This window comes from Maniola jurtina, chromosome 5 (genome assembly GCF_905333055.1).
Source record: "Maniola jurtina chromosome 5, ilManJurt1.1, whole genome shotgun sequence".
Classification (NCBI taxonomy): domain Eukaryota; kingdom Metazoa; phylum Arthropoda; class Insecta; order Lepidoptera; family Nymphalidae; genus Maniola; species Maniola jurtina.
This window is the reverse complement of record NC_060033.1, coordinates 5408694-5480782: the sequence shown is the minus strand read 5'-3', so window position 1 is coordinate 5480782 and position 72089 is coordinate 5408694. Positions and strand designations below refer to the sequence as shown.

General features: G+C 35.9%; 3 protein-coding genes across 8 annotated transcripts in view; 1 reads left to right on the top strand and 2 right to left on the bottom strand.

Annotated features, from left to right (window-relative positions):
• Window positions 1–15218: 15218 nt before the first annotated feature.
• Window positions 15219–25406, bottom strand: LOC123865010 (glycine-rich protein DOT1-like). Of its 2 annotated transcripts, XM_045905818.1 has the most exons (3): window positions 25367–25406; window positions 15856–16324; window positions 15219–15789 (listed from the first exon to the last, which is right to left on the bottom strand). In XM_045905818.1, exons 1-3 carry the CDS (start codon window positions 25376–25378, stop codon window positions 15275–15277), a joined length of 996 nt encoding a protein of 331 aa, XP_045761774.1. In that variant the 5' UTR covers window positions 25379–25406; the 3' UTR covers window positions 15219–15274. The 2 variants fall into 2 exon arrangements, with proteins under 2 accessions (XP_045761774.1, XP_045761773.1); XM_045905817.1 differs by having other exon boundaries at window positions 15219–16324.
• A 22165-nt stretch (window positions 25407–47571) lies between these two features.
• LOC123865012 (gloverin-like) lies at window positions 47572–52156 on the top strand. 2 transcript variants are annotated; one of them, XM_045905825.1, is made up of 6 exons: window positions 47572–47689; window positions 48372–48463; window positions 49036–49159; window positions 49677–49868; window positions 51685–51862; window positions 51893–52156. In XM_045905825.1, the coding sequence occupies exons 2-5, from the start codon at window positions 48381–48383 to the stop codon at window positions 51829–51831; spliced, it is 546 nt and encodes a 181-aa protein (XP_045761781.1). In that variant the 5' UTR covers window positions 47572–47689; window positions 48372–48380; the 3' UTR covers window positions 51832–51862; window positions 51893–52156. The 2 variants fall into 2 exon arrangements, with proteins under 2 accessions (XP_045761781.1, XP_045761780.1); XM_045905824.1 differs by having other exon boundaries at window positions 51685–52156.
• Window positions 52157–68090: 15934 nt separating this feature from the next.
• The window catches only part of LOC123865011 (attacin-like), a 4127-nt gene continuing 128 nt past the window's right edge, over window positions 68091–72089 (bottom strand). The window contains exons 2-4 of one of the 4 annotated variants that reach the window (XM_045905819.1): window positions 69586–69951; window positions 68886–69083; window positions 68091–68432 (exon numbers count right to left, since the gene is read on the bottom strand). In XM_045905819.1, the coding sequence (XP_045761775.1) occupies window positions 68228–68432; window positions 68886–69083; window positions 69586–69944 (762 nt within the window). In that variant the 5' untranslated portion in view covers window positions 69945–69951 and the 3' untranslated portion in view covers window positions 68091–68227. Of the gene's footprint in view, window positions 68433–68885; window positions 69084–69585; window positions 69952–70429; window positions 70901–71338; window positions 71537–71790 lie in introns of those variants that run through there. The other 3 variants (XM_045905823.1, XM_045905822.1, XM_045905821.1) reach the window with 3 other exon arrangements.

The window sequence follows — 72089 nt, the reverse complement described above, 5'->3', positions numbered from 1 at the left end:
TGAATACGTGTTAATGGAAACTTTATACCAACATTGGATCCAATAAATTAGCCTCGACGCAATATTTGTAACACATGCAATGAGCTACATTATACAATCCTACTTAATATTATAAACGCTAAAGTTTGTTATGTATGGAAGGATATTGTATGGATGGATGTATGGATGGTTGTTACTTTTCACGCAAAAACTACTGGACGGGAATGGAGATAGATTATACCCTGGATTAACAGTTAACACATAGGCTACTTTTTATCCCGCAAAATCAGTGAGTTCCCACGGGATTTTTAAAAACCTATATCGACTGGAACGAAGTCGCGGGCATCAACTAGTTATCTATAATTACCTATTTATCTTAGCCAAAGGTCAATAATATAATAATTTTTAACCCCCGACCCAAAAAGAGGGGTGTTATAAGTTTGACGTGTTTATCTATGTATCTGTCTGTGGCATTATTTAGTTTTTTTGTTTGAAAGGTGGCTTGATCGAGAGTGTTCTTAGCTATAATTCAAGAAAATCGATCGGTTCATCCGTTTGAAAGTTATCAGCTCTTTTCTAGTTACTGTAACCTTCACTTATCGGGGGTCTTATAAATTTCTAATTTACACTTGTATTGTTATTTATTCGCATGTGCAATGCCTCAGCCTGTCATAGTTTATATTATGATGGCAATTAATAATGGCAAAATTAATGTATTTCGATGTATCACCGGTATAACCATTACTTGGTTGATTGCCCGACTTGCAATCCATCTAAGTGATGCTAATGATTTGAGGTACAATAGAAGCTTTGTCATGTAAAGGCTGGAGTAGTATAACGGCGAGAGTAGATAGTAGGAATAGTACTACAGTCGCTTAGAGATCATTTAGAGATATCCATGGTTGTCAAGTAATCCTATCTACTTCTGTAATCTGTTGATAGGGGACTTAGCAAGGTTTTTGTCAAAAGTGTACAAAATGTCAACTATGTACCTACCTATTTTATTTTTTATTTGCATGGCGGTCATTTTGAAAGTTTTACTATTTTGTTGTTATAGCGGCAACAGAAATACATATTATGACAAAATGACAGATTTGCTAGTTGCTAACTTATCGACAGATTACACATAAAAGATTGAGAGTGATACCCCGAAAGAAGCGAAGCTCTATGTATGTATGTTTATATATATGTATGTATGTATGCATGTACTACAATGTACATATGTATACGTATGTATATTGTATATACTTTATTGCACCACAAAACACAAACGATAGGTTACAAAAACGAAATTTTAAAATTTAGGTAGGTAGGTACAAAAAGATTCTATCTTGCTTAGTCATAGAGACGTTTCAGTTACTCGTTCATTTGTTTTTCTTTTTTTCCATTTAGGTTCCAGTTCCAATCGTCCGAAGAGAAGCTTTTCTTCCATAAACCTGAAGGCTTACCAAAACGTATTAGGTTATCTACTTACTCATAACAAACGTTCTCAATAAATCGAAAAGCTTTCAGACGCAAATGGAAACTGAATTTTCTTCCCACCTTCAATATAAAATAAATCTACCTCAAATATTCCTTAACCTAGATTTTTTCTAGATTCATAATATTATTTGAAGAGGGATGGGAGATTTCGCACATTGTAGCTACATAATATTCACAATTTTAGGTATCTGAATTCTGAGTTCAAATATTAGCTTAGCCTCCAGAAGGATTTGTTTGAGGACCCGTTTAGCCATTTTTAGGGATCCGTACCCAAAGGGTAAAAACGGAACCTTATTAATGTCTTCTGAAAATTTTATACACCCAAAATACTGACAGATAAGGATGTTATTCATAATTTATATCTGGAACCGGGAAGGAGAGCCCGAATCACATTTTCTTTAATCTTAGCATCGCGTTTTATGGATGGACTAAATTTTTTATTTAACCTTTTTAAAATATAATAAGTAGCAAAAGTAGCAGATGCTGATGTTGATGCAACTTCAACCGCGTGGTTGCCCAGACCGCGACCGAGGTTTTTAAAAACTCCATGAGAACTCTTTGATTTTCCGGTGATTTTCCACCCAAAAAATCACGTCGACCCGTTGATCATACCAACAAACCAGTCTTCTTTATTGTTATATTATGGATAGTGATCAAAAACTTCATGTAGGTAAATTAACATACAATTTTACAAGTTTATGTTTCTTAATTATACTAAGGTCATGCGGGGCTACTCCGCCTAAAAAAAGTGACGTGTATAATTCAAATCTTTGCTATTTCACTAAAGAAAGCAATAACAACAAATGAGTAAGTGCATCATAAAAATCATTTATCTGTTAATGATTACACTGTATTACTTTTGTAGAAAATCAATGCCTATATGTAACAACCAGGAATTTTTATTTGAATTCTGGAAAACGGCGGAATAGCCCCGCTGCGGGGCTTTTCCGACTTTTGATTGTGTCTCTGCCATCTATGATTCTATTTAGGTAATACTTAGTGGTACATAAGAATCACAGCGGAATACATACTATTCTAAGTTTTAAAATAAGGTAGGAGGTTTCAAATTCCTTTAAAATCTTTTTTTGTAAATTATGGGGCTATTACGCCGCGCCTCCATACATGCTAGTGATGTGCCGAATAACTCGATAAATTTTAATCAGTTTCAAATTATTGAATTAAAGTTTTATCTTACTTTAACGGCTGATAGTAGGAGTTTTAACACCAAGTACTCTTGTAGCAACAGTCAGTGTATTAAAAAAGCGGTGTTAATTGTTTGTAGGATAGTAAAAAAAAACCAAAATTAGATAGGTTACGTAAAAATTAATATATTTATTATTAAATATCTAATGAGGCAAATCAAGTAGTCTTCAGAACTTATATCGCTGTACCGCTTAAAACAGGGTAACATAAATAGTAACTAAATTACTAAACAGTCTTAATTTTATAGTTTCTATCTTAAATTACGTAGTCTTTAAAACAATATTCTGAATTTAAATTTAATATTCTTAATAACGAAATAACACTATACCTTTTATGAGACATGAAGTAATGAACAAACATCTTAAAGTATTTGAGGTAACTAACAGCCATGTCATAGTGATTTTCGTATATTTAATTTGTTGAGCATAAGTACTTACTTAAATTCTACCAACTTAAGACATAAAAAACCTAATTAAATTTTAAGTTTAAGGCGAACTAAAAGGGTCAGGTCGGGCAGAAGTGTTTAGTTCACCTTAATAAGAGAACATAGGTTAGTAAGTAGGTATCTAAGATTGCAGTAAGTAAACAAGATAAAGTTCAAAAACTAAAACCCGACTAAATACTTACTATTCTTATTTTTGTAATTTTTTGCATAATAACGGATTCGTTAAACTAGAAAAATAATTTGAATATTTTTTTTAGTTTTTTTAAATACGTAAGTTTATTGCTCTCATACTTTTGAATGTCATATCCACCATATTGAACACGTCGTAACGTCATATAGATAAAAAAACACTCAAGATGCGCTAAGACAATGCTAACGACTCTCACTTTTTTTTTCTTGTCATACTTTTGAATGTCATATCCGTCATATTGAATTCGTCATGACATCATATAGATATGGACTATCGGGCCGCTAAGACAAAGCTAATGACACCACATTTATCAAAATCGAATCAGTAGTTGCAGAAAAAATCGTGGTCTAATAAACCGAAAATATCTAACTCTAATACGGGTAATACCCTTCTTTTAGTCGGGTAAAAAAATATGTAAAGGAGTAGGTAGTCTAATAAAATTAATCTGACTCACTTTATTTCGCTAATACATTACAGTGCTCCCCAAATAAGTAAAAAAAAATACATTATATTTTATAAATTTTAGAAAATGCAATATTTAATAACTGTAAATCAGATTGTATGAGCCCCATATAAACATTCATCATTATTTTATCGACACTAGCACATCACTGACTTTTTTTAATACCGTACTAAAATGGTGGGGCTATTATGTCATATCATTTTTGTTGGAATAGCCCCCATCTTAGAATTTGAGGGGTTATTATGTCGCATCAAATATCTCCGTAAAAACAAAGCGCAAAATAAAACTGAATAGCACAAAATAATTTCCTGTTTCTTAAATTGTCCCTTAGCCATAGAAACCATAGAAAATGATAAATTTTACTCACTTTTGATACCAAATCCGTGGAGCTTAATTTTCACTACACTTGTCAAAAAAGGCGTCCTAAACAAACATGACTGTCGGTCAAACAGTTAACGCTTTAGCAGCGATATCTAAATGTCAATTTTAGAAAAAGAGTTTTCGCTATCCGTTCATAGATGCCACTAGTGATAAATCATTAAAGTATAAAAGTTACAGGCAAAAGTTGGAATAACCCCGCCGACGGAATAGCCCCGCATCACCTTATATTTAATAAATTATAAAAAAAACCAGTCAAGTGCGAGTCAGACTCGTGTATCGAAGGTTCCGTACTTGGGTATTTTTTCCGACATTTTGCACGATAAATCAAAAACTGTTATGCTTAAAAATAAATAAAAATCTGTTTTGGAATGTACAGGTACAAATAAATGGCCTTTATTAATAATAATATAATACTCCACTTGGTATAATTATCCTGCTTCGAAAGTTGAAACACATTTTTTTTTTTGATGTAACCACAAATTCAAGGTTTTCAAATTTATTCCTTTACTTGTGCTATAAGTCGTACCTACCTGCCAAATGTCGTGGTTCTAGGGCAACAGGAAGTACCCTATAGGTTTTCTTGACAGACACGACGGACGAACGAACGGACGGATAGACAGACAACAAAGTGATCCTATAAGGGTTCCGTATTTCCTTTTGAGGTACGATACCCTAAAAACCAGCAATTCTTAAATAGTTAATGTTATTATAATTAACAAGGCATGTTTGCATAATTAATTATATCTAAGTATAGCTATCATGCAATATGCATTATGCAAACAAGACTAATTTACCGCTCTTATATTAATAATAAATATAATAATAATAAAGCGAAATACTAATTAATTTTATAATATTGATTTTACGAAACGCAATACAATGGCACACAGTGAAGGCAAAAAGTGACAGATGACAGATAGAAAGTACATGGCATAACACGACTAGTGATGTATGGGTTTTGTAGTGTTGTATTTATCGGCAATATACATATATTACTTATTAATTATATTATTATGTATTTAATTATTGTTAAATTAGGTCAGAATGATATTATTGTCACCTAATCTTCCGGCATCTTCACTTAAAGTTAATTTAAGCGGTTTCGGTCTACAAAAAAGTTTCACAGATGATTAAACTGACTTTATGACAGTACAGTTTGCTGATGTTAGTCCGCGTAGATTTAGGTTTTTGAAAATCCCGGGCGAACTCCTTAATTTTCCGCGATAAAAAGTACCCATGTGAATCTCCAGCTATCTGTACCTACTCCAGGTCTATATCTATGTCCATGCAAAAAATTACGTTGATCCGTTTCTCCGTTGCGATTTGTGGCGTGATTGAAGGACAAGCAAACCCTTTTGTATGTTATAATGAGTAGTGATTGCATAAGGAATCTTTCAGCTGAAATAAACATACGTTTAACGTTTGTTCATTTTTTAATGAGAAGACATAATATAGTAAGACCATTAATTCTTGTAATTATATAGGTATCCAAGTAGGAAAGTGCCCAGTTTGAGAAATTAGTCAGAGTATCGACTAATTTGTGAGTAGATCCCGTCAAACTCATTATTTTGACTAACTAGTACTATAATATTATCTCCAAGTTCAGCTATACCGGAATTATATCACGCGAACGTAGTTGCGGGCAAAAGTTAGTGATTTTAGAAACCTGTAAGAATTTTGATTCGCAGTAGTATTAAAAATAACTTAATTTTTTGTCGGACATATCAGTCAATTAGAATTTCAGTTTGCTCAAATAAATCTTGTGGAATTTAGATGAATATTCATTAGAAACGCCATGTTAAAAGGCATTCTTCACGGAAATAAAAAACCGGCTTGGGTTTTTGACACCATAACAAAGAATCAAATATTCCGAAAAACCTCGAGCTTATAGCACTTATAGCGAATAGCAGCTGGTGTCGTTTAGTGATGACCATTCATATTTACGAGTTCTTATCGATATAATAATAATTTTTGATTCTTCGTGCTCGTAAGCACTTGGCGGTTCTTTTTTTTTTTGTAATTAGGACCTACTTCTACAGACTATTTCCTGTATCATGATCAATCCATCGCTGAATCACTACTGAGCATGGGTGTCCTCTCAATTGGCCATAGTCCACCACGCTGGCCAAAATCAGATTGACAGACTCACACACCTTTTGAGAACATTATTTTTTTTTATTTTTTTTTTAATAAAGGCATGCAGGTTTCCTTAACCATTAAAGCAAGTGATATCTAGTTTTTTTAACATATTAGAATGTAAGGCCAATATTATTTTTCTAAATCACTCACTTTTAGGTTCACTTATAGGATCACTTTTTTGTCTGTCTGTCTGTCCGTCTGTCTATCGTGTCTGTCGAGAAAACCTATAGGGTAGGTACCTACTTCCCATTGACCTAGATTCACGAATTTTGGCAGGTAGGTACAAGTAAAGAAAAAATCCTAAATTTGTGAATTTGTGGTTCCATCATTAAAAAAAATCAAAAGGTATCCATGGATAAAAAAATACTAAATCTGATGCTCTACATAAAAGAATTAGATATAATATCTTGTACGGAACCCTTCGTGTACGATTCCGACTCGCGCATGATCGGTTTTTTTCTTATCGATAACAGTTATGTCTGATGCATTTTATCAACAACACTATTTTGCGTTCGTCCCAAATGTGGTTTTTATTCAAATTTTGGAATATTACGGACCGGACGCGTAGTTATAGGGGTCCGGAGTTTCACAAGTTTCAAGAATATTTTGTATTGAGGGTCCATTGTGCGTATATCCATCTCTTTTGTACGCGTTCAAAGGGAAAAGATCTTATAGTCATCATTTCTTATTGATGAGGGCCCCTCATAAAGAATTTCGCAAATAGCTCGTACGTTTTTTCTTGTATTTTCTTATCCAACTTCTATAATATACAAACCTGTTGTTCCTTGTTTAGTTTCGAGTCATGTAGGTAGAGGGGCATTACGCAATATATCAGTCGTACTCTGATCAATTCGTGCAATTAATTAGGTAGGTATGTACAAAGAAATCTTAGGGTAGGTGTAGGTACATAAGATCTCGGCTCCTTGCAACGAATCTACAGCGCGAAAGCCTCGGATTTGACACCCAATAATTATAATATAAGCCATTATGGTAGGCCTTAGCTGTAAGGCTTACAATACAACACCAGGAAAGCATTCTTTCCGTTGCTTATAACGAGTTATGAGTCATTGAGGCTTAGGTTAATTGGAGAAAAATGCTCTCCATGGTTACGAGACTGTTATCGATATAAATCTCGAAAAAAGTAGGCATGTCTAATTTTCAGAGCAATTTCTAAGCATATTGAAATTGCTCATAAATTTTGATGAGTTAACAAAGCAGTCTCGGAATTCGTATTTTGAATATTCTAAGTATTGTGTTATTTGTATTCCCTTTTTATTAGGGTTCCGTAACCGAATTGTGCCAACGGTATCCTATTACTATGACACTATCCGTCCGTCTGTTTGTCAGCGTGGTGTTATCTCGTGAACCATAATAGATAGAGACTTGAAATTTTCACAGAAGATATATTTCTATTGTCGCTATAACAACGAATACTTAAAATTTAAAACTTTTATTTCTTCATGGTGCGGAACCCTTAATGTGCGAGGCCAACTCGCACTTGAACGGTTTTTTTTAACCTATTCATCGAATGATATAGCTTAATTCTTAGTACTAGTAATATACCTACTATTCAGTTTCTTTCAGTTAAAAAAGCGAATGAAATATACGTCTGTAACTTTTATTGTGTATTGCGTCCTTTCATTAAATTTAATTTAATACATTTTTATAAAAAAAATCCATGAAATTCTCTTTAATATTCTTTCGCTAGATAAGTAGGTTTCATGATGGAAACTTTCCCAAGGTGAATAAAAATCTACATTTCTATTTAACTAGGAAGTAACTGGTAGAGAGTACAATAACGTTCCTTGACGTGAAATATCTTCCTTTTTAGCATTTAGATAATATTCAGGATTTTCAAACGAGTACTTGACATTTTTAACGCTGTTAGAAAAGAAGATTCTGTTTGTGTATAATAAAACACTTTACTAAGAGTTAGCACTAGGTATCTAATTGTTAATTTTGCGACTTTTAGAAGCTGATTGTTTGAAAAAAATACCTATGTGTTTTTTGAGTCTTTAATCTAAACACAATTGGAAAAAACTTTCTCGACAGAAAAAAAAAATCCGAAAACTTCTTCAATAACTTATCTAGATTTTTTAGTTTTAATCAGAAACGGTAATTCACTTTTCTGTAATTTTATTTATTTATGTGGATTATTAGTTGTTTTCTCTTTATTAACATAGCTGTTTATCTTTTATTAGCGTTATATGCTATAATTAGTTTTTCCAATGTAGTTGTAGATCCCATGTTCATCGGTGACTAACACTGCTTCATTGGCATCTTTTTATTGATATTTTATGTTTTTTAATTCAGACACAAGTTAGCCCTTGACAGCTATCTCACCTGGTGGTAAGTGATGATGCAGTTTAAGATGGGAGCGGGCATCCTGGAAGGGGTATGACGGTTTTTTTAAACCCATACCCTTTTGGTGTCTCGCTAAATCGCTTGGCGGCACGGCTTTGCGGGTAGGGTGGTAACTAGCCACGACCGAAGGCTCCCACCAGACCAGACCATTATAAAATTCCAAATCCCTGCCGGGAATTGAACCCAGTACCTCCCACTAATAAGACCACGTCAGTACAGAAATATACAGTGAACCCTTCTCACAATTTATGTTTGGTTCTAGCCTCTGACCCATACAGGCGGATTATGACTGGCCGTCAAATATCTGCCTCGATTTATCATGTACGCCAAAATTGCCGCACGGGGCGCGCACTCATATACATTGCCCTATGATGAATCGATGCGACTATTTGACCGTTCATCGCGCGTTTCTACTCCAAAAGCTTAGCCACGCTCTATGGCTGAATTACAAAGATCTCCAGACAAGTTGTAAGTTCGATTGTCTGGTGGACTAATTTTGTACCTTCTACCTATTCATAATTTCTGCTCAACTCTGGTCTGGGAAAAAGGTTTCTCAGTGGCTAACTAGGTACCACCCCACCAACAAAGCCAAGCGATTGTCAAGAGATTTAGCGTTCTGATATGAATAAATAAAATTCACCCAAAAAACAAACTAATATAAGAAAAATACAACCAGAGTACCATAGTCCCCGGAGAACCAAAGAGTCAACCAAAGTTTATGCTCCCTGGTTCCCGGAAACCGAGGTACCCACTTATTATTATTAATATTGTATATCAAATCTTTGAAAAGAGCAACCGCCGAGTTTTTTGCTGGTTCTTCTCGGTAGGAAAGGCATTCCGAACCAGTGGTAGATGCTTTTGATGATTCAAAAGAACTTGTAAAAGTCTAATTGAATAAAAATATTTTGAATTTGAATTTGAATTAAAACTAGCTTACTAGGTCTTATTAGAACGTACCTATTTTGGCTGAAAGGGGCGCTGCTTCAACGTGATGGGGCAGTCAGTCATCATCATCACCTACATCCTAACCAAGTAAGTTTGCAGTAAGGTGCTAACTTGTAATTGAATAAAAAGTTATCATTCGATCCGGTGAAAATAAAAGAAGCAGCTATAAAAAACCACTTAACTCAAACTCTCACAGTTCCCGGACTAAGAAAATATTCATAAATAAACCGCAAAGAATTCCCTCCTTTACTCCTCGAGGCGTCATATGTTACCCGCGGCATTACGTTCAAATTTCGCGAATAAAGTTTGCACAAGGCGATATGCTTTATGCTTTCCGCAGCCGTTCCTTCCGAGTTAAGGGCTTCTACATACAAAATAATATTTATGAGTGTGCTTACTTTACTTTTGTAATATTTACTTACCTGTAAGTTTGGCCTAAAGAAACATTATAACGGCGCGGTTATATTTGGGCATACTTCTATTTAGAGCCTGCCCATATTAAAGGTAGGCTTTCGTGGTCCCACTACGAGCACGGGTGTCGTCTTCTCTCAGAATTATAAGGTTTTGGTCATAGTCCACCACGCTGGCTAAGTGCGAATTGGCAGTATCACCTTTAGAGAACATTATGGAGAACTCAGCAAGCAAGCATGCTGGTTTCCTCATTAAAACGCATATAATTGCAAAAAGTTGACCCAGGTTAGCCGGCTTCCACTTAAGGCTGCATCATCGCTTACCACCAGGTAAGATTGCAGTCAAGGGCTAACTTGTATCTGAATAAAAAAATAAAAAACAGTTTAAGGTGCGTATAGTGTACTTAAGATTGTACCCCGAATCCCCCGAATAGAAAGCCGGATTTATTCCTTTACTTGTGCTATAAGACCTACCTACCTGTCAAATTTCATGATTCTAGGTCAACGGGAAGTAACCTATAGGTTTTCTTGACATACAGGCAGACAGACAGACAACAAAGTGATCCTATAAGGGATCCGTTTTTCCTTTTGAGGTACGGAACCCTAAAAATTTACAAGTTGAATTCTTTAAGTCAGTAGATACCCTTAGTAGTAACAAGTTCTTTAGATTTTAAGTTTTTCCGTCGTGTATCGAATTTCCTTCATATCGAAGTCCCGGTGCGAACTCTATTCGGTTTTATTGGAAAAAACTGAGATTTGATCTCAACTGCGGAAATATAATTTTTAGTTAGTTTTATTATTAAGAGAAAAATCTAAAACGAAAGTTCTCAGTAAAAGAAGTTATGTTAAAAGTAATATTTATTTTTAAGAGAATATCTATCTACTAATATAAATAAATAAGTGGACTGGTCTAGAGTTCCGACAGTATTAGTCGATTGCGCCGATTAAGTTACGTTGACCTAAGTTGATAACCGGATGGGTGACCTTTGTGAATTCATCCAATCGAGTGGGAGTGGCAGTTCATTCTCAATCCAGTGGGAATTTCGGGAAATTCGGCCTCGTTATGCCTCTGTGCAAAAATTCAGCTTTCTAGGCCTGACTGGGCATTGATGAGTCACTCAGTGAGTTGACTTTTCTGTTTACAGTTCAGGCCTTTAGCCATGCAAAAAATCACTCCATCCGTTGCTCCGTTGTAGCGTGATTGAAGGACAAACCAACAACAACTCCCACATTTAGGTACAATATGGGTAGTGACTAGCTGATGTCCGTGACTTTGATCGCGTGGATTTAGATTCTTACAATCTCAAGGGAACTCTTAATTATCCGAAATAAAAAGCATATGTCACTCTCCGTGCATTTAACTACATCCATGCAAAAAATCACTCCATCCGTTGCTCCGTTGCGACGTGATTGAAGAACAAACCAGCAAACAAACACACTTTCGCATTTATAATACGGGTAGGTACCTGGTGAGGTAATGACATGGTCGCCGCATCAGGTTGGAGACATGCACCACTGCACTGATTTAATACCAAATTCAGAGAAAGTTACTTAAACTACTTTACGAAATGTAAATATTATTCGTCTAGATTTAGAAAACAAAATGATAAAAGACTATTTAGGTAAACTTGTTGTGTAACAATTCTGTTTCGAATAAGAAATTTATGAGTGCATTGGTACTGATTCTGTTGGCAACTAAATTTAAGTGTTTGCATCCTCATCTTAATAATGTGATATGAAAAGAACAGACACAGTTTGACAGTTTTAAATTTTATTTAGAGCTAGCTGTTAAGCCTCCTTACTGTAGCTGCCAGTAGGTACTATAATAGATCGTAAAACTGGCTGCTAGCTGTACCTACTAAGCACGGGTCTCATCTCACAAGTCTGAACATCTCATAGACCGCTACGCTGTTCAAGGGTGAAGGAGCAGATTTCACATACTTTTCTATGCTTTTGAGATTCACATTGTTCTTGTAGAAATTTCTTAAAGAAATGAGTCTGTTGTCCTTGGGACATATAAGTATGCCCTTTCAATGTTTTAAGTTTTGGTCCAAAATAAATAGAATGAAATAGAATAGAATATATTTTTATTGCAGTATAATTTACAAGTGCTTTTGAATAGTCAAAATAATTTACCACTGGTTCGGAATGCCGTTCCTACCGAGTAGAATCAGCAAGAATCAGAAAAAAAAATATTGAGTACAAGTCCCTACTTACTTATTCTTAACACTGGTGCATTAAAATCAAATAACCGCTCTCCCAAACTAGTAAGTGTAACAACGAAGAACAAACTCAAGATTAAAGTTACATTTTCCCACACTACGAACAAACTTCAAGTTCATAAGACAACTTGACAGGACCGTTGCGCAACTGTTGCAATGCGTCGTGACTGCGTCTGTGGTTTCCGCAACGCTTGCCTTCGCTATCCGGAACTAAATTGTTTTGTCGCATCGCACTACTACTAATAAAAAAAGCCGTGTTAGCCTCGTGGTCAAGATATCTCCTAATCGGGAGGTTTGGGGTTCGATTCCTGGCCCCTTTACAATTTTTTCCAATTCCGTACCTCAAAAGGAAAAAAGGAACCCTTATAGGATCACTTTGTTGTGTCTGTCCGTCAGTTCATCGTATCTATCAAGAAAAGCTATAGGGCAGTTCACGTTGAACTAGGGTAGGTAGGTGGCTCACCTGATGTTAAGTGATTACAGCCGCCCATAAACATTTGCAGCACCAGAGGAAGCGCCAGTGTTACCGGCCTTTAAGGATTTCGTTGGTCCGCCCCTTGAAAATACCTTGTTGTAATCTAGTGGGAAAACCGTCACAACAGGTGGAAAAACTTTTCGGAGTTTTATGTGTTTTAAGCAATTAAATATCACTTGCTTTAACGGTGAAGGAAAATATTTGAGGAAACCTGCTTGCATGAGAGTTCTCCAGAAGGTTCTCTAAGGTGTGTGAAGTCTGTCAATCCGCACTTGGCCAACATGCTAGACTATGGCCAAAACCCTTCTCATTCTGAGAAGAGACCTGTGATCTGTAGTGAGCCGGTAATGGTTGATTATGATGATGATATTAAGAGGGGTCTCTCCGTCACTCGCTCCATACAAACGTAGTTCGTCTCTCATTGGAATACTAACCAATCATACTCAATGGAATTTTTTAGAAACGTTCCAGGATATAGCTATGCCTGTGGTTTCCCAGATTTCCGTTAAAATATTCGGTTTCAAAGTTACGCGGTCTTAAAAATTCACATACAAATCTTTGAGCCCCTGCAATTTTAAAACTTCATATTTTTAGAAAAATCTAAAACACTACAGGCCCAGATATTAGCTTCTAGAACATGTCTGCAAAAGTTCATGGACTTTGGTTGTTTAATGTTCAAATGAAATCGGGACTACGATTGTATGGAGTAAATGATGGAGAGAGCCCTGTTAAGGGATGCGGGTTTAATCCTAGCCGTTTCCGCGTAAAGTGTAATTACGTTGACAGGCGACATTAAACGATTCGCAGGATATCACTCGACACAAGGGGCATTTCCTGTGTGGAAATGTAAAGACCTATGTCCATTGGCCATCCATAAGTGGGATGGCCGTGGGAATGGTTTGATTTTCCGGGATAAAAAAATTGCCTATTTCGATTACAGGGACGCAAACTAGTTCGGTACCAAAATTCATAAAAATCGGTTAAGTGGATGGGTCTTTAGGAATCCCGCGGGAACTCATCGATTTTCCGGGATAAAAAGTAGCCTGTGTCCGTCTCTGGCATATAAGCTAACCCTGTACCAAATTTCGTCAGAATCGGTTACACCGTTGGGCCGTGAAAAGGTAGCAGACAGACAGACAGACGGATAGACAAACAGACCGACAGACACACTTTCGCATTTATAATATTAGTATGGATGTGAAAATTCACATTATATTCGCTCTGTATATCTCTTTAACACAATTTGTTACATAAAACAGTAGTTACTTATGAGAATGTCGCCATAACTCACGTGCAATAAGACATCTGGCAGGGGAGTTAATCTTTGTTTTTTTTTTTGTTTAGCCACGAACATTATATACAGTTCAAGAAAGGATAATAATATGTAAGATAACTTATGTTTTATTATGATCATTGTTTAGTCTGCTAAACTAATTTTATAGACACACTGGCATCTAGACCTTTAATTTCTAAATCCTGGAATAAAAAAATAAGTAAAAGTACTCTTAAGCTACTTCTTGTAATTTCCTCTGTGTTTGAAAGACCCTGTATAGTGTATGCCTATGTGTTTCTTTGTAGCATTTTTATTCTGATTTGCTTTACAAAACCGTTATTTCAGGCTGACATGAGTTATTGTAAATGAAATAAAATAAAAAATAGTATATGTTACTTCTGTATAAAGTAGCTTTCTAATGGTGAAAGAATTATTTGAATCGGTTTACTAGTTTCAGAATCTATCGATCACAAAGAAAAAACAAATCAGTCTTGTTTATAATATTAGTATAAGTCTTTATAGTATTAGTATAGTCTATCTAGTGTTTAGATAGTCTAGACAGTTTCTAGAAACTGTTGCAAACGATTTGAGCAAAAGAAAACAGGCAACAGCCCAATATTATTAATTAATGTACAACCCAAGCAATAAAGACTGAAGGCCCCTAAGGATCATCAAGATTTATACTCAGTTCGCAGTCCCTAAAGTTAATCTCGTTTGAACCTTTTGTTTGCGAGATAACAATCAATTAAGTATTTTCCTACCTACACTTCGGAACCTTGAGATAATGAAGACTTTACTTCTAATTATCTCATATTATATAGAAATTAATGGTTTTTTTTTAATTCATTATAGGCAAGCGCTTGACCACAATCACACCTGATGGAAAGTGATGATGTTTACGTGTTCGTTCTTTACCTAGGCGTTCGCGCATTTAGTTGAAATTGTATACAGTTGTTTTTGGCACTTGCGTGAAGTTTCCTGACACTATGAATGACCTGATTAATATAGACCTGGCACGCAAGTCATACCTGATAGATATCAATTAGGTTTTGTTCGTTATTTTCATATGAGGTTTGTTGATACAAGATTATAGTACGTAACAGAAATAAAAGGTGTTTTTTATAACAGGTAACATCGTATATTTAAACATACCTTAACACAAACATCAACAATCTTAACAATAAATAAATCAACTACAACATGAAGACCGTTGAAAATGACTTAAAATTAATCAACAATATTTACAAGGCACGGAACACACACACATACACACATCAGGCAAACGAGCACTATAGGTACCTATTTAATGGTGGTAATGACTCTTATGATGGATGGTTTTGTACACTGGGATTTTGACTGGGTAAGGATGAGGTACGTGGACTGTGACGGTCCTTTCAACCTTGATCGGTATGTGTTTCTCTACTGGGTAGGGAACGTGTTTAACGACGGGGTATGGGACAACCTTTTCAATGGGAATACTGATTTCAGTCTCAACAGGTACAGCTACAGGCTTGTGGACGGGGACCTTGACTGGGTAGGGTTGAGGAATACCGACAAGGATAGGCTTAGGTACATTGACATGAATTGTCTTGTGAATTGGGTAAGTAACGTGTTTGTATAGAGGTACTTCGACGGGGTGTTCTTCATCGACATGTGTGCCTACAGGGTAAGCTTGACCGTGTCCAAAGTTTTGATGATCACCGAACTCATCGCCTCCATCTTGGAGGATGAAACCCTGTTGGCCGTGACCCTGATCACCATGACCGCCATATCCACCTTGACCTTCAAATCCACCTTGGCCTCCATGTCCACCTTCATCTCCAAATCCTCCTTGGCCTCCGTGTCCACCGTCCCCTCCGAATCCACCTTGACCTCCATATCCACCTTCAAAACCATGTCCACTCAATTCCTCATGGCCACCTCCTTGGTTACCTCCATGACCACCATCACCACCCCCATAGCTTTGTCCTAAATCATGAGCTGCCTGAAGGTAAGAATCGCCATCGAAGTTTTGACCACCGCCATGACCTCCACCGAGATCAAAGTTCTGTTGACCATGCCCAAAATCTTGGTTTTGAATAAGAGCAATGGTTTGCTCGTTTCCATGACCTCCACCGAAGTCTTGGCCGTGTCCTTGGTTACCCGAGAAGTCACCTTGCCCACCGTAATGTCCCCCCTGACCTCCAGAAAATTCCTGGAGCTGTGCGCCTCCGAAGTCATGGCCACCACCTCCGCCTGATGGAGCAGAGAAATGATAGCCACCTCCGCTGTCACCTATGCCATTTCCCCCTTGCTCATACCCGCCTTCAAATCCGGCCTTGCACGTGGCAACTGCCAACGCTAACAAACACACCTGCAACAAAGGAAAAAAAAAATGTTAAGTAACTCGTAAAGTATTTTAGCATCTCCTATACAACTACATCATTATTTTGGTGTTGTGAACAATCAGATCTAAATACTTTGTGGAACCGACTATTCCACACGTTTTGTAAGTCGCATCTTGCGAATAAGTACGCCTGTAATTAAATTTGCTATGGTAGAAAAATATATAAAAGATATATAATTATAAATTTAAGCTTTTATCGTAAAGCGTTGTTGGGAGAAATAGGGTTGGTGCTGAAAACGCTGATGCACTCCCGTTAAATTTCCTTAATTGGCAATTATTAAACGCACTGCCGACCAAGCGTGCCGCATTGTCATCGCATGAATCTCAAAGTTCTTTTTATATTCAGTTGCAAGTTTGATTGTAAACTGTGCTAGTAGTGAGTAGTGATGCAGTCTAAAATACTATTCATCATCATCATCATCAACTGATAGACGTCCACAGCTGGGCATAGGTCTCTTGAAGGGACTCCCACATGCCACGATCATCTGCCTGAATCCAGCGGCTCCCTGCGATTGGTTTGAAGTCGTTTGTCCACATAGTGGGGTGTTCAACGTTTTCTGGCGACGGGTCATCATTCTAGCCTATAGCACCTTGGGACCCCAACGTCTATTGCTTTTCTTAAAAAAATACCCTATAGCCCTAATTAGTTTCTACGTATCATCGTACCGGAAGCTAAGTTGCATGGTTTTAGGGGTAAGAATAACTAGCCACAAAACTTCCCGCCAGGCCGGACCTGACCTTCATACTTATAACACCACAAAGCTCGCCGTCAGAGAAGTCGTGATAGAATCACAAATTTCTACGGAAAGGTAAAATAAATCGAAAAGTTTCTTCCAAACAGATAAACGGCAAAAACCAATTTACAATCCAGCTACAATCGGACCCAAATCCAGAATATTCGAACCTTACTCAAAAAGTTATAATCGAAGCCTCGGGCTACTAGTACGGCCTAGTTTTACGTACCTAATTGATATTCAAATAATCTGATAAACATCTTTTGATAAGTTCGTAATATAACTTCGTATAGTAACCAAAGAACTTCGGTTAGTTTTTTTTAAAGATTTTAAGTATTTTAATGAGGCTAATTTATCTTTCTCTTCCAATCAAGGATATGGGAAGATTTTGTAGTCCTATAATAGAATAATCCTTTAAAAAAAATCATTGAGTCATTAGCTAAATTTTGACTTAATTGCTGTAACATAATATCAAAATCATCCTCTTAATAACTGGGAAAATAACAGTTACACAACTTTCCGCAACTCACGGTAAATTTAACTTTGAAACGTTTACGGAGGTACCGCGTTTAATTTACAAGCAAAATATGTGCTTTAAAAGTATGAAATTGGAGGAGTTTCTGAAGGGCACTATATGCCTCAGACGAGTTATTATGAGTGAGTAATATGAGTTTCATAAACGGGGATATTTATGTTACCGTTATACAGAAAAGTTATCTGTTACTTTACAAAGGTTTGCTTTAGTAACTAAGTTAGTTTGTACTTTTGGAATCGTAACGTTTTGAATATCTAACACACAGGTGTTTACTAATATATGATCCCAAACTTTAACACTAAAATATTCGTTTTATGTTTTGATATTAGTTTTGCAAAGTTGGTTGAAATTATAACGGAGACTCGAAAAACAATTTGGGAATATATCATAACCTCAATCTACAACCATTTCAAAACATTCTTATAATGTATCCATAATTATACATATGTAACAGCAATGTTACATCTTCGAAATCAGTCTCAAATAAATTAACAGGGAAGTATTTTACTATGCAGGCTATGTTATAATGTGCATTAGGTATTCAATAAGCTGTTTTTGCTACGAGTATAATAGCAAAAGCGTCCATTTTAATAAGACCTTTCACTTTGAGATCGCGCACATTAGCTTTAATGATTCTTGTTAGATCATAAGATTAAAAATATGTAATAATAAAGAGTTCAAACAAAAGTCAAAGTGATGCCATAACTTCAAATCAATGTCAATTTAAAAAAAAAAAAGACTAAATGCCTTACTTTTGAATAAATAGACCATGCTTTTCTGACTTACTATTTAAAGTTGAAATTCAATTTAATAAGCTATTATGTCATTATTCATTTTCTTACCTTATTAACAACAGTAAATTAACGAATCATGAAAAACAAAACAAAACAGAAGCTTTTCGCAATTTGATGAAAGAATTCCAAACAAGAATGAGTACAGATCACTCACGCTTCACCGCCCACATTATGCCATTGAACTTATTCAACAGAATAACAATGCCATCATTTCTTACATAACGTAACGTAACGGCGACATTTCAGCTCACTTTATTAACCTATGTATAATGGATGAGGTTAGATAATTTGGAGCACTTTTTTATGCATCCGTTTCGGGATCCATATTCGCTTTTTTTTTCTTATTTTATACTAGACTAATTGATCCGCCCGGTTTCGGCTGAAATTTGATATTATAACATACAGCCAATATTACTGTTGGATTAAATATCTTTCTATTGATGAAATAATCGGTTCAGTAGTTTTCGAGTTTGTAATATTTATAATATTTGTACTCGTAGATGATATTAACGTGACTTCGTCCGCGAGGATTAAGTTTTTTTAAGTCTTAAATATCTCTTAAAAGTAAGATGTATCCATCCCTGGGATGAAAGCTGTATTTTGCACCAAACGATAAAATCAGTAACAGTAAAGACAAATAACGTACGAATATTAAAACTAAATCTTTGATGGGGGTCTTTAGTCTATTACGTCTGTCTATTTAATAATAATATGATGGTATTGAGAAATGTATGTAATGCACCGCTTTTACCTGTTACCTACTTATCTGTTATTATTATTATGTCATTAATTTCATAAAACGAAAGTGAAACGCACAAAAACTATAACGCGGCTGACATAACATAGGTAATATAGTTCTAAAGTGAACGTCCCTTTTACTGGCCTTTCTACAGTATAAACTAGTTTCTGTCTAAAACATAACTGAATGTACAAATTATACGGACAACGTTCCTAACTTACTGAATGAACTGTCTACATATAGCTGCTAACTAACATATGGCCTTTATTGATACTTACTTGTATAAATTATAACGTCTTACATTTTATGTACCTATACTTTCATAATCTAGCGATTTCCTTAATTTTTTCTAGATTTTTTTTTCATTATCATGATAAAACCTATCACTAGCCCAACATTGAGCACTAGTGTCCTCTCAAAATGAGAATGGTTTAGGCAATAGTCCATTATGCTAGCCAAGTGCAGATTGGCAGATTTCATACCTTTGTGAACTTATGAAGAATTCTCGGGTAAGCAGGTTCCATAACGATATTTTCCTTCACCGTCAAAACAATTTAAATGTAATTGCTTGTACAACATAACTCTGAAAAACTTTGAGTTGCTTCAGAGAAGGACTTAGAGACATATTTGGTATCGAACCCTGGACTCCCCGAATAGGAAGCCACTAAACTCTCCCCCCTAGTTCTGTCTAATGAATGTCCAAGTAAGAGATCGATTTTCTTAAAGGAAAATTCCTTTTAATATCTTCCTCAATAATGGATAGTAGAGCAATAATAGTTTTAGCTCTATGTTGGAAACAAATAGCATACCACAAAGTTCAATCCGGTCCGATGCCACGCACTGATACTTAAATTCGTAGAATTTCCCTACAAATTCATTAGTAGATTGAATTCCAGCTCAGTGGATAAGGAGACTTCTCTAAGGATTTTACAATTAGAGACTTGTATTAAATAGCATCAGCTTTAGTTACTTGCTTGGGCTCTGAGAATATGGTGATTTGCCAGATTTTGAGGTGAAATAGCTATGCCACCCACAACCAGGTAATTTAACCTTTGGCAAACTTCCTTCAAACAAAGTAAAAGTTGTAGGCTTCATTAAGCCATTTCAAGACGCAATTTGCGTAGGTTAATGACTTAGTAATGAATCTACCAAAGCGATCAGTTCGGAAACTTGGTTTTAATAATTTGATAGATGGATATGCATTCACACTGTCCAAGCTAAGCGTATGCCAATTAAATACCTAAGCACTCGCAAAATAAAACAGAAAACCATTTAGAAAGCCTTATTAAATTTGAATATGATTTAACCGTGATTAAATATTTTATTTCTCTTTTGGGATAGGAGGCAGGTACTTTCTCTCAGGCTATTTCGCGAAATGAATGGCTAATAAAATAAATCTAACCAGAAAGTAAATACATTTAGCTGGTTTATTCGTTATATGCGGTACATGTCATATAAATCCGTAAATAAACCACCCCGCCTAAATCCATGGTGATGTAAGTATAAAAATATCGATATTTAATCATTTTTATAAAGCGGAACATAAAATATAGAGTCAGTTTTTTAACGAAAATTTTCTATTTCTTTCATATGTCAACTTTTTCATAGAGATAAGCTAGCGTACAATGCTGTCAAGAGTTGAAAAAACCTCTGGGTTTAAATAAGGTTAGGTGTCCACTGTCCACTAACCATAAAACTTGCAGAAATCAGCTGCCACTATCATGTCAATGACAATTTCTGAAAATTACTGTGAATACTTCAGAGCCGACTTCTACAAATATTGCTAGTGGGCATTGGGCCTTATTTTATAACGCTATACATTTTGCTATACTTATCTCCACCCAGTTATATTATCTAATTAAGTATTACAAACGAACAGAATGTTATTTTTGAGGTAGGTAAATACCCTAAATATTACTAACTACTTAATCGTTCACAGGTTACTTATAGTTTCAGCAACCTTGACTTATAGGAATCTGTCGGAAATAAAACAATCTCTCTAACTGAAACTTTTCTGCCTCCCGAGTAAACGAAAGTTTTATAGCACTACTACAGAAGTGTTTGTGATTCATTGTATGAACAATTTCTTTTTCTAGATCTTATAAGATCTACAATTCCGTTATTTATTCAGTATAAATTATACTTTAAAATTTAATGTGATGTTATATTTAGGTTTCTATTAATAAATTAATAATTAATTTTATGAAGCTACCCAAAATGTAATCATAAGCGTAACCACGATAATTTAAAACTAGCAATAATCATATAAGAATTTTATAGTCAATCGTTCTTCTCTACAAGCGCATGATTCTAAAAAAAACTATTCCATTTGATGTTACTAGTACTACCCAAAGCTAGATAGCTAAGAAAGGAAAACATTCAAATGAATAAGTACTATGTCTAATTAGTTCAGACGAAAATTGTACCATTCACAAAAGATTTATCGATAAATTAGTGTCACATCCCTACACGCCCTTTTGAAATACGAATAAATTGGATCCTGAGTCGATTTTCACATGACTGAGCTCCTAACCGAGCAATAGTATTCGTTCAATCGACTTCGAACTGCAAATTTTCTGCTCACTATTTTGTGTTAACACTGATTTACACACAAAAATATGAAAAGATTTCCCGGAAAGGTAAAAAGATCTGAGCTGGTAGGAAGTTTATCTATTTATTTTTACATCAACAATTTATTTTACCAATATAATAAGTATATGTCGGATAGCAGCTGTATTCAATCTCGGATAAAAATACTTACTGCAAAACCAAAACGGAAAATAGTAACACGAAAATCTACAATATGTAATTATATCTACTCATATTCTCTCGTCGTATTCCTTTTAACTAAGTGCACCTTTTGATGATAAGGATTTATCATTGTGATGGTCTCCTAAATCCCTCTTTATATGACTCAACTACACTCTTAGGCACAAAGATTACTATCAGATCAACGTTTCTGATACGAACCGCTAAAGTGTGAAATGCCTTTCCGGCGTCCGTGTTTCCTGAATCCGGCCGCGTACTTATAACTTAAGCCAAGAGTGAATAAGATTCTTCTAAGTTCTAGGCAAGCACCCTCCAAACTAGACCTCATCATGGTTTTCCATAAACTTAATTTGATTGTCACTGAGCACAAGCCTTTTTACTGGCTCCATCCAATTACTAATCTTGGGTCTACATTGCTTTACCTGCACTATCGGATATTAAGTATGCGCTGTCGCAATACCACTCTCGTTCTAATATTATGTAGCGAGAAAGTCGGAAGAAGCAAGAAACCACATCAGCACGGCCTATCAATATTATGTTATATTATAAAAAAGATAATTGCTTTCTTGTAAGAGAACGTGACAAAACAGTAGCTATTTCAAAGTGTAATTATGACTTCCGCTAGTGACTCTAGAGCAGGGCTTATTCTCTAAGCTTGCTTTCAGCGCTGATACAGCTGATTGCGATAAAAATAAATAAATGTTATATATAATATAAGTTTTATTATTGACATGAGGTGCTAGTGACTCAAAAACATAGCATTTAAGGGAATTAAGGATGGTTTTACTTTTGACCGTGCCTAGGCAATTATTGTTTGGGCAATATTTCCTCCCACATCAGGCAATGGCACTCGTTTATCAGGTCATATTTTTGCCCCATACAGGGGAAAATATATATTTTGACATATTTCCCTAATGGCGCATTATAAATCAGACCCAGGCTGAGTCTTATAGCTGACAACCAAGAGACTTAGAGCATTGGGGGACGATTTCGTTTAGAAGTCAAAATAATAGAACTCTCTATAAGTTTACTAAATTATAGCGCAAATCTGTGATTCATAATGAGCTAATATTTGATCATACTAGAAAGGCGAAAACAATAGGTATGTTTAAAAGGTTTAATCTCTAAACATTTGGTGTTATATCATACCCAAATAATAAACAACATTGCTCCAAACAATCATCCATCTTCACACAGGGCTTCGACAGTTAGATTGAGAACAGATTTGCAAAAAGCCACTAGGTATCGATATTCGCGGAAAAGGGTAAACTTTCGAGACAGTTGGCCATTCTCGCCGCAATAATCCTTCATTACATTGACTTTCATTCGTCATTCTACACACTACGTCTAGTAGGTAGCGATTTATTCAACAGTAATTATGCAAGTAATTAGTAGGGTTGAAGTAAAAATAATTTATTAAAACTTTGTTAAACGGCTGAATACTGGAACACAGACCACAGTACTTACGAGCTTCTTAAATCAATATTGAGTGGCCGTATTCAACAAAGGATAAAACGACAGAACAAATCAAATTAAACGCATACTCCTAACTTTTACAACGCTTTTAAGAATTCAGGGGGAACCAATCTTGTAATTAAAACAGTTTTAATTAAAACAATGATTAATTTAGTTTAGATGAAAAACAAGTAATTCAGAATCGCTTAGCGAAAATCAAAGTAAGAGTACTTATTGTCAAAAGATAATAAATAGCTATATTACACAGGATCATAACTTGAAATCGTGAAGGCAAACATTTACACGAGAAAATGAGAAACGACGCGGGTGGAGTATCGTACATTTTGCTGTTGACATAATAAAATGTTTAATTCTTGAGAAGAAATTGTGTCTACATTCACTCGTTTAAATTTAAATTTTATTTGAAATTCTCTTTTACAATGGCTCGTTTAAACCGACTTTCATGAAAGGGGAATCATTTTATATTATGTAAATGTATGATAATCAAAAAATAGATAACTGAAAAAATAGGAATTGCATTCCGATTAAGAATTTGGAATGTATAATATTATACATATTATGCAATATACTTGATTAATTTTTAATTTGGTTAACTATACTAACTTATTGTGTGAAGATAGTTTATGCAAAAATTTACAAAATTGCTCATTACACGACTACCCAAAAAAAGGAGTGTAATTTTTTCAGGATATGTGAGTTTCTTTATTCCACCATAATTTCTAAATGTCTGAATAGATTTGGATATATGGGATATAATATAGATATCATATATCATTAGAATCCTTACATCATCCCGAGTGACGTGGACTATAAATTTTTGGGGGGGGAAAAAATCAATAAGGTGGCTATATGGCTTCATTTTCAAATATGGAAAACTTTAGGTACTTTTTGTTTTTTAGCAGGGCATTCGTGTTTTTTCTGGGAATTACGAATTGTTTTATGATATCGAAAGGTATGTGTGCGTTTATGAGTTAGCATATAAAACATACAAAAGGTACTAAGTATTATGCAATTACTAGCTGACACCCGCGACTTCGTCCGCATGGATTTAGGTTTTTCGAAATCCCGTGGAAATTCTTCGATTTTCCGGGATAAAAAGTAGCCTATGTGCTAATCCAGGATATTATCTATCCCCATTCTGAGTTTCAGCCAAATCCGTCCAGTGGTTTTTGCGTGAAAGAGTAACAAACATACACACACACACACACACACACATACAAACTTTCGCCTTATTATATTAGTGTGATAGTGTGATTATGGTAATAATGGAAGCGTCAACTTGCCAGATAATTTAGATTACAATCAGTTTAAAATAATTATAGTTCCGCCGCGCGGAGACAATAGCGAATTAATTTTGTTTAGGTAGGTAATTTAGCTTAAACGAAAATGGCTAAAGTATCAATAAAGTACTAGTGAAAATAGAACATACATTTTTGATTCATAAGGTTTTCAAATAGGGGATTTTTTTTTAATAAAATTTCGCACTTGACATCTTTTTTCGGGTAGAAGTGTTTTACTTATATTCATAATATTGTGTGTGATAAAAACCACTTGACGGATCCTTTCAAAAAATGTAATTGCTTTTAGTTTTATTCAACCGCGCGTAACACGCACAAATTTTTACCTAAAGCCGCGTACACACTAACAAAACCAAGATTGCGAAAAATCATTTTTTTCTTTTTTTCTTTGTTGTACCAAGACATGTTTTATACGATTAGATAGGTACTTAAGCCCTATTTTCCCCTAATTTTTTTCTCCGCCACATTTTTCTTAAAATTATTATTGGTTAACTGGGTTGAAGCTGGAGGTTAATTATTTTAAAACACTCTTTTTTTGGAACAGTCCTTAAAATTCGTACTTTCATATTTTTTAAACACAACTTTTTCTTTCGTCCAATATTTTATGCTTTTCTTCCACACACACTCACACACCCACTAAAGTTAATTTGAAAAAATCACTTACAAAAATCTTCATGTTGATTTGCTTAGTGCGGGTTGGTTCCCCTGTGATGTCAAACGCAATGATAGCCTACGATAGATGCTCTAACTTTTTATAGAGAACGGAAGTGATTGTCGGCTGTACACGCGGGAAAGGCTCTAAGATCGTATTGAGTGGGTACAACACACATTTTTTTGCTTTTTTTTCAATTATACTTACTAATTATATTACTTTGATGCGGTGTGGACTAATTGTATTTTTGATCAATCTTATCTATATTGGTTGTTTTATTTTTCTTATGTACAATGAGATATTTACAAAAGGGTGTCCGATGATATATTTACTAACGTGTTAAATAATTTATTATCGTTATAACTTGTAGTAAGTGATTTCTTTTGCATAGTAATGTGATTCTATTGCATATTTTATTTCCTAAGACCTATTGTAAAGAATTATAACGAACAAAGACAAAAATTAAATAGATTGATAATTATACTAATTTGTCATAAAAATTAATCAAATTGACTGTAAGGATTAATGCGATAAGTCATTTTAAGAATTAAAGCCATATTTGCTCACTCTATTTCTAGAATTATCATCATCATCATCAATGCATTGCTGGCGCACTACTGAGCCCAGTTTTCCTCTCAAAATGATTGTCTTTGGCGGTAGTCCACCACGTTGTCCAAGTGCAGATTAGCAGACTTCACACAAGTTTGAAAATATTATCTAGAATTCTCAGGCATGCCAGGTTTCCTCACGATATTTTCCTTCTTCGGTGAAGTAAAAGATATTAAATTAAAAGTTGCAGGTGCGTATACGTGAGATTGAACCCTTGATCCCTCGACTAGGAGGTCAAATTGTATCCACTCTCTTCAATTATATTAGTTCCGAACTGTATTCCATTATAAATCGCAAATAAACAAAAGTTATAAGCTAAGTTGTGGTCTACATATAAATGCCTACTTATAGTTAAAAACATACATCTGTTTTAAAAAATAGCACCAGCAAACACTGTGTGCTTGTTTTGCTGTTTTATTGAGAAACGTGAGCATAACATTCCAAAATACATGTTTTTTAACAAGCAACTAGAAACTTTTTAAGTATTTTAAAAGGAATATATTCCTTAAACCTAATATGAATAGAATAGAATAGAATAATATTTAAGAGTGTGCTAAGTCATCTGCGGTATATTTAGCGTAGCTTGGAACTCCTTAACTGCCCTAAAACAATAAGACACAAACCATGATAGGCCTTGACGGTCAAATAATCTTGATTTCGCGTCATTTACATAAAGTACTTACTGACTTTTGCCTTTATTTCGCAGCCGTAAATTGTTGCTTCCAAAATATTTACCATGAATTTTAATTAGAACCGTATTGAATACACTGTTAATAAATTTTGTTTACTCTGTAAACATAAAATAATATCGTAACTAACAGTTTCAATTTGTATCAAATTGTTTCGATAACAAAGGCATTTACTTAAGTTTTATCACAAACAAGTTTTTGCCCACGACTTCGTCCGAAGGATATTTGGTTCTTGAAAATCCTTTGTAGCTTAGATTGTCTTCTTTAACCCTCTGCTTCGTTCATTTTAAGTCCAAAGCCCAAAAAAAACTAGATACCAATTTTTATAGATAGAATATGTAGCTTGAACAATGACAATACTAGAATGACAACAATAATATAATTTATTAGACATGTAAGTTACGTATAAAAGAAATAATTTGTGAACTTACACCTAAATCAAAGAAAGTGCCAACTTTGGGACCAAAATTATACAAAAGTGCGTTCGTTCTTGCTAGAAACCAATTTGGGAAACAATGAGGACTTAGGAAGTTTTCAACAACTTCAAATTAATGTTCCTAAACTTATAATATTGTTATTCAAATTTTATAATGCCACATTTAATATTGGGTCCAAAGTAGTTTTTAATAATATAAGCGCTTTAAAGTAGACCAAGACATAATTGTACGTTCTACACTTCTCTGTAACATAAAAATTGCTTTTAAAATTGTTTTACTAACTAGAACAGATTTGTTCTTATAAGAATAAAGCCTTCCAACTCTTTAAATGCACTAGCTAGTGGTATGCACTATGCATAGCACACCTATAATTATGTATAATTTTACGTAAACAATAAATTAGAATCGAAGTGCTTATCCATCAGCCTCACCACCACTCACGGTCCTCCGCCTTTCTTATCCACTCACTTCCTGCCACCATTTTAAGGTTGATCCAGTGATTGGTTATTTACCCGTTACCAGAACCTGTTACCCATTTTTTTAGTTTTGTCTGTCTGTTTGTGGGGATTATCGTAGGCAGGTAGATGTAAGAAAACTGAGCGAGGAGTTCTACCTTTATAATTTTTATCTCAAGCAGACCAAGGAGTCCTAGGAAAAGGGTTCTTAATAACCTAAATTTAGAGACGAAGACGTGAGTAAAAGTTTGAATAAAATGATATCGGAATTTAGTCATATTTTCGTAATATTTTGTGACTTTTATGTTCTAGTGTTATTTTGTTACTATTTACCTTAAAATATAAAACAAGTATTGGTTCTTATGAAATTATGTAGTACATAATATTTATATCCGGTTAGTAGTATCAACTCTATATGAATATAGTTCCGATACACCTTTCGGTACAAATTGCGGTTACTTTTTAACTTTTTGGGCTCCTTCTATTGGTTATGTGTATCAAAACTGCACACCCGGTTAGATTCTATTTCTCTTCCTTATTAGATAAAGAATAGGTGTCTATACTCAAACTCGTAGACTCTAGAATTGTACTATGCACTAAATGGCCATTCCGAACAAAAATCGTGTTCTACGAGATCATCTAGTTATAGGCCCGGTATGACCCAAACCAGAGATTGGAAGAGATGTGTTTAGTACACTAATTAAATTATTAATAGATGCCGTGAGAAAATTATCACGTCCTGTTAAAAATCTGATTGGTCGACCGAACAAAATCTCCTCTCGTGAAATGAATTACATAAGTGGATAAAAAATTTTGTTTAGAATTACCGTGTAGTAGCCATGTAGTTCCTAGAAGTCGTTACGTAGACAAAATATTTTCTAGCCTATAGGGCAAGACCCTGGTTGCATTAAACCGATTTTTTAAAGCTCCTGTACCTACCTAGTGGATCTGACAGTTCAGTGGTGATCAAGCGGGGTTTATTTGGCTGTAAATTTTTCTGTCTAGATGTAAGATTATTAAAATGAACTAAAGACCAATTTGTTTTCCTGAGATAAATAGTAGCCTATACAACATATAAGTTGGAACAAGGCGGTATGCTTATGTCGTAAGTTAAGAAAATAGATAAGCAGAGCTGAGATCGATTTAAATGTACAACAATTTACTTAGTGCACTTCAACCGCCCGTTGCACCAGATCTTTTTTCCACGCACATGCAAACTGTGGAATGAACTCCCACAGCGGTGCTCTCATTAGATTACAACATGGGGTTATTCAAGGGGTGGACCAGCATATTCCTGAAAGGCCAGCAATGCATTGGCGATTCCCCTGGTGCTACAAATGTTCATAAGCGGCGGTAATCATTTAGCATCAGGTGACCCGTCTGCTTATTTGCTCGCTATTTTAACCCCCGACCCAAAAAGAGGGGTGCTATAAGTTTGACATGTGTATCTGTGTATCTGTCTGTGGCATCGTAGCTCCTTAACTAATGAACCGATTTCAATTTAATTTGTTTTCGTTGGAAAGGTGGAGCCGATCGAGAATGTTCTTAGCTATAATCCAAGAAAATCGGTTCAGCCGTTTGAAAGTTATCAGCTCTTTTCTAGTTACTGTAACCTTCATTGTCGGGGGTGTTATAAATTTTTAATTTACACTTTTTTAATCTTTTTAAATCTTCGACTGTATCATCATTTCACACACAATTTAAAAGAATTGCAGACCATATTTTTTACCTAAAATATGATAAAATAATGACACTCCGAATTCTTAAATCATGATATTACAATGCTGAAGTTCTTATTGAAATTTTAAAGAGTCCTTAATTCTGATCCCACTCGTACCTATTAAAATGCCATTACAAGAAATTCCGCTTTAGGTTTGGTATCAGATCATTAATTAAAATTTTTTGCTACTTCGAGAGTTGAAATAGGATTTTGAAATAGTAGGGAATCTTTTTAAACAGGGTAAAGTACCCAAACTTGTCTTGAATTCTGTTTTTAACCCACGACCCAAAAAGAGGGGCGTGATAAGTTTTACGTGTGCATCTGTGTATGTGTGACTTCGTTCGTGTGAATGTAGGTTTTTAAAAATTCCGTGGGAGCTCTTTGATAATCCGGGATAAAAAGTAGCCTATGTGTTAATCCAGGGTATAATCTACTTATCTGCATTCTTATTTTCAGCCTAATCCGTCCAGTAGTTTTTGCGTGAAGTAGTAACAAACATACACACACACACATACAAACAAACTTCATCGTTAAAATAAGTGCACCATCAACGTCAAGGTTATCATAATTACCTATTATTGTTGTGCCGTTAGTATTACTTAGTAAACCAAATTACAAGTCGATAAGATAAGTGAAAGGAACATAAATATTAATAAAATTGTATAACTGAGATGCCTACACCGACTGAGATAAGAGCTAATAATCTCAAACGGCTGAACAGATTTTCATCAAACATGAGAAAGACATGAGATTATCAAGATTAACAGGGCTCTCTCCGTCACTCGTTTCATACAATCGTAGTTCCAATTTCATTTGCAGACATGAAATTGAATACATGAAATTTTGCAGACATATTCTAGAAACTAGTATCTGTGTCTGTGGTGTTTTAGATTTTTCTAAAAATATGTAGTTTTAAAATTACAGGGGCTCAAAGATTTGTATGAAAATTTTTAAGACCGCGTAACTTTGAAACCGAATATTTTAACAGAAATCTGGAAAACCACAGATATTAGTTTCTAGAATATGTCTGCAAAATTTCATGGACTTTGGTTGCTTAATATTCAAATGAAATTGGAACTACGATTGTATGAAACGAGTGACGGAGAGAGCCCTCTTAAGCTGGCTTACAAATTAAAAAACCGGCCAAATGCGAGTCAAACTCGCGCACCGAGAGTTCCGTACTCGGGTATTTTTTCCGACATTTTGCACCATAAATCAAAAACTATTCTGCATAAACATAAATAAAAATGTGTTTTAGAATGTACAGGCAAAACCCTTTCATATGATACCCCACTTGGTATAGTTTTTTTTCTTTGAAAATTAAAACATAAATAATTTAATTTTTATTTAATAATGTAACCATAAATTCACGGTTTTCGGATTTATTCAAATTTCATGATTCTAGGTCAACGGGAAGTATCCTATAGGTTTTCTTGACGGACAGACGGACGGAGAGAAAGACAGACAGACAAAAAAATGATCCTATAAGGATTCCGTTTTTCCTTTTGAGGTACGGAACCCTAAACAAGCAGCAAACATTTCGGTCCATTCGTTTGAACGTTACGATGCCACAGATAGATACTTGCATAGACAAACAGACAGACAAGGCGGTCAAACTTATAACACATCTTTTTTGCAAATAGTTTCCTCTCATAAATAGTATGTTTTACGAAATCTATCAAACCATTCATAATAATTGATATTTGATATTAAAAATGCTTCATTTCTTGTCGTAGTTGTTCCTTACTGGATATGAAGTAATTAAGCCTGAGTTAAGTATCCCGAGCACAATCCTACATCTCTCCTGCAGCTTATTTTAATGCTTTGTCACTACAATGTCGGTTGTTCAACAAAGTTGTACGATAGACTAATATTTTGTTAAATGATACACTATATAGATTACCACTATGCCTTAATAATATAGAACTAAGGTAGTTTATAGCTTTAAAACTTTAAATACCTGGAGGCCCGTCCCACTCACTAAGGGATAAATGAAGATATTGAAAGGGAGCGTAAAGCGCTCACGTTTAGAAGTAATATGCTGGCCCGTAGATTCGCTCTATATGTTAACGAGGTTAAAATTACCTTTTGGTAAGGTAACTACTTACCTAATCTTTGCACTCCAGCGGTCTGTGGGTCAGCTATTCCAAAAAGTAATTAGGTATCAAAATTGCGACTCCCTGCCATCTACGAATAACACGGACATTTCGCATTTAATAAATAAACAAGTGTAAATTTAAAATTTATAACACCGCCTACAAATGAAGGTTACAGTAACGAGAAAAGAGCTGATAACGGCTTAACCGATTTTCTTGGATTATAGCTAAGAACATTCTCGATCAAGCCAACTCTCAAACAAAAAAAAAACTAAATTAAAATCGGTTCATTAGTTTAGGAGCTACGGTGCCACAGACAGATACACACATCAAACTTATAACACCCCTCTTTTTGGGTCGGGTGTTAATAAACTTACAATGGGTGATTAGTAGTAGTTAAGGTCGCTGCTTCGCCTGCGAGTATTTATATTTTTGAAAATTCCTTCGGAAACTCTTTGATTTTCCGGAGTAAAGCAAAGCCTACGTCACGCTTAAGATCGTTGATCCGTTGCTTTGTTGCGGCGTAATTGAAGGACAAACCAACAAACAAACACGCTTTCGCATTTTGTAGTGATACATGCAGGGTAACTAAGTGTTTTTTTCCAAAGCTGCGAACAAAAAGATTAATTAGTATAAAGCAGATAAAATTACGCCAAGACATACAGATTTATATTGACCAATAATAATATAGTTAGCAGAAATAAGGAAGATATCATTAGTACCTTTTAATTTTAATGCCGCCTTACATAACTCGCAGCATACGCCATGGCAGTGCAAAACACACTTGTCCGCATTAATTCGCAATTTAACAGGGCTCTCTCCGTCACTTAATCCATACAATCGTAGCCCCATTCTCATTTAATTACTAAGCAACTGAAGTTCATGAATATTTGCAGACATACTCTAGAAACGAATATCTGTGCTTGTAGTGTTTTTGATGTTTCGAAAAATATGTAGTAAAAAAAATTCGAAAAATTGATGATAGCTATAACCATTTTTGCTTTGTTGTAATCGAAAACAGAACACGGACGTCAACCAAGTTGACTAATTGCAATCATTTCTGACCGGCTAACATTGTTCCGCTAGTGGCTCAAATTCGCTGTCGCAGCAAGAACATTGTAAATTCAGCCAATCGCAACAATTTGAATTGGTTATCACGAATGTACCGAGCTAATAACCGAGAATGCACGAACCAAAGCTAGGGATAACAACAATAATATCTATCATACGTAGGTAGTCGACGGGGGATCGCCGAATCTTCGTTGAACTCCCTGGTGAGTGTGGACTGACCCTGGCTAGTTACCACTCTACCGGAACCGGTACCGCCAAGCAATTATCCTTCCGATGTAGCTGCGTAGGCGCCGATTATATTATGGGCTTAATAAAATTGCAGCACCCCTCCCTGGTTTGATTTCTCTTCAGCAAGAACACGTACTTACCTATACTTAGTTAGCAATAGGTTGACATTGCAATCGGGGTTCGAGATCAGTCGCGGAGGGGAGACGCCCCGCACACCCTCAGAGCGCCACCGGGATAGCGCGGACGCTGTGCAGGTGTACGGGGCGTCCCCACCCCGATTGCCATGTCGACCTGTCGCGAACTATACTAATTGATGAATACACCAAATCGGGGCCACCTTTACTCATGTGATGATGTGTGTGTGACTTACATTGCGGGTTTGAAAAATACTAAATCACTAAAACTACATGATAAGGCAAATGGTTATTGACCTTGGATAATAACACTTAGTTTTTTGCTAGCGTTCTGGTTACAGCCTGTAAGTATAGAGACATCACACTAATATTATAAAGGAGAAAGTTTGTATGTGTGTGTGTGTGTGTGTGTGTGTGTGTGTGTGTGTGTGTATGTTTGTTACCTTCACGCAAAAACTACTGGACGGATTGGACTGAAATTTTAGAATGGAGACAGATTATACCCTGGATTAGCACATAAGCTAACTTTTATCCCGGAAAATCAAAGAGTTCCCACGGGAATTTTAAAAACCTACATACACGCGACCGAAGTCGCGGGTATCAGCTAGTAGATAATATTAGTCTGAAAATCGAATTAAATTATTGAGATGTCGATAATAGGGACTAAAAGCGGTTATAGCTGGCATTGTCAGGGGTACAGAGTTCGATCCCGGGTACGCACCGTTTTCGGAATCATGTGCGTTATAGGTAATCAATGAAATTATATCTCTTGCTTTAACGGTGAAGGAAAACATCGTGAGGAAACTTACACACCTGAGAGTTCTCCATTATGTTCTCAAAGGTGTGTGAAGTTAGCCATCGTACTAGACTACTGCTAGACCCTTCTCCTTCTTAGAAAAGACCCGAGCTCAGTAATTAAACGAGCGATTGGTTGATGATCATGAAAGCGTTGGAGCTTTTTGCTTTTTCTTTAATTTATGGTAGGTATTGAGTTGATTAGTAGGTTAACATTTAAAATACGTGAACAAGCAGGTGCACCTAGTTTATTTTTATTTAAAAAAAAGACATTTATTAGTTAAAAGTACTCAACGTCGGAAATCGACAATACCAAGACGTGTGGTTTGAACCTAATTTCACCTACGTTTATATGAAACCCCTAATCTCGTGGATAATTCTATAATTGCCAGGTTCCTACTAGTTTACACGATCTAGGTTTAGAAAGTCTAAATTGGTTCTCATTCGCACACAGCGCTGGTCTCTCTATTTTCTAAGAGATATCTTGCCTATTACCTCCAAACAATTGCGGAACTAAGTGATAGCGTAACGGTAATTTCATTGTTTCAGGATTTGACAATGAAAATTGAACCAAAATATCACAGAACCAGGTGATGCCCATGATTTAATCCACGTGGGCTTGAGTTTTTAAAATCTCAAGGGGACTCATCGATTTTCCGGGATAAAAGTACTTAGCATATAACAGCTGTATATTGGATGGAAGCTATCTCAGTACCAAATAGATAATAATGCCCGCTTATTCATCCAATAAAAATCTACTGGGAACTTTCGATTTTCCGGGACTAAAAGCAGGCTATGTGCATCCGAATGTAAGGTAACTCTGTAGTAGGGTTTCCGATTTCTCGAGGTTTTTTAGTTCTCGGGTGTCGAGACTTCTCGAGCCTGATTTCTCGGGTCTTCTCGGGTTGTCGAGAAAAAATAAAATACGTCTAAATATTTGTTTAATTAATAAAAAGAGTCTTTAATTTAACTGTGTTTATTTTACATGAAAAAAATCAACATAATTTTTAACAAAAAAAACAAGTTCTCAATAAAAAATCAGCTCAAAACAAAATTGCTAACTAAAAACAATCATACTTCTTCTCCTTATCATAACTAATCTCATCTCACTAATCTGTAATAAAAAACAAAATCTCTGTTAACAATCAGCTTAAAACAAACATCTTAACTAAAAACAATCATACTTCTTCTTATTATAACTAATCTCACTAATCTTTAATAAAAAACAAAATCTCTGTTAACAATCAGCTTAAAACAAACATCTTAACTAAAAACAATCATACTTCTTCTTATTATAACTAATCTCACTAATCTTTAATAAAAAACAAAATCTCTGTTAACAATCAGCTTAAAACAAACATCTTAACTAAAAACAATCATACTTCTTCTTATTATAACTAATCTCACTAATCTTTAATAAAAAACAAAATCTCTGTTAACAATCAGCTTAAAACAAACATCTTAACTAAAAACAATCATAATTTTTCTCATCATAACTAAAGATCACTCACTAATCTCACTATGTGGGTGGTATGGTATCACAATTTTTGGCAGTTTTAATGTAATTAAATAAGAGATTAAGGCAAAAACAAAGGATACCGACAGACACGAGCCGTGCTGTCAAAGGATGCCGCTGCCGCCTCGCATTTACAAAGAAAGCTAAGCGTAAAAATGTTTATTTAAACTTCTCGATGTCTCGACTTTTCTCGAGCTGAATTTCCCGGGTACGAGACCGACCGATTTCCCGGGAATTCCCGGGACGAGAATTCCCGGGAACAAACCCTACTCTGTAGGTACCTACTTACCCACCAAAAATTAAAAAAAACCGGCCAAGTGCGAGTCAGACTCCTGACAGACAGACAGACAGACAACAAAGTGATTCCATAAGGGTTCCGTTTTTCCTTTTGAGGTACGGAACTTTAAAAACGGTTAAATAGATGGGCCGTGAACAGCAATTAGACAGACAGACAAACACGCTTTCGTATTTATGATAAAATTTTAATCGATGTTACCTAGGTAGGTACTTAAATTACATATGTAAGTCTCAAGCCCACGCCATTTTCTAGGTTAATGCGCTTCTATCTAGGCTAAGATCTAAACCCTACTAAGGTTCGCTCTATAGACGTTAGCATTAGACTAGACTATAGGTCTCTAAGGACTAGAGTCACTTACTAATCAAGTAAAGCTATACCTAACTTACCTTTGATTAAAAATTTAATGACGCTTAACGATTTGTATGAAGTTGTTCATTTAGATAATGTTTAACTTTCCAAGTTTATCTGGATAGGCGTTATCTCTGAGAGTTCTTCCCCGCGGGAACTCGAACTCAGAGTTCCCGCGGAAAGAACTCGAAGAAAGCGGTCCGAAGCTCATCAGTCACACCCAATTAGGTACTAAAGCTTTTTAGGGTTACAAAGGGTGCCAAAGGGGTTATATTAATAACGCTCCGCTGTCCGTCCGTCTGTCCGTCTGTCAGCGGGCTGCATCTCGTGAACCGTAATAGGTACCTACAGAGTTGAAATTTTTACAGAAGGTGTATTTCTATTGCTGCCATATCTAAAAACAAATAGCTACTAAAATTTTCATGAAAATTTTAATAATTTAAAGTTTTAGGTATATCTTATACGCTGGTAGTGTACGGAACCCTTCGTGTGCGACTCCAACGCGTACTTGACCAATCTTTTATACAGGTATTTGATTTAGTTCTATGTCTATCTCATTCAAATGGCATCCTTTCAAAATAATACTTTTACTTTTTACAAACTATAACTATTACCTATCAAAAAATATCAATCACTACAACGGATAACCATGTCAGATCGCCACGCCCGCTCACACCGTAATAGGTAGATATACGGTATAATAACATAGTAATTATATTATTAACTTAATACTTGGCCCACCCATGCGAAGTCAAGACAGGTTAGCTAGTCTAAAAATTAAATGGAAATGTCTTTTTGTAATTTCAAAATAACTCCCTTTATATTATCTTAATCAAAGCCAATTAATCCTTTTCCTTAGATTATTTCGTCATCGCCGCCTGTTTGTCCAGGGTTATTTTCGAAACAGTTGATATGAGTTTTACGGAACTTTCAGTCAAATGAATGATTACTTATGGAAAGGATACTTATTTTGGATACTTATTTTTTTAATCAGAAAAACAAAGAATTTATTTAGAAACAATAAAAACCTAAATCCACGAGAACAAAGTCGCAACACAAAGTTAGTCTACCTAGTTTAAAGTTAGTCAAAAAGCGCATCCTATAATAATCCTGCTCAGAAACAAAACGATTACAAACACATTATGCAACACTAAAAATGAGCATCAATAAAAAAATCATAAACTCGTTTTGATAGACACGTTCATTTGAATGGAAGTCGTTGGCTGTATGCTAGACATTTCACGGTAAATTGCACTCAATATCTAAGCATTAGACACACTGCCACTGGGACAAAAACTCCATACCGAAATAATATTTACTTATTTGCTGAGTCAGCGAGTTCGTTTGAAGATTACTTATCCCGACTTCTCAAGAATAGGCTTACCTACTCTATTAATAGACTAGGTATGAATGCATCATACGATAGTAAACCTTCTTCGTCTTTAATGACTTCTAAACAATGGTGAAAATTGCAGTTCTATCCACATAGTTCAGATGTTATAAGGCTATTGAACAACGATTGCGAATTTAGTCAATAGGCTGTACAGTTTTTATAAGAGATTCAACAAGTGTTCTGTTTATTTATTTATTATCTTTAAAACCTTAAACCTAAACTTCAATAAAATAAAATGTTGCGTCAGTATGTTTAAACTAAAACTCTAATACTTCCAATATTCCAATTTTCATCGACAGATCGAATAGTTCTCAAAGAAATTGCTGTGCATAATAGTATTCATTTAAAATGCAAGATTATCATAAAAACTTAATTGCTTATATTACTTCCTAAAACCGACTAAAGATCTGCATAAAAAAGACTAAGTATTTATAGATGAGATTTAGCAATTTCCTGACGCAAATAAAACTTTGAACTGGGGAAGCTACATTAAGTAATAGGTACGTCGTAATAGCACAGTAGTATAAATAGATAGGTTGATTAAAAGTCTACAGAAATTAAACTTTTAACTATTTATTTATCACTGGAAGTTCATCAGTTATTTTTATTAGACAGTCACTTCCACATATCGTAAAGATACAAGCGGCAGAAGACCGTGTTCTGTTTTTTTTTTTTTTTCTTTAAATCTGGCTTTACTCTGATTAGCCAATGTCAAGTTTGTGATATTTTCAAGTTATTGAATTTATACAAGTATGGACTCCGTCTGCGTCGGCGCCCGCCGACATACGCACGGCGCCCCTTTAGAGCGCTTCCCAGTCAGTTCCACCACCAAAAAATACCAACTAACACAAAAACCAGCCACTCTTATCAAAAAAAACACTCCAAATAAGCACAGCACGCGCGCCAGCAAACGCCATCACAGACGAAGTCCCCGTGTTCTGTTGAGACTCTTGCAAATGCATAAATATGTCCGGCTTTGGGTGTCTATAGGTTGGTTGACGCACGGGTACTTAATGGATTATTTCAGTATTAATCAGAATCAGTCAATATACGGCGGAAATACTCGAGTTGTCACTTGTACTCTCTCATTTAAGATGAAAGCAATAGAGGCATTTTTGATTGACACATAAGATTTATCTCGATTTGCAGGCCTATTCCGTAATTATAGTTCAGTGGCTGCTGTTTAGTTGTCCATTACGGAAAATGTCCTGTAAATAAGAGTCGAGCTATTTGTTATTGAACTTCGACAAGCAACTGAGATGATATGATAGTTATGCAATGGACCTTTTATTGAACTTTTACACCTTCTAGGTAAGAAAATATCACACTGAAAAAAAAAAAGTTTATATAAATAGTAACTCTAGTATAAGAGAAATTTAGCTCGCACAGCGCTGTGGCCTAAAATTTAATAACGACCTCTCTTTCTATCGCGTAAATTCTTGCCTTGTTTTTCTCTTTCATAAGAGATAGACGTGACAGCCGTCGAAAGGGTGCCCCGCAGTAGGTATATTTCTCGGGCCAAGTGACCATCATCATTTCTCGGGTCAAGTGTGATCAGGCTGGGTTCACACCCAACCAGATCATGGATGGGTATGGACACCGTATTGGATACTTTTTGCAGTATTTACAACTTAATAGCCACTGAAATATAGAATAGGCCTGCTGTTTGATGATAGATAAATAACAATCATACCTAACCCGATATGACAACTACGCATAAATTATTTTGTTTACGTTTTGTACTAATAAGAGCGAAATAAGATTAATGTTAGAGTCCCGCCTACTTTCACTTAATCTACAGAGAGCAATGGGCTAGAAACACTTCACTTGTATGTTACATAACTTACATAATCATATCTTATCGGATCCTTACCGAGCGGTCATCAGTTCACATGTCAATCAATCACCAACCAAAGAGTTACTCGCATTTTTTTGATCACTTGATTTGTCAAACCGGTTGATCTCTCTTTGGGTTCCGTACCTTAAACAGAAAAACGAAACCCTTCTGTCCGTCTGTCGTGTCTATCAAGAAAACCAATAGGGTACTTCCCGTTGACCTAGAATCATGAAATTAGGTAGGTAGGTAGGTCTTATAGCATAAGTAAAGGAAAAATCCGGAAACCGCGCATTTGTGATTACATCACAAAAAAAAATGTGGTCATGAACAAATAATTAAAATTTAAAGTACTTTACTTGTAAAGTAAGTAGCTTTACTTGTACATTCTGAAACAGATTTTTATTTATTTTTATGCATTATAGTTTTTCATTTATCGTGCAAAATGTCGCAAAAATACCTGAGTACGGAACCCTCGGTGCGCGAGTCTGACTAACACTTGGCCGGGGCGGGTCACTAATTTGTTTAATGAATCTGTCTCTTCCGTACTTTTAATAGTCTGTCTGTTCATTAAATAGGTAGGTATCCAATAATATGGTTTGTCCACGGGATTTACAAACCACAAAACTGATTGAAGTCTATCTTTCGCAGTTCGGAACCTTATTATAGTTAAGTACCTATTTAGACTTAAGACTTGCTTCAACTTAGATCAAAATCGATCCATTAGATCCTACCCACTTACCTAATCCGGATTACAGATGCTCAAAGCTAACGTATAAGTTTTAGTGCATAACATTCTGCGAAGGCACTCGCCGTGATATTTGCTTTATGTATCGACTGTCATGTCAAAAGTACGATTTTAGTTTAACCCGTACTTTTGATATGATAATTAACACAGAACAAAATATCACATCACACTAATATTATAAAGGCGAAAGTTTGTATGTGTGTGTGTGTGTATGTGTGTGTGTGTGTGTATGTTTGTTACTCCTTCACGCAAAAACTACTGGGCGGATTTGGCTGAAATTCGGAATGAAGATAGATAATATCCTGGATTAGCACATAGGCTACTTTTTATCCCGGAAAATCAAAGAGTTTCCACGGGATTTCAAAAAACCTAAATCCACGCGGACGAAGTCGCGGGCGTCAGCTAGTATTATTATATGGCAAGTGCGTAATCAAAATGAATGCATTATAACTATCTCGACCTCCGTTCAAATATAACAAGATAATTACAATACTTACTCAATAATTACCTGCTACCATTCGGTGTCGAGACCCTTGGTCCGTGGGGTCCGCTATAAGCATCGATGTGCTATAAGGCTTTTTAGGGAAATATCAAAAAGTTAGTCGACATCACAGGAGACCGAAGAGCTGGCAGCTACCTCGGACAAAGAATCTAGCCATTCAAAGGGGGGACGCTGCCAGTATCTTCGGAATCTTGCCTAAAGGGACTTCATTTAATAAATTATTTTAGTTATTATATTATATTTTTTAAGGTTTTTAGTTTTAGGTTCATTGTTTTAATAATTTAGATTTTAGATGTTCTGAAATTAAATATGTTTTAAGTATTACAATATAAATTGTTAAATATACCTAGGTATTTAAGTATTTTATCATGTGGAAAGTGGAAACGTAGAATCTCTATTTTGACTAAGTATATTCAGGATCGTCTAAGTTAGAAGGACCAGGAAAGGACCAGGATAAATAAAACTTTTTTGACGTGTTATGTCAACATAATGTGTGTCAGCGTACCTACTTCCATTTTTCGGAGACGGGAGCGTGACGATTGTAATCATGGAACTAGGAATTATCTTAGCGAACTACTATCACCAGTCGACCAGTCACCATACTCGAAACAGCTAATAGGTATAACTGAATATTACAAAAAATATGGCAATGATTTTTATAAATCTTATCAATTTACAAGCAAACATAATATTTTATGGTTTATTTAGGTCTGTGACTTCTGTGTGACCAAGTTTCTTTCTTTTTAATGATTTCTTTATTTAGATACAAGTTAGCCCTTGAGTGCAATCTCACCTGGTGGTAAGTGATAATGCAGTCTAAGATGGAAGTGGGCTAACTTGGAAGGGATTTGACAGTTTTTCTTTGGTTTTTTCACGGCATCTTACTGAGATGCCAAATCGCTTGGCGGCACGGCTTTTCCGGTAGGGTAGTAACCCACGGCCGAAGCCTCCCACCAGATTTAATCATAACAAAATGTCGCATCTTGTCGTAATCGTATCGTAAGGTAAGCAGTCACGTATCGATCTATCCCACTGGATGCAATGTTTGTACGCGGAAGACAAACATTTAACTAGGTACTACAAGTTACAACTACAGTATTGGGCATTGTTTGAAGTGAGACATTGAGTTGACATCGAATTGTGCGTTCAATGACACTCACATGACGCTGATCAGCGGCGGGGTGATTTACTTACTCAGTGTTTAACACTGAAGGATAGTCACCGAGTTTACTTGACATAAGTTGGCTTTACATTGCTGCTTCACTGTGTGGTATTAAAATATTCTTCATAGAAAACCTTCAATGGATTAAAAATAAATGTCAAATGAGCTCGGTGTTAGACACTGAGTTAGCGAATCAGTATTCAGGAATTCAAGATAAGGTTCTAGCAAAAAAAAAAGCTAAAATTAATCAGTGTTATCGGCATTGGTTTTAACCGATAGCCGTCCACATCTGGACATAGGTCAACGATTTCCTCATATTATTATCACGGTCTTGACCTCTAGCGTTCAGCGGCTCTTGTCATCTATCCACTTAGTGGGGGTTTCCCATTAACCTTCTTTTTCCAGTATAGGGTTGTCAAAATATGTCCAGCACTTTGGGACCTGAAAATCTGTTGGTTAGATATGTGACCCGCTCATTACCAACATAACAAGTGTAAATTAAAAATTTATAACACCCCCGACAAAGTATCTGAGTTTTCCAAAACATCATTTTCAAATAAATAATTATGAATCAAGGCAACGTCCATCTTGACAGCTTGACATATTTTGTCAATTGACATAATATTATGAACCTAACGGTTATGTAACCTTCTTTTCTACAAGAAAACTAGAAAAGAGCTGATAACTCTTAAACGACTGCACCAATTTTTTTGGATTATAGCTAAGAACACTCTCGATCAAGCCACCTTTCAAACAAAAAAAAGTAAATTAAAATCGGTTCATTCGTTTAGGCGCTACGATGCCACAGACAGATACACAGATACACAGACACACAGATACACAGATACACACGTCAAACTTATAACACCCCTCTTTTTGGGTCGGGGGTTAAAAAAGCATTAAAATCAATCGTCGTCAGCCTCTGAACCTCCACTGTTGGACATGGGCCTTCCCTATAGAGCGCAACCACACCCGGTCCTCAACCTTGCACACCCAGCCACTTCCCGCCAGCCTCTTTATATTATCGTCGGTTTACAGTGCTAGACCGACCATCGTGGTTGTAATCAATCGTTCATCTATCCATACTTTAATATTATAAATGCGAAAGTGTGTCTGTCTGTCTGTCTGCTAGCCTTTCCCGGCCCAACAGTTTAACCGATTTCGATGAAATTTGGTACAGGATTAGCTTACATTCCGGGGACGGACATAGGCAACTTTTTATCTTGGAGAAGCAAAGAGTTCCCACGGGATTTTATAAAAACCTAAATCCACGCAGCCGAAGTCGCGGGCATCATCTAGTAATATGATAAGTGGCGTACATATAGGTAGGTACTAGATAGAATACTGGAGGAAAATGGTTCACTGCCGTGATGACGTGTTAACTAATGTGAGTTCACCTTTACAGTTCTTATTGAAGTGATTTGAGTTTCCAATTTATGTCGCCTTTGTCTGCACTTCCAAAACATCACATTATAACCGAGTTATTACGTAAAAGGCCAATAGTGAAAATAATTACGTTCAGTCTGATAGGTATAGTGTTTCAATCGCAATAAATATTTTATTTTTATTTGTCTACGAACTACTCTCGACTTCGCGTTAGATCACCTCGCCGTTAGATTTGAATAACGTAACAAGTAATAAAAGATTTGAATTCGGATGTAGTAACGCCAACTGTCTCAATTTCTCAGGACACATCCTAAAACTATACCTTATCCGTGAATGAAGTTGTATAGCGCTTTCTCTATTACATAATCCCATACAAATGATAGAAACACAAACCAAACACAAACCAATCACGAACATGTATTCAAAAAACATTAGAAATTCAATTAGAAAACAATAGTTTTGTTTGTTTTTGGTTGGTAAGTCAAAATGGTTAGCACCCACTGAGAGTTCTGGCTCTATCATTAGTATAGAATTACATAATTTATGGTGATAATGATGTAGTTTTATTTTGATTAGGTACTTATCTAAACAATTATTATTGTATCCCATTTTTTGATACTAGAAAATGTTCACCCTAATACATAGATCAAATTATAGTTTTGAATAGAAAGTCATAACGCCAAATGTGTTTTTTAAGCATTTTTTAAATATATAAACTAGAACGCTTACTTTCATATTATGTATTCCATCTTCACATAGACAATCTAACGCAATGATGCTCAATCTCACAATAAAAAGTTCGTAATTCCTCCAACGGTGACGTCGGACGCGTACGTCGGTCGCGCTGACAAAATATGGATCGGGTTGACAATATGAATATACCTAAACCTATGTTAGATGGATTTGTTGATAGTCTACGCACGTCCTAACTCCTAACCCTCTCCGTCAGTTTTTATAGGTATCTATGCTTTGAGCATTGATTTGGCGTTGGGCAATGTACTATGTACTCTCTGGTAACATTTAATAATGGTGGTACATTTTATAAAATAATTGCAAAGTTAAATAAAAACACACTAAATTGTATAATCTGAGTTTACCTTTTTTATACAAAGAATATTAGCCATGCTAATCATGACTAATACTCCCCTTTCCGCGAAAGCTTGTGCCAGGAGTGGGTACGACAATAGTGCAACGGGTGGGATTTAAACCGCTGACCTTTCGGAATTCAGTCCGCTTCTCAACCTTGAGCTATCGAGGCACCTTTAACACTACTTACGCGCGACTGATTAGGTACACGACCAATTTTAAGATCGGAATTTCAGAAAAACTGGAAAATACTGAGCCCAAGGCGGGTCAAGTTCGTCCGTTGACTGCGACGCGTTCAAAACTATCATCACCATTGTCATAATCATCAACTCATAGCCGGCACATTACTGATCACGTCTCTCCTCTCATAATGCGAAGGATTTGGTTATAGTCCACCACGCTCCCCAAGCGCAGACTGACAGACATCTTTGTAAAGATTATGGAGAACTCTCAGGCATGTAGGTTTCCTCACCATCCATCGCCGTTATCAAAGGTGAATCCTGCTGATCCACACTTGGCCAGCGTGGTAAGACAATGACCAAAATCCTTCTCATTCTGCGATAAGACCCGTGAAATGAGCCGGGGTTGAGTTGATCATGATGGTGGATTGGTAGGTGTAGTACGCGACAGATCAAAATGGCAAACAGGGTAGGGACGCCCAGCACATCCGCACATCCCCAGCGCTAACCCGGTGCGGCAAAGCGCGGGTGCGGGTGACGTGCGGGTGTGTGGGGCGTTCCCCCGCCTCTTACCCCGATCGCCATCTCAACCTGTCGCGTACTATAGATATAGGCTAGCCAGTAGCCAGTAGCACAATACTAAGAGAGCCATCAAACGTATTAACTTGAATGGTGTACATTCACAAATGCAAATTGCTATGTGCACGGCCGTAACTGTTATGACTACATTAGCGATAATTTGGTGGAATTTACCCCCGCTCGTGCGTAATAATGTACTTACCTATCTACCCAGACACCAGAGATAGTTTGATTACTTAATGCATTTATTATACTTATTTAAAATTAGATTCTATTTAATACTATAAATCCTAAAATATCAAAATTACTAAACAAAAATGTCATCCAAACCACTGTAACGAGGTAGGGTGCCCAGAACGCTGGCTGCATTACCTCGTTGAACGCTGACCGAGGTAACCGCCAGACCTCCGGTGACCCGTGGAATCCACGAGACGGGATGACAGGGCCTTAAAAAGAATAGCATCTTCGCCCCATGAACCCATGCCATGATCTCCATTCTCCACCCCAAAAAGCATTTTAAACACAAGCAAAATTATTATTCTACTGACGTCCGCGAGTGTCAGGGTGGAGTAAGGTTTTTAAAAGTCCCGTGAGAAGTCTCTGTTTTCTCGGGATGAAAATATTATGTCCTGGTCAAGATCCTGGTTTACAATACCTATGCAAGTTATATTATGCGCTGTACGTAGTAAATTTCATCAAAATTGGTAAACCAGATAGGCCGTGAAAAGCTAGCAGATAAACAGCTGCACTTTCGCATTTTTTTTAGGTATATCTAACGAGCGACCCGTCCCCACTTCTCACGGGTACTAGCTTATTACGATTTTCAGAAAATATAATTTAGCCTATGTCACTCAGGAATAATGTAGCTTTCTTCTGGTGAAAGAAGTTTCAAAATCGATTCAGTGTTTCCAGAGATTACTTCCTACAAACAAACTTACAAACTTTACCTTATAATAATAATGGAAGTATAAATATTATAATGGAAGTATGGTGAATAGGACTGATTCATAGCTCCATTGCTCTTTACTTGAGTGGCTCCATGGGATCATAAAATATCAAAGGATATAATAGGGGACATAATACGGGATAATAAGTATCAAGTACCTACCTACAGATTTATCTAATGACTTTCAAATGGAAAAACTTGGCTAAATTAGAGCAAATAGATAGCCCAGATCTTAATTACTTTGGAAATTGGAACAAACTTAAAGGTTTTCCTAAAATTCTGACTAAGTTTATTTGCTTTTGTAGGAAGCTCTGGGACATTAATGAATTTTACTTAAGTAATTCAAACGAGTTAAGTAAAAATGAAACGTAAAAACCAGCGTAAACTTTTTATAAAATGAAAGCTTTTATTAAAATATCTAGGTAAGTGCTACCTACTAAAAAGGAATGGATAAGTACTTAGATTTTGATACTACCTGAATAATAAATATCAAAAGCTTGAAGCTTTGTTTGAATAGAATAATATTTAAATGAGCTTATTCAAGGGGCGGATCAACAAATTCCTGAAAGGCCGGCAACGCATTAGCGGCGATAATCACTTAACATCAGGTGAACCGCCTGCTCCTTTGCTCGCTATTTCATTTAAAAAAATATATAATATATATATACATTATGTTTATGTAGGTAGGTAGTACATATTATATGAAAGAATAGAACAAAAGATACTTTTTAATTAGTCCATCTATATAATTATATGCTTAAAAATAATATTAGCGCCATCTAGTATATTACAAGTGAACTAAGACATCTCAGAAGTGAACCAAGCAATATGGTTGGTTGGTTCACGTCTGAAATGTCATTCGTCAAATAGTAAGGTCTACCAGCAGCGTAGTTTATAGTATTTAAACTAGATGGCGCGCCATAAAAAAAAAACATCAAATTAAAATAATCGAATAAAAAGATTACTATAATTCGACACTCTGTTTTAAAATATTTTTCAATGAATTAAAAAACAGTAACATTACAGTAGTTTATTTCAATACAATAGATTATCTAATTGGTTTTTTCATCACCACCATCGTCATCATCATCGTCAACCGACCGACGCGGAGGTCCACAGCTAGGGATACTAGGGCTGAAATCTATAGAATGCACTTTAACTTTGGTCTGACTGAGAATACTGTTACAAGGAGACAGCGTTACATCGCTGGCAAAGTTAAACAGAGCTTATATAGATCTCAGCTTAGGTCTCTTGCAGGGATTCCCACACGCCAAGGTCTTGTGCCGCCTGAATCCAGCGGCCCCCTGGAACTGTCCGGTAGATTATTTTGACGACTCAAAAGCACTTGTAAACGTTTATTTGAATAAAAATCTATTCTATTCTATTCTACTCGTTTCGATGTCGTCTGGCCATGTAGTGGGGGAACTTCCAAGTGGGGGGTCTTCCAATGCTTTCGGTGCAAGGTCACCATTCTAACACCTTGGTACTCCAACGTCTGTCGGTTGAGCCATGTCGGTTACTCTGGTTCATTTACCAGACCTCCTGATTTCGTTCGGGTTAACTCGAAGTATAGCCTTTTCCATTGCCATGAATGAGTGACTCTGAGCTAACAGAAAAACAGACACACTTTTTCCCGCAACTTCATCCGCGTGGATTTAGGTTTATTAAAAATCCCGTGGGAATTGTGACTTTGCTGACTAAAAGTCTGCTTTCGTAATGAAAGATTTTGTCAAAAACGTTTTAATGGATAGGCCGTGAAAAGGTAACAGACAGACAGATACACTTTCGCATTTATACCTACCTAATATTAGTGCCTACCTATCTAACCTATGGATAGTATGGATATTGCCTATTAGTATGGATAAAGATTAGCACGGACTGTTAAGGAAATGCCCGGTTTTTATTGACTTATTGAAAAACATTAATGAGGAAAACTATTTTGTTATGAGTTGTTATGACTTACAGAGAAATTAGGTCTTTATTCCCCTTTTAAGACCAGCCAGGGACTTAACCCTCTGAGGATTTTTCATATAAATACTTCGAGATTAATTAACAGAACAACAAATCCTGAGTTAGCGTTGTGGAGTCAACAGTTCAGTTGTGATAAGCTTTGTGAATAATCTGGTGAGTTCAATGCATTTTTACTTTTGATAATATGTATATAAGTATCCATGTTAAGTGTTCACTAGCAATAAACTTGAAGAAGTTAGTACTAGCAAGTTACTGCGTTGTGTAGACTCTTGCAGCAAGTCAACTTCTGCAAGTTTTGTTTACTAAGGTGTATAACTAAGATAACTTCTGCAATTTCTTGCAGTACCTACTTAGTCAGCTTTGTGCACTTTGTACCTACTTTCGTTTTCATCGTAACACGACCTCCTCTGACAATAAGTAAGGCTTAAGCCATAGTCAACCACACTGGCAAAGTGCGAATTGTCAGACTTCACAAAGGTTTCTGACATAGTACCATCGTAATAATTAACGTAGACGTAAACACAGGTGGAGCACTAGTCATAAATTGTAAGCGACAATCCAGTTATTGTAGATATCTTACGAAGTGACGTGTTCCGAATGGAAAAAACTCCTTAAAATTAAATATTTTTTTGTAAAAAAATCTAGTTTTCTTTAGAATTATTTATTGCACAGTGCACACACAAAGTTAACATATTCAGAACACAGAAGAAACTATACATGAGGGTGCAAAGGCTATTAGGTATTATTATTATTGCTAAAGCAATCTCTTACAAGCAACCTTTGGTGCAAGATTAACTATTTTTTATAAAATAAAATAAAGGAACGTATTTTTCAGATCATCAACATGCAGTCAACTATCATCATCGGATTTGCGTTATTGGCGTGTGTGTACGCGCAGGTGTCACAGCCTCCCCACTACAAAGAGATGTAAGAAATGGTTTTGGTATAAAATTCTTACCTTGACTAAGTATACATATGATATTTTGGTTTTTTTTTTTGTTTTTTTGTTTATTAAGCACACAATACAGATAATGACAATAATAATACAATATTACAATAAAGCCATGAACAAAAAAAAACTAGCCACTCTCCAAAAAAAAGTGTGTACATATGCAGTCAATAAGATAATGGACGTGGTATTAGAATAATGCAATTAAAAATTGAATTGTGTTGTTATTAAAATAAGGAATTTTTCATTTGTATTGGTTCTTAGCATCCTTTTATGTCTTATCGGCTGCTGCAAAGGAAAACTTGCAGCGTGCTACTGCGTCAAGTTTTCCTTTGAGATATAACTCTAAGTCCATTTAAGTAGTAGGTATAAATGAAGTTGATTTAGCAAAAGTGACCTGGCCACGGTAGTTTTGTGACTGAAAAGCTATTTAAAAAGAGCAGGACCTGTTTAGATGTAATCGCATTGTATTCTAAAAAATATTTTAAAACAACTCAGGTAATATTATTATGAATATAGTAAAGTCTAGATTTTTTATTCATACTTCCAGGTATCCAAATCAGTACCAGTTCGTCAAGCAAGCCCGTCATCCCCGTGACGTCACATGGGACAAACAAGTTGGAGACGGAAAAGTTTTTGGCACTCTTGGCGACAAGCAGGACGGTAGTGTCTATGTAAGTAAAATTCAGGGTTATTTATCCAAAAGTAATCATATTCGAGCAACGCAATACTTTTTGAAATGAAATGAAATGTTGTAGTTTATTTGTTTGAATATGGACAAGGAATATGACAAGGTGTCAAAGTTTTCGTCCCCTGCTCTTGATGTGTAAAGAATATTACCCACTAATGCCCTTTAGCCAAATTATTTGAAAAACTAAATCAAAATCGGTTCATTCACAGATACACAAACACACAGATACACACGTCAAACTTAAAACGCCCCTCTTTTTGGGTCGGGGGTTAAAAAATAACTGTTATACAGAGTTTTTAATAACTGGCATTTGTAAATTGTATCCTACAGGGTAAATCCGAGTCTTCGTATCGCATATTTTTGGGCATATTCTCTAGATAAATAATGAATCTTATTATCTTATTATCTTATCCATTATAAATCCCCCTTAACCCAAGTACTAATAAATTGAAGGAAAAGAAATTACCTAGGGTCTATTTACATATTTTCGTGTCCTTCAGGGTAAAGCTGGGTATAAGCAAGACTTCTTCAACGACGAAAGGGGGAAACTTACTGGTGAGGCGTACGGTGCCCGAGTGCTGGGTCCGAATGGAGACAGCAGCTTTTTAGGAGGCAAAGTCAACTGGAACAACGCTGCCAAAGACGCTGAAGCTAACTTGGAACTGACTAGGCAGATCCATGGAAGGACTGGCGTAAGTTTGTTGAATTCTTTGAAAAGTTTTAGAGATTAGTATTTAGTAGAAAGACTTATCAAATTATCAAAGCATATTATTGGCGTCACTCAGAAAAGCAGGTATTATTTAAATATTTTTATCGAATTATTGGAATGTCCTCTCCAAAACCAACACAAAAAAACACAAGTTTAATGTGTAAGGTTATCCGAGAGTTTTAATCTAAACAAACTAATGCCAAAATAAATAATTTAATTAGAGCGTGATTGCTATCACAACATCTAATTATTCAGTTCACAATCCAAATACCGAAAATATGCGATATCGCTCCGAATCTCAGGAGGAGACTGAACTCAAACCTTCAAAACACCCGTATTTATGCAAGTTCAATCTTGTTGGCCTCCTAGTAACAGATTGTATGACATCGAATGAGCCAAATATCGATTTTACCAAACTACCTTCATCAGCTAAATTAATAATTTTATATTATTTTTGACAACTCAAATCAACTTTTTAAAAATAACCTTACAGTTCGGCCGTCCTGAATTTAACACGCCCTCGTGTTTCTAAATAATCTTGTCATGTCAGTCGCGGGCTTCCTTGCCCTAAGTCAAATCCAAATCATGGGCTATCCTGCCCTCCGTCAAATCATTAAAACCTACCCCTGAACTGCCGAACTCTCAGTTTTAATATCAAGTCAACAATAAATCCAAACGACTAACTTCTCATTTGATGTATACAAAATCTGAACCACTCATTGCAAATTACTTTCCAATTCACAAAAGACTAAATTATTTAAAAAAAAAAACTAAAAATTTTAATCACCAAATCAAACTCAATAAAAATTTTAATCAAATGTGGGTTGTTTACAAAAAGATACCAAAGCGAAATTAAGACAACGTGAGACACATCCCGCTTCTGAATTATTGGCGTCACTCAGAAAAGCAGGTATTATTTAAATATTTTTATCGAATTATTGGAATGTCCTCTCCAAAACCAACACAAAAAAACACAAGTTTAATGTGTAAGGTTATCCGAGAGTTTTAATCTAAACAAACTAATGCCAAAATAAATAATTTAATTAGAGCGTGATTGCTATCACAACATCTAATTATTCAGTTCACAATCCAAATACCGAAAATATGCGATATCGCTCCGAATCTCAGGAGGAGACTGAACTCAAACCTTCAAAACACCCGTATTTATGCAAGTTCAATCTTGTTGGCCTCCTAGTAACAGATTGTATGACATCGAATGAGCCAAATATCGATTTTACCAAACTACCTTCATCAGCTAAATTAATAATTTTATATTATTTTTGACAACTCAAATCAACTTTTTAAAAATAACCTTACAATACACTGCCGTGCTACTTGATAGTCAGTTAGTTGAATTGAAGAATTCGCTGAATGTGAAAGGCTCTGGATTAGGTATGGAGGCGTTCTTTTGAAAAAGGAGATCCTGCAAAGAATGCAGACAGGCAAAACGAAAATATAGTCTCACAATTACTGTTACGAGATGCAGATAGGAGTAGATGCTTATCAGAAACAATAAAAATCTTACTTACAAGATTTTTTGACTTTGACTTTGACTTTGCTTAGACTTAAGACACTGTTAAAACGAGACAGCGCTATACCGCTGGCATAAATCTGTCTCGTTTTAACTGAAACTTAAGGCTAAGCAAAGACAAAGTGTGGTCTATAAATTTCAAGCTCAGGATCTGTTATACAACTTCATAATATCTAACGAATAAATTGCGATCCCTGTCATATTATTATAGCATGTCTAGCTACAAACGTAAGATTTCGGATTTTTTAATTTTCTTCTTTACTTCTAGGCACAGGCCGACTTTTCCAAAGTCTGGAATCTGGATAAGAACACACGCATCTCAGCGGGTGGCACCGTTTCGCAGGCTGATCTTGGACGTGGAAGACCTGACTACGGCATCGGCGCAAAATTCGAACACTTCTTTGGCGGTCATTAATCTCTTTTCTGCAGTATATCTTCACTAAATAGCATTTATAAAATCCCAAGCCGAGTTAGCCTGTATTTGCTTATTAGTTCTAAACATCTTAATGAGACATTTCACCAGGAATATATTTTAATTTAGTAAATACAAAATAACTTGTGACAGGATCCACCTGTGCAAACAATAATATAAGTTCACTTGTTGTTTATAAATGCTATACTTACTACCTAATTTAGATAGAAACTTGTAATAGTATACTGTGTTACCTAAAGTGTGTTGATTTAATTTTGTGATTAGCCTAGTCATTATTGGTTAATAAAGATAATTTTTGATGATATTATACCATGTTTCTCTTCTTTTTAAAATTTTTAGACGACTTAAAGCTAAAGCTGTACTCCTAAATCTACCTAATATCGTTTTATACTTAGATATTGATCGAAATCAATATCTGAGTTAGTTATACTGAAATAATTATGAAAGGTTGCCAAAAATTGCTTACTGCTATCTGCTATTGAACCCCGAACAAATAATAAATTAAAAGCACACAATAGGTATGGAAGTAGGTAGGTAGGTACATACTGCGCCAATCGCTATTTGTTCTGTAAAACAAACAGACACCATGTGCTAAGCGCAGTGTCCCAGATTCCACAATTTGCATGTACGGACTGCAGAATATTATCAAACAAAGAAGAAAATTTAAGCCCAGCTTTGTCTAAAGCCCGAAGCATACCTAAGGAGTGGAATAGAGCCGAGGCGAAGCATCTTTTTACCCAACTTCCAAAAAAGAAAAGCTTTTAAATTCTTTTTTTTCAATATTATATGTAAATATATCTATGTATGCAGTCCAAAAATTGATAAGTCCTCTTTCGTAAAATCTCAAATCAGGCCAAACTAACATCATTATGTTTAGTTTTGGAAGTTCAGTCAAAGAAAATTGACAAAAAAATATTCGACCTCGCTTCACTTGCGCTTTTTTTATGGTTACTTGCTATGCCATGCTATTTGCTATGCATTTTATGGTTTTATGGTGCTTGGTTTTATGCTTCACTTGATTATAAGTTTTTGCGCCTGTTGCCTCCCCTCACTTACTTATTGCCAAAGTTCTGTTAGCTGTTAAGTAGGTACCTACCATAATAGTTTCAAAATCATAATGATTAAGCTGCCCCAATTAAACAACACCAGCCCAGAGAAATTAAGTATGCTCACTGGAATGAGCTCAAATTATGGCTATCGTTGTCAACGATCCCCCGTCGATTTCCTACGTATAATATTATTGTTCTTATCTCTATCTGCCCTGGTTCGTGCATTCTCGGTTCCTAGATCGGTACATTTGTGATAACCAATTGAAATTGCTGTGATTGGCTGAATTTACCATGTTCTTGCTGCGACAGTGAGTTTGAGCCACTAGCGGAACAATGTTAGCCGGTCAGAAATGATTGCAATTAGTCAACCTGTTTGACGTCCGTGTTCTGTTTTCGATTACAAAAAAGAAAAAATTGTTGTTGCAATCATCAATTTTAGCAAATAGTGAAAGAGAGTCGGCCAATCAGAGGTCACAACTACCGTCACACTTTCTGTCACACTATGGCAGTAGGCATACCGAGTAATGAAAACAATTTTTAAATTCTGTCTAGGAAGTAGTAGGGTTGCCACCTGCCTCTTTTTGATTTACAGGCTACCACCATCAAAAATACGGGGTTTAGATTTGAAGAAATTTGAAAATTTGAAGTATTTAAAGAAATAGGCGGTGGTTCTCTCTGAAATGCATGGAAAGCCTATTTAGATATTTTAGTTTATTTGTAAGTTTTGTATTTTTTCTCCGTATGTTGCCGTGTCTTGATTGGTAAACTGTGTTTGCAATGTGGTTTTAAATAAAAGATTTATTTATTTAAATAGCTTTTAAAAACTCTTAAGTTTTGTAAAGCAAAATGTTATACATTTCATGCATACAATGTTTTCATTTTAACTTAAAATTACATTTAATTTGTAATTCCACCTTCACAGTATCAATACTATGGCCGTAGCCAGGAATCGATTGCGGGAGAGGTTTTATCAGGGCCGGAACTGAATCCTGTCATGAGGAAAAAAACATTCGCTCAACTTTATGGGCTAATTACCTGGTTAGTGGAATTTCGCCTTTCAATTTGTCAGTGAGATAAAATACAACAATAAAAAAGCGCGAGCGCAGTGAGCGTAAGTGTTTTTGGTTCAATACAGAAAAAATTAAAGTGAAAGGGAAACGAGTTTAGCCATAGCAAGATTATATTTTTAAAGCTTCCTATCCATACTAATATTACGAATACGACAGTATATCTATTTGCCTATCTACCCTTTCACGGCCCATCTTCTTTACCAAAATTTTGGTACTTACTATTCAGAGGTAACTTGCATCCCAGACATTTTTTTTTAGGCGGCTTTTTAGCCCGGAAAATCCCCCACGGAATTTTTTAAAATCTAAATTCATGCAAACGAAATTGCGGAGTTTACACCAAGTAATACAAATTCAAAGCGCGAGTGAAGTGAGCGCGAAATGTTTGATATATTTCCAAAAAAAATTGGTAAGCAAATGCAAGAAATAGTGTAAGTATTATTTTAGGCTTAGGTTTTTGACGGATTCCCAGGCGCAGTCGCCATTTCTAAATTTCTGGTCTGATGGGAGGCTTCGGTCATGGCTAGTTATATGGTTACTATGGCCCTAACGGCCAAGAAATTAGACTGCATCATCACTTACCACTAGAAAAGATTAAAGTCACGGGCTAACTTGTATAAAAAAAGGCTTACATCCTCAAACCAAGCCCCGCTGCCTTGGCTACGACCATGATCAATATCGAGTGGGTTTCGGCTACGCATTGCCGCAAAAGGAAAATATTCTTTCTACTGGACATAACCTCAGTGTTTGATTTCGCCAGCCAGGTTTCTGTATCCCGAAATACGGGGTAACCAGTAAAATACGGGGCCTCTGGCAACCCTATTCGGAAAACACTGTCACATTCAAGTTAATGTCAAATATTTTGTTTTCAATTACAGAAAGCTGCATCAATCATTATTACAATATTTTCTTTGTTGTGATTGGCTGAATTTTTGAGTTTGAGCCAATAAACAGACTGTTTGCCAATTAAACGTCATAACAATATAAATGCCAGAAAGTTTAACCAAATAAAACAAACTTAATGAGAACCTAGTGAGAATGCAAACGGCACACAATTTATAATACATATTATGTTAGTCGTATATAATAGATATTATAGTAGTCGTTCACTTTGGTAATAGTCAGATTGTCATCAGTAAAATTGATATTGGTTGATGTATCGTAAATTATTGTTTCGGTGACAAATATTTTTATTATCTATTTATCTTTGAACAGAATGGAATAGAATGAAATGGAATGGAATACAATGATAAATTTTTATTCCTGTAAACTTTTAGGTAAACTTCAAAGTGTTTTTGGATGGTCAGACAAATTTACCACTGGTTCGGAATGCCGTTCCTACGTTTTCTAGGGTTTCGTACCTCAAAATGAAAAACGGAACTCTTATAGGATCACTTTGTTGTCTATCTGTCTGTCTGTCGTGTGTGTCAAGAAAACCTCTAGGGTACCCGTTGACTCAAAACCATGAAATTTGGCAGGTAACCTAACTGCGTAATTTTGGGTAGTTTTTTTAATCGATAAAGAAAGTTTGCGACATTGTTCAATAAAAAATTTGGATTCCAACTCCTCAATCCTGATGTTGCAGGGGACCTGACTACTAAAGCTAATGGGATTTAAAAAGTGTCGATTATTAATTGATATTGAAGGTATAGGATGCTGTAAGAAATTGCATTCCTAAATCCTGGTGATCCCTCGGGATTTGAAAAGGATCATCCGTTTAAATATTCTTACGTGATACAGAAACAAGTTGCATCCCGGGGACGGGCTATTACGGAGAGGCAACTTTTGTTCTGGGAAATGAAAGGATCGGGATTTTTAAAAACCTAAATCCACGCGAGCGAAGCTGTGGGCATTAGCTAGTTGTAAATATATTTAAAAGCTACTATAAGATAATAGATAAGGTACTTATTTCCTTATATTTTTATTGTATGGCAGCGCGCGGTTTTAAATTATAAATTGCACGTCCTGTCCTTTTCTGTAATACATTTTTTTTTCAATATCTACCGCTTTATCTCATAGCAAGAGTCCGTAAGACATAATACAGTGAAAATAGGCAAAATATACAATTTTTGCAGTTTCCACGTCAGTACCTGTCGAATTTTTCTAACAGTGTAAGCAGCAGAGCTGAGTTTACCATCAAGTGTTGATATGTGGGTGTTCCATAGAAGCTTTGCATCTAACATTATACCGAGAAACACGGGGTTCTCCTTTATTTTCAACATATGATTATTTATCAATGAACTTATGTCATTTAAGGTCCTGGTATTGGGCAGTGTGAATTCAACACACTTAGATTTCTTTGCATTTGGAAGTAAATTGTTAGCAATAAATCAGAGAGTGACCTGTGATATGGCATTACATATAGTATACATTGTCAAAAATTATAATATTAAAGCTGTGCGTATTGCGTGAGGAATAGGTTGCAAGAGAGTTGCAACTTGCAGGGTTTGATGCATGCGCTATTGCCAGCAAACATGAGACATATTTTTATCTACAGGCAACGTCTGAGTAGGTAACGCATACGTCTAACGCAAGTTGAAATGTACCAGTGTATTTAGTTAGACCTATCGACAAGTTTGGAGTTGGGTGCAGTCTAAATGTGGCCCGTGTGTTTAGACTGTCAGTTTCTGTCAGTTTCACGTGTCGTCCCCCGCACTTCACCACCCCGCTTGCACAAATCGAGACAGCACGAAATTTTCAAGATTTCTGGGTGTAATTTCTGGTTTTCGTAGTTCCCACACAATTATAACAATATAAAATATATAACGATAATTTTTTTACTACATAATATTCATTAAATTTTCTAGGTCTGTGGTTTTTCCAAATTTCATTAAATTGCTCCATTGTCTAGAAAAACGAGCACAAAGTTGGGCCTTTTTTTAAAGAAAAATACAAATCTTTGAGCCCCTGTAATTTTAAAACTACATATTATTAGAAAAATCTAAAACACCACAGACACAGATATTAGTTTCTAGACTATGTCTGCAAAATTTCATGGACTTTGGTTGCTTAATATTCAAATGAAATGGGAACTACGATTGTATGGAGTAAGTGACGGAGAGAGTCCTGTTATGAACCTTGCAAACACATCTCCCGCGAGACCACAGTTATCAATACCAGCAATACCAGAGCTATTTACTTTAAAACACAAATACATACCACTTGGGAATTTTCGACCCAATTTCGATATCTGCTTGTTTGGACTGCGATCCAGTAAAATGAAATAGACTCAGGAAATGTTTGGAAAATGGAGAGAAAATTAATTTAAATATTCAAAGTATGTAACCGTGGCATATAACCACCTACCAGGAAAGTTTTGCTGCCAAACGATTTAGCGTTCGATATGGGTATAATAAAAACTGCTATACACTTTTCAAGTTAACCCGCTTCCATCTTAGACTGCATCGTCACTTACCACCAGCTAAGATCGCAGTTAAAAGCGAACTTGTAACGGAATAAAAAAACCGGCCAAGTGCAAGTCATATTCGCGCATCAAGGGTTCCTTACTCGTGTATTTTTCCGAAATTTTGCACGATTAATCAAAAACTATTATGACAGACAGACAGACAACAAAGTGATCCTATAAGGGTTCCGTTTTTAACCCCCGAACTAAAAGGAGGGGTGTTATAAGTTTGACGTGTGTATCTGTGTATCTGTCTGTGGTATCGTAGCTCCTAAACGAATGAAAAGATTTTAATTTAGTTTTTTGTTTGAAAGGTGGCTTGATCGAGAGTGTTCTTAGTTATAACCGAAGAAAATCGGTTCAGGCGTTTGAAAGTTATCAGCTCTTTTCTAGTTTACTTATAGAGGTTTTTGTGTCGGGGGTTTTTAAATTTTGAGTTATTCCTTTTGAGGTACGGAACCCTAAAAATAACAGGCAGTTAAGTACATAATAATAATATCAGTTAAATCCTATAAGAATGAGACGTCACTAACACAAGTGTAAATTAAAAATTTATAACACCCCCGACGATCCAAAGTATTTGAGTTTTCCAAAACATCATTTTCAAATAAATAATTATGTATTTAGGCAAAGTCCATCTTGACAGCTTGACATTTTTCAATTGACATAATATTATGGACCTAACGGTTATCTAACCTTCTTTTCTACAAGAAAACTAGAAAAGAGCTGATAACTCTTAAACGGCTGAACCAATTTTTTTAGATTATAGCTAAGAACACTCTCGATCAAGCCATCTTTCAAACAAAAAAAAAACTAAATTAAAATCGGTTCAGGCGTTTGAAAGTTATCAGCTCTTTTCTAGTTTACTTATAGAGGTTTTTGTGTCGGGGATTTTTAAATTTTGAGTTATTCCTTTTGAGGTACGGAACCCTAAAAATAACAGGCAGTTAAGTACATAATAATAATATCAGTTAAATCCTATAAGAATGAGACGTCACTAACACAAGTGTAAATTGAAAATTTATAACACCCCCGACGATCCAAAGTATTTGAGTTTTCCAAAACATCATTTTCAAATAAATAATTATGTATTTAGGCAAAGTCCATCTTGACAGCTTGACATTTTTCAATTGACATAATATTATGGACCTAACGGTTATCTAACCTTCTTTTCTACAAGAAAACTAGAAAAGAGCTGATAACTCTTAAACGGCTGAACCATTTTTTTTAGATTATAGCTAAGAACACTCTCGATCAAGCCACCTTTCAAACAAAAAAAAACTAAATTAAAATCGGTTCATTCGTTTAAGCGCTAGGATGCCACAGACAGATACACAGATACACAGATACACAGATACACAGATACACAGATACACAGATACACAGATACACAGATACACAGATACACAGACACACAGATACACAGACACACAGATACACAGATACACTCGTCAAACTTATAACACCCCTCTTTTTGGGTCGGGGGTTAAAAACAACGGTGACAATAGGAATTACCTAATTAAGTTAAGTAAGGTCGGAACTCGGAGACATCGGGTGTCTACAAAAGGGTCGAAACACACACGCTCAATCAAGCCACGCCTACACCTAGATAGGTAGGTACCTAGCTGGTAGAAAATAGCTCGCTCAAGGCTATGTTACCTAACCGGATGTTGGCTACCCTGTGACGCAACGCACAAAGAGCTGCAGCGGGCAACACGTAACCTAAATCCATGCATTTTGGGGAAATGGCCCCGCACCGGACATGTAACATGCTTCAATCACAGACTACACTCCGGAGAACTGTATTTACTATGTATGTAGACCGACAGGTTCCATTGTTATATAGCTTTAACTTACAGCTTAAAATCAGCTGTTTACTTATTTTTAACCCCTGACCCAAAAAGAGAGGTGTTATAAGTTTGACTTGTGTATCTGTCTGTGGCATCGTAGCTCCTAAACTAATGAACAGATTTTAATTTAGTTTTTTTGTTTGAAAGGTGGCTTGATCGAGGGTGTTCTTAGCTATAATCCAAGAAAATTGGTTCAGCCGTTTGAAAGTTATCAGCTCTTTTCTAGTTACTGGAAGCTTCACTTGTCGGGGGTGTTATAAATTTAAAATTTATACTTACTTGTATTTATTAAATAGCACTTTTAAAGATAACACCTTAGCATGCTCCCCAGCGTTTTCAATACAAAGGCAGTTTGGTTCTGATTTCCTGGATGAAATTTTGTGGACACCTTCCAGAAACAAGCATCAGCTGTGTCTATGGTTTATCAGATTTCCGTAAAAACCACAAGCATCTGACGGCACCATAAGACGTGGGAGAATTTACACGACCAATTTTACAATAGAGTTAGTAAGTAATCAAGATATTACAAAAGTCTTTTTACATAATATATCCTATCCTACTCTACCAATTTAAAAAAATAGATGATGTCCCGCGGAAACCATGGATTTTTCCGGGATAAAAACAACCTATAATCCAAGGTATGAATGTAAATCCATTTCAAATTTCAGCCAAATCGGTTCACTAGTTTTTGCGTAAAAGAGTAACAAACACACACACACACGCACACATACACACACATACTTACAAACCTCCCCTTTACTTATAATATTAGTGTGACGCGATAGTGTGGGTACAGCAAAATGCGTCATACTGATAAAATAAGAATAATCTTTAAGGCCAAAACATTTATTCTCATTATATACGGCTGAATGCAACAAATTACAAATGACCTTTCTGTAGTAGATAAATCAATTAATCAAGTATATCTTTTTACAAAAACAAAACACCGTGCCGTGAGTCAATGGAAACGGTATTTCCCCGTGCACTGCCGAGTCAACATAATGTATGTGCTACATTTGGCGAGTACCCAAATTTACTGCCAGATACTGCACGTTAGGTATTTTATAGATATGCTTTTATAATGTCCAGACTCCAGAGTCATGATCCCAAATAAAACGCTTTTCTAATACAAACGAAATAGGTATGTTAAAGAGTGTGATTTTTGGATAATCCATACTAATATTATAAATTTTAATTTTTGCGATCTCCATGACAGTTAGATAGCTTACATGTCGGACTCAGATATATTTTATCTAGGCTACTTTTTATCCCACGGCATTTTAAAAAACCGGCTAAGTGCGAATCAGACTCGCGCACTGAGAGTTCCGTACTCAGGTATTTTTCCAACATATGGCACGATAAATCAAAAACTATTATACATAAAAATAAATAAAAATCTGTTTTAAAATGTGCAGGTAAAGCCCTTTCATATGATACCCCACTTGGTATAGTTATCTTACTTTGAAAATTGAAACACGTTTTAATTTTTTTTTTTTTTGATGTAACCACAAATTCGCGGTTTTCAGATTTATTCCTGTACTTGTGCTATAAGATCTACCTACCTATCAAATTTCATGATTCTAGGTCAACGGGAAGTACCCTACAGGTTTCTTGATAGACACGACGGACAGACTGACAGACAGACAGACAACAAAGTGATCCTATAAGGGTTCCGTTTTTTCGTTTGAGGTACGGAATCCAAAAAAACCAAACACGTGGATGAATTCGCGGTTTTTATTTTCAGATTGAATATGCTGCGTAGGCCCTGCTGGCCGCTTCAGCGTCACAGGGTTTGAGGACGAGCGCGAAGCTTCGTCGGCGGTGACGGGTGAGCCCTAGAGCTCGAAGAAATATTTAGAGAAATCGGGGGCAAGTGGCATAGTTTAAGATGGCGTTGGGATAAATGGGATGGTTGGACTTGGTTTGTACGTACGCCCGAGGCCGTGGCGAGAGTCCACGTCCTGTAAAGATAATCCATCTACATATTATATGTAGTAATTTAATATAGGTAGGTCATCAGGATCAAAAATACTTTCCTACACGCAGTAGGTATGCTATGCTAACACGCGAAATAGAATGAACCTAGTTGTATCTAGGACACCGCGCTACCCACATGACGTGTGTTTGTATTTCAAAGCAAATATGGATTGTGTGCTTAGTTCGACAGATCCAAACTAACACTATAAATGTGAAAATGTATCTGCCTAAAGGAAGCAGTGATAGTCTCGAGGTTAAGACTCCTTTTATTCCGGAGGTCAGAGGTTCGACCCCGGGCACGCACCTCTAACATTTCGGAGTTAATCTTTTAACGGTGAAGGAAATATCGTGCGTAAACCCGCATACCTGAGAATTCTCCATAATTTTCTCAAAGATGTGAGAAATCTGCTAATTCGCATTTGGCCAACGTAGCGGAGTATGGCCTCCCTTCTCATTCTGAGAGGAGACCCGTAAACAGTAGTGAGGTGATGGAATGATAATATTAAACCTTTATTGAAAGTTTGTTTTCACTGAAAATTTTGTAGGTAGTAAATTTTTTTTACTAGATCGGTATTATGTAGCCTTATCTATTAATATTACTCTCCCCGTATCATAGTAGTCATCCCCGTGTCATAGTAATAATCGCCGTGTCATAGTAGTCATCCCCGTGTCATAGTAGTCATCCCCGTGTCAAAGTAGTCATCCCCGTGTCATAGTAGTCATCCCCGTGTCATAGCAGTCATCCCCGTGAGGACCCGACGAGTGACAACTGCCAATAATATTTGTGCGCTGAGCGGCCAGCTTGATTTCATTTAAGTTAGGCTTCTGAACAGTCATTGGCTATATGAATGAAATTATTGGCTATATGGAAATAATTAATCATAAGCGTTAACAAACTACAACAATAGTTGGTCAAAACATTTGGACACAATCGATTCGTCATTAGCATAAATAATGCATTGGCTCAAACAATCCATTACGTGATCAAACATTGATTAATTTGGGCATATTGGGCGAAATTCAATTCACATATTCAATGGGAGTTATAACTTTCCAATTTGGAGTCCATATTTTAACATTTTCCGGTAACTACCCTAGTTTTGCCTGATGATATCGATATGAAAATTTGATATTAATTTAATTATGCATGTTCAGAGAAAAAAAGAACCCTTAATCACTTCATTGTCTGACTGTCTGTCTGTCTATCAAGTCGCGTTGCGAAACAAAACCTAGTGGGTATTTCCCGTTGACCGAGAATCATTTTTGGCAGGTAGCAATGTGTTATAGCACAATAATTAGTAAGTGAAGGGAACAACCGAAACCCGTGAATTTGTGAATTAGGTACTAAATAATTCTTAAGGTTGTAGCTTACTTACACGACACCGCTCCCGCACGGTAAAAGAATAAACATTCAAATATGTACTGTGTACATACATTTTATAGTGACAACATACAATCTCAAACAACGCGCAGCAAGCGAGCTTGCCGCAATCTAGCCACGCGATGTAACGTGCGCAGTAGGCAGACAGTGCCCTGCTAGCTGTCATCGCGTGGACAGTGAGCTTTCTGCTAGCTGTCACTCCGCTGGGACAACTAGCGGTCACTTCGATTTGAGGCGGAGCCGTGCGTGTGTTGTATGGAACGGTGTCGTGTAAATGAGCTACGACCTTTAAGCTTACCTTATGTGTGGGATTCTGGGTTCGATTCGGGGCACTCTTACTTTTCGAAGTTACGTGCCTTTATAGCTTGCCTGAGGAAACCTGCAGAACCTGCAGAAAGGTATTTGCGAATCCACACTTGCCCATTGAGGTGGATTATGACTTAAAGCATTCTCATTCTGAGAGGAGACCCGTGTTTAGAAGTAAGCCGACGATGAATTGAGATCAGCATTAATTTTATCATTGTTCATCAGATAAATATAGTAGAGCAAGACGTAAATCACATCACACTAATATTATAAAGGAGAAAGTTTGTGTGTGTGTGTGTGTGTGTGTGTGTGTGTGTGTGTGTGTGTGTGTGTGTGTGTGTGTGTGTGTGTGTGTGTGTGTGTGTGTGTGTGTGTGTGTGTGTGTGTGTGTGTGTGTGTGTGTGTGTGTGTGTGTGTGTGTGTGTGTGTGTGTGTGTGTGTGTGTGTGTGTGTGTGTGTGTGAGAGAGTAGAGTAGTTTGTTACTCTTTCACGCAAAAACTACTGGACGGATTGGGCTGAAATTTAGAATTGAGATAGATTATACCCAGAATTAGCACATAGGCTACTTTTTAACCCGGAAAATCAAAGAGTTCCCACGACAATTTTAATAAACCTACATCCACGCGAACGAAGTCGCGGGTATCACCTAGTTATTTAATAAATCTACTCAATTTAAGTCAATTTATATTCGAACGTGTTCACCAGCTCTAGGGCCCTAAAAGGGAAATTTGTTATGATAATACTTCCTCTTATTTTATGGACTTAGCTGCGTTGTTTTCACGATTTTACATATTTATTAGCAGCAATATTATCACGTACAGCGAATAAGTAGATGCAAATTGTGGAAATAATTTACAAAGTTGGGATGATGAAGGAACTTTGTGTCGGATGTGTCCAGCAGGCCGGGCATTATCACGGAGACACATGTCGCACACGATTTTTTAGGGTTCCGTACTAAAAATAGGAATCTTTATAGTTCCATCCAGTCATTCGGTCTGTCTGTGTGTTTGTCACAACTATTTCGAAAATGAATTATACGGGTAAAAGCTGTAAAGTTAAAATGTACCCATTTATAAAATTATAAACCTGCAATCGCTAGCACAGAGGCATATTAATATTTTGAAAAAAAAAAATGTTTTTTTTTAAATCCTGCGGAACATGTAAGAGTCGAAAATATGAAAAAGATTTCATTATTTTTTGTTTTAATAGAGTAAAATGAATGTTAAAATCCCTCTTATAAAGTCGTCCACAATTATTTATAGCCGCCGCAACAAAATAAGCCGCTTGTATGAAGTACAGTACGAAGTTACGAACAGAGGGCCTAGACAAAGTTACATTCTATTAGCGATATCGCTAGTAGAATAGTCCAAAAATGTATGGGGTTGACATTATTAGCTATCGAAATGTCACGTGGTCTAATAGAAACGAATCGAAATTTGCTAGACAATGTTAGTTTAATCGATTCCATCGTACGAATCGACAACTGTCGAACGACTAATTCACTAGAGAAGCTGATTTGACGATCACCAATGGCTCCAGCACTGGTTAACGTAAACGTAACTTTTTAACGATCGTTAGCGCAAACAAATGGTGAAGCAATGCTTTTTTTGATTAACATTCGTTAGCGCCATATTTAAATGTTACGTGTCCGTCAAAATTGGTTGAAACAACCGGCCCCTAGTATTGTTATTTCATAAAGTTTATGTCGAATTTCACTTTCGAAAGCTCTACAAGTGTAAATTAAAAATTTATAACACCCCCGACAAGTGAAGGTTACAGTAACTAGAAAAGAGCTGATAACTTTCAAACGGCTGAACCAATTTTCTTGTATTATAGCTAAGAACACTCTCGATCAAAGTCACCTTTCAAACAAAAAAAAAACTAAATTAAAATCGCTTCATTGGTTTAGGAGCTACGATGCCACAGACAAATACACAGATACACACGTCAAACTTATAACACCCCCCTTATTGGGTCGGGGGTTAAAAATTCGTTCTATAGGTGCCGGCATCAACTTTGAGGTTTTTATTTTAAAAGGACTCTTATTATAACGCATGACGTATTCTATAATGAAAGCCTTTATCATAAACGTTCGCCATTAGAGCTTATTTCGCAGGCAAAATATTAAAACTGAATAACTCTCATAAAGTAGACTTTGATTAGGGAACGGTTTCGCTGTCGCGAATCATAGTGAAAACCGCATTGGAATATTTAATTTAAAAAAAAAAAACAACAAAATTCAAAATATTTTTATTCAAGTAGACTCGACTCTCGCGAATACTTTTGAATAGTCAAAAGCATCTACCACTGGTTTGGAATGCCTTTCCTACCGAGAAGAACTAGCAAAAAACTCGGCGGTTACTCCTTTCAAATGATGTACAGTAATATTATGCCATGTATAAAAGCAATTGAAGTCCCGCGCATAGCTGGAGCGAGCTGCTGGTCAAATCCACGCTCTTTTATCATTTACATAATCTTCGATTGCATAATATGCTTTTCTCTAGAGCATAGTTTTAATAGATTTTTTTAAACTTGTGTAAAGGCAAGGCCAAAATTGATTGTGGAATTTTGTTCTAAAAGGTCCACCTTAAGAGGGGTCTCTCCGTCACTCGCTCCATACAAACGTAGTTCGCCTCTCATTGGAATACTAACCAATCATACTCAATGGAATTTTGTAGAAACGTTCCGGGAACTAATATCTATGCCTGTGGTTTTCCAGATTTCCGTTAAAATATTTGGTTTCAAAGTTACGCGGTCTTAAAATTCACATACAAATCTTTGAGCCCCTGTAATTTTAAATCTAGATGTTTTTAGAAAAATCTAAAACACCACAGGCATAGATATTAGTTTCTAGAATATGTCTGCAAAATTTCATGGACTCTGGTTGCTTAATATTCAAATGAAATTGGGACTACGATTGTATGGAGTAAGTGACGGAGAGAGCCCTGCTAATTCTCATGGAAGCATCAGGAAAGTCGTGGCATAGAACCTACAGCTTAAGCAATTTCAATTTCCCGGCGCACGACGGCCTCTTCGGATACATTAAGCACTTAACTATCACTGTCTGCTTGCTCTTGGCCCGTTTTATAAAATAAAATCCCAGGAATTTTCACGTCTGGGTATATTTTTTCAAGTTGTTTATCCCGCCGTCTAAGTACGTTATCAGCAATAGGTATTTACTTGATGTTTTTATAATTATTAAAACGCGAGCTAACTTTGATGTAGTGTAAAATAGTAAGGTTTATTTTTAATTTATCTATAAAGACAGCGGGAAAATTTCAATAGGGTTTTTTGCTGTCAAAAACGCTATTCAAACGTTACAACAAAATTCTAAGACTAGCTAGATCAACGAATTCTTATGCCTTTGCTATTCATTTATATATTATTAGTTTGAGGTATTTATAGCTTGTTTTAAAAAATAAAATAAGTAAAGCAAAACGAAATAACCTATAATATTAAGGAAAAATGAATATATAAGTAAGCCCGTCCACTACTAAAGAAGCAGGAAAAGCAATGGCGTGAAATGTACGTCGAGTGTGTTCTAGAAGATTTGGGTGGTGTTACATGTTAGTGATGTGTATTACTTGCTTTTCCTGCTTCTTTAGTAGAGGACGGGCGGGTGGTGCATACTGCATGCTGCACATTGTGTCATATAGAGTGGTGGTCTGTCGGATTGTAGGTCTAATGCCAGTCTAATTTTTACCGTGTAAAACATTATCTACACTAGTTACTGTAGTACTTACTGTAAATTAAGAAAAATTGAAATTAAACTGGCAAAAGGAAAGTATTAAGCAAGAAAAGGAAATAATAAATTCAGTAATCCAAAAAGAAACGATTTAACATAAACAAAAAGTTAAAGAGGTTCCTTTGAAACAGTTTATCCCCATCAACAACATTGTATACCAAATAGCTTTGACCCACGACTTTATTTTGTAAACGTTATTGTTTCTGTTACAGATTCGTTTTATAGCCGTTGTTACAACTGAAAATTGGTCCTCGAGTTACATTCATTCATTGCCTTAATAAAAAGGAGTACCTAATAATGTAAAGAGAAACAAAACAAAGTATTCTTTCAAGAGTAATTTAATTAAAATCTAATTTGGCGTAATACTTACCTACTTAATTCTAAGAATAATGTCCTTACGATTACAGACGTAAAATTATAAGATCTTGAGACAAAATGAACTTTGGTATGATAAACCGTCGCCTAAGTTCCAACATCACGTAAGTCATAATAGCGAAAAAATCGTAAGTCTATGCATAAGAGCATCATAGAGCGAAAAAACTTAATGTTTACAAATTCAGAGATTTGGGTTGTTTGATTACCATGCAGTTAGTTAAGTTCATTGTATTCCTGTAAGAGTTTTTCTTTTTCTTTTGGACATTTTCTTTTTCTGACCTGTTTTGTTGTTGACCTTCGAAATGTTGAAACGTCCAAAAAAAGACTTAGGTTCGTGGTATTAGAACTTAAGTTGCCTTCAAACTACGGAAATATAATATAATATAATATAAATATCGCTCACCCTACTTTTATATGTCACTGTTCACACTTAGATTTAATATTATATCTAAGTGTAAACAGTGACATTTAAAAGTAGGGTGAGCGATATTTATATATTATATTGTATTCCGTAGTTTGAAATCAACTTGAAGCGACGACAAGTGTAAATTAAAAATTTATAACACCCCCGACAAGTGAACGTTACAGTAACTAGAACAGACCGAAAAGACCTGATAACTTTCAAACGGCTGAACCGATTTTCTTGGACTATTCCGCGCCTACGATCCAAAGTATCTGAGTTTTCCAAAACATCATTTTCAAATAAATAATTATGTATTTAGGCAACGTCCATCTTGACAGCTTGACATTTGTCTATTGACATAATATTATGAACCTAACGGTTATGTAACCTTCTTTTCTACAAGAAAACTAGAAAAGAGCTGATAACTCTTAAACGGCTGCACCAATTTTTTTGGATTATAGCTAAGAACACTCTCGATCAAGCCACCTTTCAAACAAAAAAAACTAAATTAAAATCGGTTCATTCGTTTAGGCGCTACGATGCCACAGACAGATACACAGATACACAGATACACAGACACACAGATACACAGATACACAGATACACAGATACACAGATACACAGACACACAGATACACACGTCAAACTTATAACACCCTCTTTTTGGGTCGGGGGTTAATAAAAAATGTAATAAAGAAATCAGGCACACGATTATTACAAATCTGAAACGTTTCAAATGTTAAACATAATAGTCAATTATAAGGTTCACATTATTCTGAAAAATATTTCTTTGGTTGTATAAACGTTTGGTTCAGTAAGAACTAAAAATATTTACTGAAAGATAGTCCAGCTGATGGTTCCCAAGACTGACTAGGCATGTATGGTGATATGGATTTAGAGACTCCAGCACTAAAGTCTAATGAAGACGTAGGGTCTCGGTAGATATTCAGTTTGCCCATAGCTGAGTAGTCTGTGCGATCGAGGACATCAGTATGTGCCATGCCAAGGGAAGCACCAACTTTGTTGCTGAAAGAAAAAATAAGAATGAGGCATATTTATGCATATTTATTTACGCATGGGGTTTTTCAACGGGCGGACCAACAAATTCCTGAAAGGCCGGCAACGCATTTGCGGTTCCTCTGGTCTGGTAGTGCAAATCTTCATGGACCAGCGGCAATCACTTAACATTAGGTGACTCGCCTGCTCGTTTGGTCGCTATTTTTATTTAAAAAAAATATACTTTTATCCATTGAACTGTTTGATATAGAATAAATACCTTCCGGCTTCTGTTTTGCTCTCTAGTTTTGATAGAGGTACCTTAAAACCAAGTGTGAATAGACAATTTTATTTCTTGACAAGCATCAGGCATGCCCCACCTGAGGCTACGTCATGATTGCCGTCAATTATTATTGCAACATGTTTGTACTTGCATTTTTGTAGCAAAGCGCTAGCATAGGTACTTATAAAAAAGTTGCTTACTTGTACATGTAATCCAGGCCACCACCATAGGTATTGAAGTTGGGGATCACTGGGTTGTTGGGGAAACTCCTAGTGGCGAAAGCACTGGCAGACAGATCGTGATTGTCGTTGTGGAACAGGTTGGCCGTTCCAGCGGCTGTGAGCTGATCACCGAAGGATGGGATATGTTTGCCGGTGAGACTCAAACTGTGGCCATTTCTGCAAAAGAAGTGGTATTTTATTTTTAAGAGTGCTCTCCATGATTGCTTCAAGTCGAGTGTGAGCCATGCTGTTCCAATCAACATTGGACCAGGACATACTTGGAGAGACATGAGATGGATGATGTTTTAACAACGCGAGTCAACGTTTAGTGTTACGTTATTTTTGGCAAAATATACAATTTTTTACAAAAACTAAAGGCATTTGGAATTATTATAAGGTAAAGTGTGAAAAGAAGTTGAAAATTTTTCAATTTTCAATCTTTTTATTTCTTATTAATTAAAGTTTATTTACGCATACCTGCCTTAAAAATTACCAAAAATAGAAAACTTTCAAGAATTCCAAAATAAATATAATTCTTCTGTATTTATTGTTATTTTGCAAAGATATTTTGCTAAGTTCATATCTGACTTAGTTAGGTTAAAATTACTTTATATTGACATAAAGACATAAATGACGTCATAAGAACTAAAAGCATAAATAAATTAACAAAAATACTCACACATTGTCTAAAGTCAAGCCACCAGTGGCAGAACTGTAGCCACCGCCTTCTTTCAGACCACTAAGACCACCGATACCACTCAAAACATTCTTATCATTGCCAGCCAAAGGAAATTTAGCCACAATATTGGTGGAACCATCAGGGTTTGTATTCAATACACCATGAGCTTGACGACGAACTCTTATATTGCGGTAAATAGGGTAAACAGATTCTTGAGGATGTTTAAAATACTGATCTTCCAAATCATCGTTCATTAAATTTGCTTGATCTTCCAAGAAAAACGCTGGTCTTCCATATGGTATGCTCATGCAAGTGACTCCCGCCAAGAATACGGCAAACAAGGCAATTTTAGCCAACATTTTGCTTCTTTCTATATTAGGTAGTAGGTACTTTGATTGCTAAGAGCAAGTTGAGAATGATTTCTTAGGAGCATCTTCCCTGTTATATATTAAAACGCACCAGAGCAAAAAATCCCCGGTTCTAAACCTAAATAATTACTAGATGTGTCACTATTATGTTTTGAGTATAAAATGGTTTTCATTACAATTTTGAATTGGGTTAGATTTTCGAATAAGGCTCTGTTGTAATTTTGTTAAACACAAGCTTTTTAGTGACTTCGCTATACGTATATTTAAGTTTATAGCATTTAGCAACCGGGGAAAATGTAAGTACCAACAGTAAAAGACTTCCTTTGTAGTCGAAGGAGTTGTGATTCAGAGCCTGTATTACAAACAATTACTTTTAACTTTTTATATTATATTAGTGTCGATAATAATTGGTATTTGGTTCTCATATCACATTCATTAAAAAGGAGAAATAATGTAAAGAGATAAACAAAAAATTATTTCAAGAGTAATTTAATTTTAAATCTAATCAAGCGTAATACTTAATTCTAACAATAATGGCCTTATGATTATTACAAGATCTGAAGACGAATCGACTGAGAATTTAACTAAACTTTGGCATGACAAATGCAATAAAGAGATCAGGTACATAGATATTATTATTGACGAATATGATCTCATAACTATTGCTTGTTAAACAAATTAAAAGAATCAGATCATTCAGACATTTACAGATATTTACAATATTTGGTCTAGTAAGATAGTTCTAAAAATATTTGCTAAAAGATAGTCCAGCTGATGGTTGCCATGACTGACTAGGCATGTATGGTGATATTGATTTAGAGACTCCAGCATTGAAATCTAATGAAGATGTAGGGTCGCGGAAGAGATTCAGTTTGCCCATAGCTGAGTAGTCTGTACGCTTCAGGAGATCAGTGTGTGCCATGCCAAGGGATGCACCAACTTTGTTGCTGAAAGAAAAATAAATCACCCATAAGAATGACACCCATTATTTTTATCCACCACACTAATATTATAAATCCAAAAGATATGTCTTTATCTCTATTAGCTGCCTGTCTGTGTTGTTTTTTTGGTTCAACCGCTGAATTAATCTTGACAAAATTTGCCACACAGATAGACCTTGGATACGGACCTAGCATTTTCTTGTCATGAAAAGTTATGTTCCCTTATGACAAAGTCGCGGACATCTTATAAGTATTCATATATATTTTGAATAACTGCGCCCATTTCTATGTATCAAATTCATGAACTCTTAATTCCTACAGTTTTAATAAAAGTACCCGTAGCTTAAAGTTAAGAGTAAATTGGCATCTTCTAGATGCGCTCCATCTTAAGCTGCATCATTACTTGCCAGCAGATTTGATTCATATAATGAAAGAGGTACTTACTTGTACATGTAGTCCACACCACCACCATAGGTGTTGAAGTTGGGGATCACTGGGTTGTTGGGGAAGCTCCTTGTGGCGAAGGCATTGGCAGACAGATCGTGATTGTCGTTGTGGAAAAGGTTTGCCGTTCCAGCTGCTGTAAGCTGATCACCGAAGGATGGAATGTGTTTACCGGTGACACTCAGACCGTGGCCGTTTCTAGAAAATAAATTGTATCCAATTATGAACACAACCTTGAAAAAGCCTTCATTCCTAGAAAAATAGTTTCCTCATGACAGAATATTATCATGACTGAAAAATCATGATAACGTTCATCTTAAAATTAAAGTCATATAATACCACAAAACTCCAAAGGCATGATAAAAATAGCATCATAAAAATTTCGTGCCCGATAAAATGAGGTCATAAGTCCAGAATTAAATAAATTAAGTTAATTAACTAAATACACTCACACATTGTCTAAAGCTAAGCCAGCAGTAGCAGAACTGTAGCCACCACCTTCCTTTAAACCACCAAGACTACCGATACCACTCACAATATTCTTATCATTGCCAGCCAAAGGCAATTTAGCCATAATATTGGTGGAACCATCAGGGTTTGTATTCAAAACACCACGAGCTTGGCGACGAACTCTTGTATTCCGGTAAATCGGGTAAACAGATTCTTGAGGATGTTTAAAATACTGATCTTCAAAATCATCGTTCATTAAATTTGCATGGTCTTCTAAGAAAAACGCTGGTCTTCCATATGG

Excerpts from the sequence above, each read along its gene's own strand:
- LOC123865012 (XM_045905825.1), top strand. The coding sequence starts at position 48,381 with ATGCAGTCAACTATCATCATCGGATTTGCGTTATTGGCGTGTGTGTAC. Across the intron at positions 48,464-49,035 it reads CCTCCCCACTACAAAGAGAT|GTATCCAAATCAGTACCAGT; the intron begins GTAAGAAATGGT and ends TCATACTTCCAG. Across the intron at positions 49,869-51,684 it reads AGATCCATGGAAGGACTGGC|GCACAGGCCGACTTTTCCAA; the intron begins GTAAGTTTGTTG and ends CTTTACTTCTAG.